This window comes from Mixophyes fleayi, chromosome 4 (assembly GCF_038048845.1).
Source record: "Mixophyes fleayi isolate aMixFle1 chromosome 4, aMixFle1.hap1, whole genome shotgun sequence".
In the NCBI taxonomy this organism is placed as follows: domain Eukaryota; kingdom Metazoa; phylum Chordata; class Amphibia; order Anura; family Limnodynastidae; genus Mixophyes; species Mixophyes fleayi.
In genome coordinates this window covers 28,124,216-28,190,233 of record NC_134405.1, presented here as the reverse complement: position 1 = coordinate 28,190,233, position 66,018 = coordinate 28,124,216, and the positions used below count along the sequence as shown (strand labels likewise).

Genomic DNA, 66,018 nt, shown 5'->3' with positions numbered 1-66,018 from the left:
AACACAAAAGTCAAGGATAGATGTGGCAAAATGCAGTTGCCGATGAAACACCAGCAGGTGGCGCAGTCTTCAAAAGAGTTCTCTTGTATATACACTTTGTTAATAGAGCAAGTTTCCCTGCTCACTAGAGCTCACAATCTAATTTATGGTGCATGGGACACTGGGAATCGAACCAGGGTCTCCAGCAAGCCTCAGTGTCATTGTTATGTAGTCAGCACCCTTTTATTTTTTTATCCACCTCCTGTATAGCTGTATAAGTTCCCGACCTATAAAGCATCAATTATACGTTAATATAAAGCATTACATGGAGAAGAGGAGGATACAACAGGTTGTTCATATATATAATTACAATATTAGAGTTTATAATACATATGTGCTCCTCATTTGTGTTATTACACTCATCGTTGATTAGGGTGAACTATCAGGAATGAATAAAATGCTGGGATTACTGTATTTTGTATGTAGATGATAGATAATAAGTTAATAAATAAAAAAATTATACTTATGGTAAGTACAGTATTCATTATACTTTCAGTCACTGTGCTGTATAACAGTGACACCCTGTGGTCAGTATTGGAATAGCAGTAAGGAGAAACTGCCAGTGGTTACTATATCGTACCTACAAATATTAAAAAACAAACAAAATGGAGACAAAATAAGCCCCTCCCAATGACCCATTGGGAGAAATGCCAATATACAATGGAGGCAGCCATTTTGCCATTTGAATTCAGCCTATTAATTTACTGGGGAATAATGACATTGCCGTGGCACGCTGTGTTGTCATTGCGTCCTAGCCCATTAATAGGCTGTTTTATCATTAAACATTGATCCAATCCACATAATGGCTGCCCCAACTGTGTGTAGGTGTACTGTGAGAGGAAAATAATGTAAGCAATCTTTGATGCCTTACTACATCAGTTACAATATAAGTGAGCAGTATATATTTTCTATCTACAAAGAGCTATAGTAACTATCAGGCCTGGCCTTCCTATATGAAGGTCATCAAGCATACTTCTCAAAAGTACCGATTTACTGACCTCAAAAGGGGCAGGGATAACCCAGAGTGGGCGGAGTTTCACACAAAACTGGGCATTTCTGGATTGGGGGTGGGGCTTATTTTGGCACGATTTCGCAAGTCTAAGGGTTAAATTTATCAAGTTGCAATTTACCGGCGGGTTTGAAAAACTGTAGATGTTGCCTATAGCAACCAATCAGATTCTACTTATCATTCATTTAGTACGTTCTACAAAAGGACATCCTGAATCTGATTGGTTGCTATAGGCAACATCTCCACTTCTCAAACCCGCCGGAAAATCGCAGCTTGATAAATTTTCTCCTAAACGTTTGGAAGTTCGACTAAGACCACATACAGTATAGGAACATCCACAAACAACATTTTAAAATTGCATTACATGGTGCTTACAACCTCAAGTCATAGCTGCCGAAAGTCTCTAATTTCCATCCACAGTCCCAGGTTTTAAGCATTAGTCCCTGGAAATTGTTGACTTTAAAATAAGTACCTATATTTCAGGAATGCCCAAATGCACAATACATTGCTACAAGAAAAATAAAAACACTGGTGAATATATAACAGTCACATGTGCGCTACAGACAGCCCCAATGACTCTGGTGATTTTCGATCAGTATTTTAAGAGAGTAGAGGAACATTTTAAATTAATGAAGAGAGTGGTCCTAAAGTTATAGTAGGAGGACATGGATCTGCGACCCACAAAACGTTGCTCAGAGCATTTCTTCTCAAATAGGTGCATTACCCCAAAATTAAATGGCTCTTAAAACACATCGCAAGGTCTTTTGAGCAGTTGAGACTTTTCAATAAAGATTAATTAAGAAAATGTTCTATTCAATGTTGGTGACAAAAGATTTCAGCTGAAGTTATATGTCAGATCCCCTTTAACACAATAGGGTGGATGTTGGGTATTTAAACAATGACCTTACTATTATTGCAAAGTCTATAAAAAAAATATGGGAGCGCTTTATGTAAAAAAAAAAAAATGAGAAAAGGGATTGAGGCTTCAGATTTAGAACATTCACAAAATTTATCCTTGTTTTCAATTTTTGCTTCCGATCAGTTCCCTGCACTGTTATATAGTTCACTGCTTGTGTAATATATATAGCAATTTCAGTATATACCGTTTTATTTGTGACGTGCCCCAGTTTTAATTTATATCCCCCACTGTGAAAAGGAGTCAGATTGACAGCCATAAATTGCTTCTTTTTAAAAAAAAAAAAGAAATTGGCAGCTGATTTTAAAGATCTTAGGAGTATACAGGTGCTATACAAATAATACATCTAGATTTCAAATAAATACACTTGTGCCTTAAAGGTTGCAACAACCTGATGCTACCACAAGGTGGCGCTGCAATACATCTAAAAGTTAAAATGAACAAGTTGTTTTTCCCCCCCCTCATTAGTCACAAGAGTCTATAATGCGAAAAGCAATACAGACAATGTTAAGTGAAATATAATGTTAAGTCACTCAGAAATTAAATGGAAGGCTTATGAGGCATGTAATGTCTTTCTGTAAATACTCACAGGCAAATTCAACCGGGAAAATGAATTATTGCCATTCACAATCATAAATATGCAACGAGATGTACAAAATGAGCATTTCTGGCATTTTTTATCTTCTAGACCTTATTGCTTGTGAATTGTTTAAGCTTTTTCTTTAAAACCTTCTTTTTTTTCCTAAAAAAAACATTTCTATTTATCGTGAATGATAGACGATAATTCTAATGATTGCCTTGTATGTTTAATGTCAACAGGGGGTTAATTTCCTACTTTTTTTTTCTCTGTGACTGTCCTTGGTTCCATCTCGCCAACCCCTAATTGCCATTTATTCATCAGCTATGCTGCTAATTATAGCCATCAGTTTGTCACAGAGGAGCAAAACAATTAGGACATTTTTGAATTCCCTACTATTTTCAGTTTTCTCACCCCCGGTGAATCATTTTTTTTAAAGGTCACAATAACAATTTCTGGGAGAATCGTCTCTTAATATGCAATTTCCTAGCAACATATTCAATTTAGAAAATGTTAAGAAAAAAAAAAAAACAACACACAATTATTGTGGCACCCAATCAGTGAACAACAGCAACAAATTGACTACGAGCATACTCGGTATACAACATTTTATACCTTTAAAAAAAAAAAAATTTTAAAGGAATGTTCTTGTTGGAAACAGTGATACAAATTTGTGATTTGTTTCTCTGAAAATACGAAGATTGGGCAACAGCCAAGTCCATGGAAAAATCTTTTCTCTGTAATTGTGCTTAGTGGTCAGTTACCTGGACAACCAGATCTGCAGCTTAAAAGACATGTCCACCTTTGTGGATACTTTTATTTTACATTGTTAAACGTAAAAGACCCAAAAAAATCCTACCTATCTATAACAGTTCTTTAGATGCGCTCTCTAGCTGAGTGTATCTAAGATAACTGGCTGCTTTTGGGGGGTTAGGTGTGGTATAGGGAGGAACGGTAGAACACCCCCCATCGGATCAGCGTCACACAATTTTAATTGTACCCTTTTCCAACTACCCAGATATATTAATGCATTTTATAGAATCTCTCGTTATCCAGATAAGGCCATTAAACTGGATATATCCATTAGTACTAAAACATCTGCAAGGGCAGTATAATTAAAATATAGCCGTAAAGTATGCTATGTAAAATCAAATATAAAAGCAATTGTTTATTTAAATAGAAAGTGATGTATCATTTTGGTTACAGTATTTTAATTGCTCTATTCTTTCTGTTTTTTTCTTATGGAGTGCAGTACATTATTTTAGTCTGAAGGTGTCACTGCTGCATTTACTGACTAGCAAGTACATCTCTTCCTACACAGGAGTGGGAACAGTGACACCTGCAGGCTACAACTAACAACACGGTTTACAAACTCACGGATGACCTTTGAATGTTACATCACACAACACTGGTGATAGCCATGTTTTAATTAGTTCAATTAGTTTGATAAGGTATTTTTTTATGCTTTTTTTTTTTTTTCCTTTTTTCCCAGTAAGACTCTGTGTATATAACAGTGGTGTTAAGGCTCAGTATTGAATCCACTGCTGTGTTTGATGTTAAGGAGTTATAACAAGTGACCTATATAATGGGAGATACTGTTGCCACAGCTTTACTATCTGGTATGTGTCCATATTATTGTCCGTGGGAATTGCCCATCTGTTTTCTAGCATACTGTACTATGCACCCTTGGCACAAGTTACATTCACTTCAGCAGGTGGTGAGATTAGTTGGAGAGCTGCATAAAGGTTTTGATGCCCAACTATGGAGATTTTTTGGTTCAACCCCCCCTCTCCTACTCTTCTCTCATCTGATCAGGTCTAGCTTAGTGCTCAGCAAAACATAATTTCTCTGCAATTTTTCTGCACTCAGCAATTTATTTGGCGATATATGTCAGATCTGGGGGGAAGTCCCAGACCCCTTCTTTTTGTTAATCTATCTTGGGTTTTAAATAAATGTTGTTCGCCTATATTGCAATTCATCTGTACCTAAAGGAACACCATGAAAATGATCTTTAGAATCTTAATCATTGTTAATGATTCAAAGTTAAGCACAATACCAACATATTTTGGGGGCTAATGTTGATACTATCCAGTTTATAATGCAAAAATGCAAGGAGTGAACACTTTCTTTACGTTTTACAGGATGTGCATTATGTCGTAAAGTCAGTCCGTACACAAGATATCAGGAACGTATGGTCAGTTTGTAGGTAAAGGGGAAGTACTTAGTGCTTCTTAATAACTGCATACACGAGGGGATAAATATACATTGTATGGTGACTGTACAGACATTGAGGAGAGACGCAGTGTTTGCACATTAAGGGTTCCAGACATTAAGGAGAGCATAGCAAAAAAAAGGAGTAAGTTTGCTCCAGGACAAACCATGTTACAATGCAAGGGGTGCAAATTAGTCTATTATTTTGCACATAAGTTAAATACTGGCTTTTTTTTTCATCTGGAACACAAATACTTGATAGCTTTATTGTTACACTGAAATTTAAAGTTGATCTAGGACATGCCCTACCCCAACTATAAATCTGTCCCTACATTTTAAATTTACCTCCCCCTCTAATGCAACATGGTTTTGCCAAGGTGCAAAGATACTCCTTTTTTTTGTGCTCTACTTTCCTTTATGACTCGGGTCCTAAGTGCACACATGTTTGCGTCAGCGAGAGGCTGCTAGGAAGGATATTGCAAACGAATAATGACAGATTTTATCTTAAGCAGGAAACATAAGATCTGGGAGTGTAAGGTCAATTATTTTGTGCTGTTGACTCTCGTAGTGACTGTTATTTTTCTCTATACCGGGGGATGCTACTGTTTAGGGAACAGGTAAAAGTGCATTCTTAGCGGAATATTAATGGTGGAAGTGAGAAATGATAACAGCTGAGAGAAATAATAACAAGGAGGTAACAGATAAGAAAAACACCACGTTGGGGGACACGTATCATTCTCTGTCTGGGTGTAATCTAGAGACAGGAGATAGATGTCTGATTCTTGCAGTGATCACAATATACTACACATCTGCCCGACTGCAGGTTCAGGACCTTGATCAGAGTGAGCCTGTCATGCAGTGTGATATCTCTTTGTCTGCGGCAACAGCATGCAAATGAGATACACTGGTGGGCTGTCCTGTGGGCTAATCACAGGTCAGATGAGCGGTTGATCAATCGATTAACCAGGGAAAGGTGTTAAAACACAAAAACGAGCCGGAAGATAATCAATGACATTTTCATGTACTGGTGGCTCTTTTATCTAAACATGCCCCTTATTGATCAGATCGACTGGTCAGCCCTAGGGGCCCAAGTGGACAAAAATTGTTATGTACATAGTCCAGACACGACTGCTGATCTCGATCAGTATATGACCTGGAGCTAAGAATGGTTGATTGAGATTAATGGGAAGTGGGAATGATCACTTGAGAGGTTGGTGTCCAACCACACTAATTATACAACATCTGAATGACCAGACAAATCCAATTTGACCATGTCCACTTTGAATAATCCATATTGCTTTAGCGTACAGAAGTCAAGATCATACACATTGAGTTCTGTACATAGCAGTAATGCACATGGATTATTTAACCCACCTCTTCAGACAAGCTTATAATATTCCTCAACCACCCTCTTAACCTCACTACATTACCCTATTACCACCCATTACACAATCTCACACAAGACAACTATCCCCTGACCAACATTGTTGTGTGACGGGATCATTTAGCTTATGAGTCACTTTTACCTTTGCAGTCTGACTGAGTTGAAATGTAAAATGTAGACTTAACCTCATGTATCAAACTCCCATTGTCCCATAGATTGTAAGCTTGCGAGCAGGGCCTTCTCACCTCTTTGTCTGTTTTACCCAGTTTGTTTATTAATTTACTGTGTTTGTCCCCAATTGTAAAGCGCTACGGAATGTTGGCGCTATATAAATAAATGATGATGATGATGATAATGATTTAACGTAAGAGCTAAAAAGACTTTTAGACTGTCTATTATGGCCATTACATGTCAACAACCGACTTAATTAAACCTATTACTATATTAAAATGCACCAGTTGCTAACTCTCAGTTGTGGAAGCCAAAATGTGGGCTTTAGTTTAGCCAATTATTTGTACCTCAGTGATGTTACTGGTTCTTAGCAAACCGATAGGTCGGTATATCATACTTGCCTACTTTTTTGGATCCTAGAGGGAGGGTCCAAAGGACAAGTGCTGGGGATCTTGTGGTGTATTGGTTAAGCCCACAAGGTGGTCGCCTCCAGCGGGCACACGTTGATGTCAGTATGCGTAGTGCAAATTGTTGCATACTTGTACATATTTCTCATACACAGCTAAATATTACACCGAGCTAGCCTCATAAACACTAAAGAATGTATATATAACGTATGTATATATACACAGTGCAATACATTACCCTTACCCTCTTTCTGTAAAAAGTACAATAAACATATAAATATATATTTTATCACACACACTCCCTGCCCGCCCTTATTAATCTTCACACTCCCCTTAGCTCTGGTGTGTGTGTATATATATATATATATATACACAGACACCACAAACACATATAGAAATATATACATATATATATATATATATATATATATATATACCCTCACACACATATACCCTCATACATATAGTGCAATGTTAGCAACAAACATAAAAGGCCCATTATCTGTTATATATACATGTATATATATATATATATATATATATATATATATACCCTCTCACATTTTGCATCATGCAGCAACCTGTATACCAGATTGTGGAACATGATATAGGCCATTAGTTCTGGTGGGACACGGACAGACATATGGTTGTGGTAGTAAGTGTGTATGGATGAGGTGTATGCTTGTTGGGTGGGCCTAGCTATAGGAAGTGGTTAGTAGATGAGGGTGTTTCCCGCCCTCATGCTGCACATGGGGGTATTTGTGGAGCCTCTTGGTACCTTTATATGTCTGCCTCTAGAAGATATTGCTCTGTGTATCCCTTTTCCAGCTGCAAGCCCAACACGGAAGTGCAAAAATCAGCCATAGGCCTCCACATACTGGGGGGCAGGAAGAGCTGACATTTGACATCTCCGGGCAATAAAGGGGCATGAGCAGCCAGGTGGCAGAGTAATTGCTCTTGTGCCCCCCGTAAACCAGAACCAAAGACATCAATGTTGAGGTAGAAGCAGAGAGGCCCAGCTGGGACAGGAAATGGTGGGGTGCAGAGAGAGGCCACCCGTGGCCGGACTCTGTCATCCACCATCCAGCGAATGGACTTGCGGCGGAGCAGGTCATGATTGCCAGGCAGGGCCTGGAATGGTTGCCAGTCCTGGATGAGAGTTTGGTTGGGCAGAAGATCCTTCAGCAGGCCTCCCCGCTCCAGGAACACTCCACGGACATCATCAGGAGACAGGAGGACGGGTGGGGGTGGACGAGATGGCCCAGGGGGCAGTGGGATGGAAGATAAACGAGAGGAAAGGTCAGGTGCATTAAAACGGACAAGCAGTATGCCCTGTGTAAGGAAATTAAAGAAGACAGTGTGAGACAGAGGAGAGATGTTGATATGGACAAAAAAGGCAAAAGAGAAAAGGCAGAGAGAGAGAAAAATACTGTTAAATATTACACTGTTCATTTATATCCCACAGGAATTATAAATATGGCATGTCCTACCCCACCACAGCCACCATCTTCTCCCACCACGCCATACCTGCTTCGCAATGACTCTATATTTGTTCAGCTCCTTTGCCGTCAACTTGTCATCCCTTGTCAACCTCATTACTCCCACACTTGGGTATCGATGTTTCACCAGTTGGCAACAGAACCTTTGCAGTACTCCAGCAACGCCTCGGCCTCTCTCCCAAGGTGCTACACGGAGCCCCTCCAGAAGTGCTGTCTCCCCTCCATCCACCACAAACATAGAGAGTAGGCCAATCTGAGGTTGAAGATAAAACATTAGGAGCTCCACGCTCAGAACCTACCTAGGCTTTCTTCATCCATCCCACTAACACAATCAAGTGCTGTCCTCACCTACCCAGAGTGGAGGTATCAATTCACTAGGAACCCAACACTGATGCACTGTCTCTAATTCCTAGAGAAGCGATAGACTTCCTTCTTCTATCCATGAATTCTCGTACATCCCACAACACAACATGACTTCTTTCGCTTTACAAAGCAGGGGCGCATGCAGGGGGGGATTCTGGTTCTCCAGAAACCCCTCCCCTCCACGAAGAACGGGGGCAAAACAGTGCCTCTACATAGCGGCACTTTACTGTACAAGGCGCTGTCAAAGAAGCGTCCGCGGCGGTGCTGTACAATACAGTGCCGCCGAAATGGAGCTGCTGCGCATGTGCGGCCGCATGCGCAGCAGCTCTCTATATTATTTTTTTTCGCCCCCTTAAAAATCCTGCGTACGCCACTGCAAAGAGTGCACTTTGAGTTAACGGTACGTTGGTTTAAATTCCCATGCCATCTCTTATAGCTTTCCATAAATTGTTCTACTTATCCTTTGGTCAAAAGTTGAATTACAATTATTTTGGAAGGATATATGTTCGTGCACTGGGGACAAATTTAAAATGGCCATCATTTGCCGATGAACAAGGTGGAGGAGTTTTAGGGGTATATTTACTAAACTGCAGGTTTGAAAAAGTGGAGATGTTGCCTATAGCAGCCAATCAGATTCTAGCTGTCATTTTCTAGAATGCACTAAATAAATGAAAGCTAGAATCTGATTGGTTGCTATAGGCAACATCTCCACTTTTACAAACACGCAGTTTAGTAAATCTAGCTCTTAGTCACAATTTGTTTTCTCAGTGATTTACATAGTGAAAGTTTACAACAAATCTGAGTTTTTCTGTAACTCCTTCCGCTCAGGGGGGGAAAAGCATGCAAATGTACAGCAAGCTACATGCAAATACGGGGAATCTGTGAAAGTCAGCCCACAGTCTGCATTATACTTGCTCCCCCCGGATGGTTTTCTTCTGACATCAAAGCTCCCCAGCCTTGCTGGCACTGAGTCCCCTCATTTGCATATAGCACACAATGTTTTATTAGGCACTCATCCAAGTATGGGATAGCTTCTCTTTGCATTGGAATAGACACAATCCCTATTTAACATTAGCCAAGAGCAAATGTCTCTTAAGAAATTCAGATGTTTAGTAAAATATCTAGATTCTAACTGTACTCTATAATATATCAAAATGTATCTCTCTATTGGTAATTTCATTAGGACCATGCTCTTCTGGTCTCTCGAAAAGTTAGTCATCAAGTTCTAAAAATATTTTAGCGATTAGTATAAAAATTAAAGAGGTTATACCAAAAGAAAAAAACAAATACCGGCTTTTATCTACTGTATGCAATATGTTCAATTTCCACATTCAGATGTCACACAAAGTTCTTTGAAGTGAGTCAGAAAGTTAATGATGAGCAGCATACTAAGGATGGATGTTATCTTTTTAAGCTGACCACAAACATTACAATCTGGTCATCCAATCCGATCTTTATTTCTTTATTCAATTATTTTAAAAAATCGACACGTTTGTGGGGACAGTCGTTTCAATACAATCAAAATTAGAAGGACAACTTAATTGATAATTCAATTGATTTTCAATGCTATATTTTTAATAGAAAAGCAATCGGATCAGAGCTGATTGGTGCGTGTGCGATTAGAGTGTAGGTGTGCTCTGTCAGATCAAGCTTGTAATGTGAATTGAAGCAATTGGACTGCTTAAAATGGGCTTGTAACACGTGTGCTGTAAATGGGGTATCACAGCAATGCAATTGTTAATTTATGAACAAAAAAATTAATGTGTGTGGCCAGCTTTAGTGACAGTAATGGGTCTACAGCGACTGATCATATGCAGGAAGTTGGATAAAGCGGAGAAAGATAAAAGAGAGAGCGGAATGGATCAAAGAACACAGATGGGAAAGCAAATGTTTCTGCCAATCATTCATTTTTCTTACAACATCTCCTCCCTTCTTGGCTAGTACAACCATTCTGTCCTTCTCATTGACCCAGCTGTGATATCGACTTGGCAGATAATCCAGTCCTCCGTATATGCCGTGAGATATAGACAAAACTTCCTCAAATTCCTTCTCCGTGGCCAGCACAAATTCCAAATCCCCATCTTGGGGGGCACCAGGTACAGCCTCAAGCTTCATGTGGGGGCTACTGGAGCCGGAAAATCCCTGGGAGGGAGAGAGGGAGCCACGGAAGCAAAGGAGGAGTTCACAGGGAGGATTGAGGCACTGCACCGAAAGGTACCAGAGGATCTGGAGATACTAGGAAAGATGGATCCAAATAGATGTCACACGAGATCTATAGTAGAAAAAAGGAGAACTGATTTTACCCTTCATGGTCTGTCCTTTATATCTTTAATCTTTATACCCCCAACATTGTCTTTTTCTAAAGGTGACCACACAGGTACATTACTGGTAACCATGTTGAAATATTATACAGATATCCTAGGATGCCCAAAACAAGCCATTGCCTCACAAAAAAATGGTGTGGTTAGAAGAGTACCACTAGTGGCCTTTGTGTCTGTAATGTTGTTTTCTGATGGCACTAGCAGGGCCTATTTACACCAGAAGAAACCCTGTAGACCAACCTAGTTGGACAGTTATGTTCTAGCTCGAACATTGAGTGTGGCCAACATTGAGTATGGCCAACATTGAGAGTAGCCATCATTGAGAGTGGCCAACATTGAGAGTGGCCAACATTGAGTGTGGCCAACATTGAGTGTGGCCAATATTACTCTGTCAAGTCCCTTTTGATTAGAGATGAATCATATTGTAGAGAAATTTCACACGGCTCGAGTTTCATGAAGGAATGGATCATTTTGCAGAGGTTCAAAGCTATGTCAGTACGATCTTTGAGTTCCTCTTTCGCTTCTCCATTCCCCACTGTATATGTAAATTTGCATTTCGCAGACTTTATAGTCTATATATAGAGCACAAAATCTTTGATAATTTCTCTCATTTCTACTAAACACAACCCACTACAAAATTAGTCTATACATACATAAGTAATCTATTTGATTTTGATTAATTGTTTTCACTTAGTCATCCTTAGTCATCTACATTACATTTTCTTTATTTCACTACTTATTTATTTGTGTATTTCTTTTTCCGAGTGTGCTACCTAGGTTTTAGAGGTAGGCAGAAGCAATTCAAACTGTTTTCCAGTTCCATCCCTTTCACCTCCTGCTTTGGTTCATACGTTCTTTTATTCTGTTTAATTTAAAGACCAGAATGTACAAGAAAAATGACAGCTGGAATCTGATTGGTCGCTCTGGTCAACACCTCCACTGCACTATTTTCTGTCCTTAGTTGTATATGCATAACCAAGAGTACGACACACAAGTTTCTTGAAGGATCGTACCTCTGTTACAGACCAGAACAATTATGTTGCAAACAACACAAGACCAGTTCACAGGTACAATAGTAAAGTGCATCTCGACGTATAGGCACGATGGAGGCAGCCATGTTGAATATTCATGGAAATATATCTCATCAAGTTACAAGCAACTAATGACAACAAGGAGGCATGATGTCCTTAGTTGACAGGCTATGTTCTCATGAATATTGGTTCAGTACACAAAATGACTTTTCCCACTAGGGGTCAGTTACAAACATTGCATTTATAATAGGAAAAAAATGGATGTGTCTAATGTGGAATGGAATGGTGTAGGTGATGAGCACACTTCACTACATGTTCTCCAAAACCTTCTAGGAAAGTATCTGAAGCTGCAGAAAAAGGGAGAAGTGTAGACGGTGTCTTATCATAACTTTACCGTGGATATCGCAGGGCAACACCGACAAAGCATCTTGCCGGGCAACTGGGATTGGAAAGAAAGCCCATGAGGTGAGTTCCTAGGGATCAATGTAATGTAGCAATAGAGCCCTAATCACTGGTTAATCAAAGGGTAATGAAGGAAAATTATACCCACAAGAGTGTAGTTAGGCATCCCATCATCATCGTCATTTATGATGAAGGTGGATCTCGATGGGTTGTAATTACCCAGTTAAGAGTGTAAAAGAGCCTTTTGGCAAACTGTTGTCTGAGGTGTTGACTAATTGTAGACACTTTCTTCAAACTCAAAAAAAAAAACATAAACCAATGAGAAGACAATAGAATAAAATATACCTTAAAATGAAAAACGAAACTTTTACAGGTACATCAGCCCACTTTCATATCTATAAATGTATAAAGGTTACGCTTTTATGGCTGTCGGAAAACATGGGAAAACACAATGCGTTGTCTGATTGGAATGGGGAGGGACGGAGAAGAGTATGTTTGGGAAGAGGTGAAACAGGTGGGAGAGTTTGTATGTTCTCCCTGTGTCAGCATGGGTTTCCTCCTGGTGCTCCAGTGTCCTCCCACACTACTAAAACATACTAGTAGGTTAATTGGCTGCTATCAAAAATTGACCCTAGTCTCTCTCTCTCTCTGTCTGTGTGTGTGTGTGTGTGTGTGTGTGTGTGTGTGTTAGGGAATTTAGACTGTAAGCTCCAATGGGGCAGGGACTGATGTGAATGAGTTCTCTGTACAACACTGTGGAATCAGTGGCGCTATATAAATAAATGGTAATGATGATGATGAGAGGAGTGCACTTGAGGGTTGGGCAAGTGCAAAGTTTTCATCAAACCAGAGCGACCAATCAGATACTTGGTTATATTGTCTAACTTATACTAGCCAGGTAAAAGCTCAATGCTGATTGGTTGCTGTGATTCAGGGCACTCTTGACACCTAGGTGCAATGTTAAGCTGGGTACACACTACACTGTTTTCGTCCAATAATCGGCTCAAACAGCCGACATACGACCGCTCGTTCAAAAGTCGGGTCAGTGTGTGTAGTGACACGATGAATGAAAGTCTGCCCAAATGGACGATTATCGCCTCATTTGGTTGGTCGTACCGTTTAATATTTTCGTTCCAATCTCGTTTCCGCTGTGTAGTGTGTATAAACTTCCGACCGATCCACAACAGTGAGTACGAAATTACAGTCATTGCTCACAACAACATGGCTGTAAAAAGTCGCTAAATGGACGTCTGCTCTTCCCTTTATCGTTCTAAACAAGGCTAGTGTGTATGCAGTCCATGGACCGAGCGATCGGAACAACGATCGCATGTAAAATCGATCGGCATAGAAAGTTGGTCGAAATTTCTGTAGTGTGTACCCAGCTTTAGTAAGAGAGCTGTACTATGCCTAGATCGATGGATAGACTTTGGGTGTAATATAATGCAATTTAACTCATCCATTCACTGCACTATCCATTTCTGCTTACCCATTGACACCCTTATTCTCACAGACCTAAGTGTGAATTAATCAAAATCTCAGTCGATTATATGTCGTAAACTATTAGGCGTTTATATATGAAAGTTGTGCAGTGTTTATTAAAACACCCTATTCTGTAGAAACTGATTAAGCAACCAAGGAGGCCCTCTCTGCAGGAATGGACCACGTTTCTCCCACCTCTGACCCCTGCCAGCCATTGTTTCTCTGTTTCTCAGTCTGCATGTGTCTTTTATGTACACAACTCTTAGTTGGGGGATGGTATAACAGCCAGCATTAGATCACATTGACAAACAATCTATTCTTCTTAGAGTATAAGTGAATCCTGGTTCAGTTCCCTCCTCACCTGATGGAAAATAAGTTAATCGAAAAAGTGAAATAAATATAACCGATAAAGATTTATAGCAAGAAAAACTAGAAAAAAAAAAAGTGTTTTAAAACATAGCGAGTGGCCCTCTCTGCGGGACACTGATGTATTTTATAAGCATGTCAAGCACTCATTCGAACTGCGTGAATGTAACCTTAATAGACTTTCCATTAATATAATGCCCACACCCCAAATACATTCTGTTCTGAAAAATGTTGCTCTAGTATCAGCATTCTGTTTTCTATAATGTTGCTCTAGAATTCGTATTATTTTTTCTATAATGTTGCTCTAGTATCAGCATTCTGTTTTCTATAATGTTGCTCTAGAATTCGTATTATTTGTTCTATAATGTTGCTCTAGTATCAGCATTCTGTTTTCTATAATGTTGCTCTAGTATTCACATTTTTATTTCTATAATGTTGCTCTAGTATCAGCAGTCTGTTTTCTATGATGTTGCTCTAGTATCAGAAGTCTGTTTTCTATAATGTTGCTCTAGTATCAGCAGTCTGTTTTCTATAATGTTGCTCTAGTATCAGCAGTATGTTTTCTATAATGTTGCTATAATATCAGCATTCTGTTTTCTATAATGTTGCTCTAGTATCAGCAGTCTGTTTTCTATAATGTTGCTCTAGTACCAGCATTCTGTTTTCTATAATGTTGCTCTAGTACCAGTATTCTGTTTTCTATAATGTTGATCTAGTATCAGCATTCTGTTTTCTATAATGTTACTCTAGTATCAGCATTCTGTTTTCTATAATGTTGCTCTAGAATTCGTATTATTTGTTCTATAATGTTGCTCTAGTATCAGCATTCTGTTTTCTATAATGTTGCTCTAGTATTCACATTTTTATTTCTATAATGTTGCTCTAGTATCAGCAGTCTGTTTTCTATGATGTTGCTCTAGTATCAGAAGTCTGTTTTCTATAATGTTGCTCTAGTATCAGCAGTCTGTTTTCTATAATGTTGCTCTAGTATCAGCAGTCTGTTTTCTATAATGTTGCTCTAGTACCAGCATTCTGTTTTCTATAATGTTGCTCTAGTATCAGCAGTCTGTTTTCTATAATGTTGCTCTAGTATCAGCATTCTGTTTTCTATAATGTTGCTCTAGTATCAGCATTCTATTTTCTATAATGTTGCTCTAGTATTCGCATTTTTATTTCTATAATGTTGCTCTAGTATCAGCATTCTGTTTTCTATAATGTTGCTCTAGTATTCGCATTTTTATTTCTATAATGTTGCTCTAGTATCAGCATTCTGTTTTCTATAATGTTGCTCTAGTATCAGCATTCTGTTTTCTATAATGTTGCTCTAGTATCAGCATTCTGTTTTCTATAATGTTGCTCTAGTATCAGCATTCTGTTTTCTATAATGTTGCTCTAGTATCAACATTCTGTTTTCTATAATGTTGCTCTAGTATTCGCATTTTTATTTCTATAATGTTGCTCTAGTATCAGCATTCTGTTTTCTATAATGTTGCTCTAGTATCAGCATTCTGTTTTCTATAATGTTGCTCTAGTATCAGCATTATGTTTTCTATAATGTTGCTCTAGTATCAGCATTCTATTTTCTATAATGTTGCTCTAGTATTCACATTTTTATTTCTATAATGTTGCTCTAGTATCAGCATTCTGTTTTCTATAATGTTGCTCTAGTATCAGCATTCTGTTTTCTATAATGTTGCTCTAGTATCAGCATTCTGTTTTCTATAATGTTGCTCTAGTATCAGCATTCTGTTTTCTATAATGTTGCTCTAGAATTCGTATTGTTTGTTCTATAATGTTGCTCTAGTATCAGCAGTCTGTTTTCTATAATGTTGCTTTAGTATCAGCATTCTGTTTTCTATAATGTTGCTCTAGTATCAGCATTCTGTTTTCTATAATGTTGCTCTAGTATCAGCATTCTGTTTTCTATAATGTTGCTATAATATCAGCATTCTGTTTTCTATAATGTTGCTCTAGTATCAGCATTCTGTTTTCTATAATGTTGCTCTAGTATTCGCATTTTTATTTCTATAATGTTGCTCTTTTATCAGCAGTCTGTTTTCTATAATGTTGCTCTAGTATCAGCATTCTGTTTTCTATAATGTTGCTCTAGTATCAGCATTCTGTTTTCTATAATGTTGCTCTATTATTCGCATTATTATTTCTATAATGTTGCTCTAGTATCAGCATTCTGTTTTCTATAATGTTGCTCTAGTATCAGCATTCTGTTTTCTATAATGTTGCTCTAGTATTCGCATTATTATTTCTATAATGTTGCTCTAGTATCAGTATTCTGTTTTCTATAATGTTGCTCTAGTATCAGCATTCGGTTTTCTATAATGTTGCTCTAGTATCAGCATTCTGTTTTCTATAATGTTGCTCTAGTATCAGCATTCTGTTTTCTATAATGTTGCTCTAGTATCAGCATTCTGTTTCTATAATGTTGCTCTAGAATTCGTATTATTTGTTCTATAATGTTGCTCTAGTATTCGCATTATTATTTCTATAATGTTGCTCTAGTATCAGCATTCTGTTTTCTATAATGTTGCTCTAGAATTCGTATTATTTGTTCTATAATGTTGCTCTAGTATTTGCATTATTATTTCTATAATGTTGCTCTAGTATCAGCATTCTGTTTTCTATAATGTTGCTCTAGTATCAGCATTCTGTTTTCTATAATGTTGCTCTAGTATCAGCATTCTTTTTTCTATAATGTTGCTCTAGTATTAGCATTCTTTTTTCTATAATGTTGCTCTAGTATTCGCATTATTATTTCTATAATGTTGCTCTAGTATCAGCATTCTGTTTTCTATAATGTTGCTCTAGTATCAGCATTCTGTTTTCTATAATGTTGCTCTAGTATCAGCATTCTGTTTTCTATAATGTTGCTCTAGTATCAGCATTCTGTTTTCTATAATGTCGCTCTAGTATTCGCATTTTTATTTCTATAATGTTGCTCTTTTATCAGCATTCTGTTTTCTATAATGTTGCTCTAGTATCAGCATTCTGTTTTCTATAATGTTGCTCTAGTATCAGCATTCTGTTTTCTATAATGTTGCTCTAGTATCAGCATTCTGTTTTCTATAATGTTGCTCTAGTATCAGCATTCTGTTTTCTATAATGTTGCTCTAGTATCAGCATTCTGTTTTCTATAATGTCGCTCTAGTATTCGCATTTTTATTTCTATAATGTTGCTCTTTTATCAGCAGTCTGTTTTCTATAATGTTGCTCTAGTATTCGCATTATTATTTATATAATGTTGCTCTAGTATCAGCATTCTGTTTTCTATAATGTTGCTCTAGTATCAGCATTCTGTTTTCTATAATGTTGCTCTAGTATCAGCATTCTGTTTTCTATAATGTTGCTCTAGTATCAGCATTCTGTTTTCTATAATGTTGCTCTAGTATCAGCATTCTGTTTTCTATAATGTTGCTCTATTATTCGCATTATTATTTCTATAATGTTGCTCTAGTATCAGTATTCTGTTTTCTATAATGTTGCTCTAGTATCAGCATTCTGTTTTCTATAATGTTGCTCTAGTATCAGCATTCTGTTTTCTATAATGTTGCTCTAGAATTCGTATTATTTGTTCTATAATGTTGCTCTAGTATTCGCATTATTATTTCTATAATGTTGCTCTAGTATCAGCATTCTGTTTTCTATAATGTTGCTCTAGAATTCGTATTATTTGTTTTATAATGTTGCTCTAGTATTTGCATTATTATTTCTATAATGTTGCTCTAGTATCAGCATTCTGTTTTCTATAATGTTGCTCTAGAAGTCGTATTATTTGTTCTATAATGTTGCTCTAGTATCAGCAGTCTGTTTTCTATAATGTTGCTCTAGTATCAGCAGTCTGTTTTCTATAATGTTGCTCTAGTATTCACATTTTTATTTCTATAATGTTGCTCTAGTATCAGCATTCTATTTTCTATAATGTTGCTCTAGTATTCGCATTATTATTTCTATAATGTTGCTCTAGTATCAGCATTCTGTTTTCTATAATGTTGCTCTAGTATCAGCATTCTGTTTTCTATAATGTTGCTCTAGTATCAGCATTCTGTTTTCTATAATGTTGCTCTAGTATCAGCATTCTGTTTTCTATAATGTCGCTCTAGTATTCGCATTTTTATTTCTATAATGTTGCTCTTTTATCAGCAGTCTGTTTTCTATAATGTTGCTCTAGTATTCGCATTATTATTTATATAATGTTGCTCTAGTATCAGCATTCTGTTTTCTATAATGTTGCTCTAGTATCAGCATTCTGTTTTCTATAATGTTGCTCTAGTATCAGCATTCTGTTTTCTATAATGTTGCTCTAGTATCAGCATTCTGTTTTCTATAATGTTGCTCTAGTATCAGCATTCTGTTTTCTATAATGTTGCTCTATTATTCGCATTATTATTTCTATAATGTTGCTCTAGTATCAGTATTCTGTTTTCTATAATGTTGCTCTAGTATCAGCATTCTGTTTTCTATAATGTTGCTCTAGTATCAGCATTCTGTTTTCTATAATGTTGCTCTAGAATTCGTATTATTTGTTCTATAATGTTGCTCTAGTATTCGCATTATTATTTCTATAATGTTGCTCTAGTATCAGCATTCTGTTTTCTATAATGTTGCTCTAGAATTCGTATTATTTGTTCTATAATGTTGCTCTAGTATTTGCATTATTATTTCTATAATGTTGCTCTAGTATCAGCATTCTGTTTTCTATAATGTTGCTCTAGAAGTCGTATTATTTGTTCTATAATGTTGCTCTAGTATCAGCAGTCTGTTTTCTATAATGTTGCTCTAGTATCAGCAGTCTGTTTTCTATAATGTTGCTCTAGTATTCGCATTTTTATTTCTATAATGTTGCTCTAGTATCAGCATTCTATTTTCTATAATGTTGCTCTAGTATTCGCATTATTATTTCTATAATGTTGCTCTAGTATCAGCATTCTGTTTTCTATAATGTTGCTCTAGTATCAGCATTCTGTTTTCTATAATGTTGCTCTAGTATCAGCATTCTGTTTTCTATAATGTTGCTCTAGTATCAGCATTCTGTTTTCTATAATGTTGCTCTAGTATTCTCATTATTATTTCTATAATGTTGCTCTAGTATCAGCATTCTATTTTCTATACTGTGGCTCTAGTATCAGTATTCTGTTTTCTATAATGTCGCTCTAGTATCAGCAGTCTGTTTTCTATAATGTTGCTCTAGTATCAGCATTCTATTTTCTATAATGTTGCTCTAGTACCAGCATTCTGTTTTCTATAATGTTGCTCTAGTATTCGCATTGTTTTCTATAATGTTGCTCTAGTATTCGCATTGTTTTCTATAATGTTGCTCTAGTATCAGCATTCTGTTTTCTATAGGGTAGCACGGTGGCTAAGTGGATAGCACTTCTGCCTCACAGCACTGGGGCAATGAGTTAAATTCCCGACCATGGCTTTATCTGTGAGGAGTTTGTATGTTCTCCCCGTGTTTGCGTGGGTTTCCTCCAGGTGCTCTGGTTTCCTCCCACACTCCAAAAACATACTGGTAGGTTAATTGGCTGCTAATAAATTGACCCTAGTCTGTGTGTGTGTGTGTGTGTGTGTGTGTGTGTGTGTGTGTGTGTGTGTGTTAGGGAATTTAGACTGTAAGCTCCAATGGGACAGGGACTGATGTGAGTGAGTTCTCTGTACAGCGCTGCAGAGTTAGTGGCGCTATATAAATAAATGGCAATAAATAATATAATGGTGCTCTAGTATCAGCATTCTGTGATGTAATACCTTGCTCTGGTACTTGCAGTCTATTCTCTGTAATATTGCTCTAGTACACACATTAAGTTCTCCATACTGTTGCTCTATTGCTCTAGAATAAATTGCAGAGAATATATGTGACAGAGAGAATCTGTGATGAAGAATCAATGACAGAGAGATAAATGACAGAATGGAAACTAAGTGAGAATGGCAATTGAGTGTATAATGACTCGGGAAATGAGTGACCGAAGGAATGAGTAATAGAGGGATGAGTGACAGAAGGAATGAGTAATAGAGGGATGAGTGACAGAAGGAATGAGTAATAGAGGGATGAGTGACAGAAGGAATGAGTAATAGAGGGATGAGTGACAGAAGGAATGAGTAATAGAGGGATGAGTGACAGAAGGAATGAGTAATAGAGGGATGAGTGACAGAAGGAATGAGTAATAGAGGGATGAGTGACAGAAGGAATGAGTAATAAAAGGGATGAGTGACAGAAGGAATGAGTAATAGAGGGATGAGTGACAGAAGGAATGAGTAATAAAAGGGATGAGTGACAGAAGGAATGAGTAATAGAGGGATGAGTGACAGAAGGAATGAGTAATAAAAGGGATGAGTGACAGAAGGAATGAGTAATAGAGGGATGAGTGACAGAAGGAATGAGTAATAAAGGGATGAGTGACAGAAGGAATGAGTAATAAAGGGATGAGTGACAGAAGGAATGAGTAATAGAGGGATGAGTGACAGAAGGAATAAGTAATAGAGGGATGTGTGACAGAAGGAATAAGTAATAGAGGGATGAGTGACAGAAGGAATGAGTAATAGAGGGATGTGTGACAGAAGGAATGAGTAATAGAGGGATGTGTGACAGATGTAATGAGTAATAGAGGGATGAGTAACAGAAGGAATGAGTAATAGAGGGATGAGTGACAGAAGGAATGAGTAATAGAGGGATGAGTGACAGAAGGAAAGAGTAATAGAGGGATGAGTGACAGAAGGAATGAGTAATAGAGGGATAAGTGACAGAAGGAATGAGTAATAGAGGGATGAGTGACAGAAGTAATGAGTAATAGAGGGATGTGTGACAGAAGTAATGAGTAATAGAGGGATGAGTGACAGAAGGAATGAGTAATAGAGGGATGAGTGACAGAAGGAATGAGTAATAGAGGGATGAGTGACAGAAGGAATGAGTAATAGAGGGATGTGTGACCGAAGTAATGAGTAATAGAGGGATGTGTGACAGAAGTAATGAGTACTAGAGGGATGAGTGACAGAAGGAATGAGTAATAGAGGGATGAGTGATGAACGAATAAAACATGGGATAAGTAGCTGAGAATAATGTAAGAAGGAATGAGTAAATGAGGGAGATGTGACAGAAGCAGTAAGTAAGAGGAATGAGTGATGTGAAGAATAACATTGGGGATAAGCTGCTGAGATGAATGACAGAAGGAATGAGTAATAGAGGGATGAGTGACAGAAGGAATAAGTAATAGAGGGATGTGTGACAGAAGGAATGAGTAATAGAGGGATGAGTGACAGAAGGAATGAGTAATAGAGGGATGAGTGACAGAAGGAATGAGTAATAGAGGGATGAGTGACAGAAGGAATGAGTAATAGAGGGATGAGTGACAGAAGGAATGAGTAATAGAGGGATGTGTGACAGAAGGAATGAGTAATAGAGGGATGAGTGACAGAAGGAATGAGTAATAGAGGGATGAGTGACAGAAGGAATGAGTAATAAAAGGGATGAGTGACAGAAGGAATGAGTAATAGAGGGATGAGTGACAGAAGGAATGAGTAATAGAGGGATGAGTGACAGAAGGAATGAGTAATAAAAGGGATGAGTGACAGAAGGAATGAGTAATAAAGGGATGAGTGACAGAAGGAATGAGTAATAAAGGGATGAGTGACAGAAGGAATAAGTAATAGAGGGATGTGTGACAGAAGGAATAAGTAATAGAGGGATGAGTGACAGAAGGAATGAGTAATAGAGGGATGTGTGACAGAAGGAATGAGTAATAGAGGGATGTGTGACAGATGTAATGAGTAATAGAGGGATGAGTAACAGAAGGAATGAGTAATAGAGGGATGAGTGACAGAAGGAATGAGTAATAGAGGGATGAGTGACAGAAGGAAAGAGTAATAGAGGGATGAGTGACAGAAGGAATGAGTAATAGAGGGATAAGTGACAGAAGGAATGAGTAATAGAGGGATGAGTGACAGAAGTAATGAGTAATAGAGGGATGTGTGACAGAAGTAATGAGTAATAGAGGGATGAGTGACAGAAGGAATGAGTAATAGAGGGATGAGTGACAGAAGGAATGAGTAATAGAGGGATGAGTGACAGAAGGAATGAGTAATAGAGGGATGTGTGACCGAAGTAATGAGTAATAGAGGGATGTGTGACAGAAGTAATGAGTACTAGAGGGATGAGTGACAGAAGGAATGAGTAATAGAGGGATGAGTGATGAACGAATAAAACATGGGATAAGTAGCTGAGAATAATGTAAGAAGGAATGAGTAAATGAGGGAGATGTGACAGAAGCAGTAAGTAAGAGGAATGAGTGATGTGAAGAATAACATTGGGGATAAGCTGCTGAGATGAATGACAGAAGGAATGAGTAATAGAGGGATGAGTGACAGAAGGAATAAGTAATAGAGGGATGTGTGACAGAAGGAATGAGTAATAGAGGGATGAGTGACAGAAGGAATGAGTAATAGAGGGATGAGTGACAGAAGGAATGAGTAATAGAGGGATGAGTGACAGAAGGAATGAGTAATAGAGGGATTTGTGACAGAAGGAATGAGTAATAGAGGGATGAGTGACAGAAGGAATGAGTAATAGAGGGATGAGTGACAGAAGGAATGAGTAATAAAAGGGATGAGTGACAGAAGGAATGAGTAATAGAGGGATGAGTGACAGAAGGAATGAGTAATAGAGGGATGAGTGACAGAAGGAATGAGTAATAAAAGGGATGAGTGACAGAAGGAATGAGTAATAAAGGGATGGGTGACAGAAGGAATAAGTAATAGAGGGATGAGTGACAGAAGGAATAAGTAATAGAGGGATGTGTGACAGAAGGAATAAGTAATAGAGGGATGAGTGACAGAAGGAATGAGTAATAGAGGGATGTGTGACAGAAGGAATGAGTAATAGAGGGATGTGTGACAGATGTAATGAGTAATAGAGGGATGAGTAACAGAAGGAATGAGTAATAGAGGGATGAGTGACAGAAGGAATGAGTAATAGAGGGATGAGTGACAGAAGGAAAGAGTAATAGAGGGATGAGTGACAGAAGGAATGAGTAATAGAGGGATAAGTGACAGAAGGAATGAGTAATAGAGGGATGAGTGACAGAAGTAATGAGTAATAGAGGGATGTGTGACAGAAGTAATGAGTAATAGAGGGATGAGTGACAGAAGGAATGAGTAATAGAGGGATGAGTGACAGAAGGAATGAGTAATAGAGGGATGAGTGACAGAAGAATTGAGTAATAGAGGGATGTGTGACCGAAGTAATGAGTAATAGAGGGATGTGTGACAGAAGTAATGAGTACTAGAGGGATGAGTGACAGAAGGAATGAGTAATAGAGGGATGAGTGATGAACGAATAAAACATGGGATAAGTAGCTGAGAATAATGTAAGAAGGAATGAGTAAATGAGGGAGATGTGACAGAAGCAGTAAGTAAGAGGAATGAGTGATGTGAAGAATAACATTGGGGATAAGCTGCTGAGATGAATGACAGAAGGAATGAGTAATAGAGGGATGAGTGACAGAAGGAATAAGTAATAGAGGGATGTGTGACAGAAGGAATGAGTAATAGAGGGATGAGTGACAGAAGGAATGAGTAATAGAGGGATGAGTGACAGAAGGAATGAGTAATAGAGGGATGAGTGACAGAAGGAATGAGTAATAGAGGGATGAGTGACAGAAGGAATGAGTAATAGAGGGATGTGTGACAGAAGGAATGAGTAATAGAGGGATGAGTGACAGAAGGAATGAGTAATAGAGGGATGAGTGACAGAAGGAATGAGTAATAAAAGGGATGAGTGACAGAAGGAATGAGTAATAGAGGGATGAGTGACAGAAGGAATGAGTAATAGAGGGATGAGTGACAGAAGGAATGAGTAATAAAAGGGATGAGTGACAGAAGGAATGAGTAATAAAGGGATGAGTGACAGAAGGAATGAGTAATAAAGGGATGAGTGACAGAAGGAATAAGTAATAGAGGGATGTGTGACAGAAGGAATAAGTAATAGAGGGATGAGTGACAGAAGGAATGAGTAATAGAGGGATGTGTGACAGAAGGAATGAGTAATAGAGGGATGTGTGACAGATGTAATGAGTAATAGAGGGATGAGTAACAGAAGGAATGAGTAATAGAGGGATGAGTGACAGAAGGAATGAGTAATAGAGGGATGAGTGACAGAAGGAAAGAGTAATAGAGGGATGAGTGACAGAAGGAATGAGTAATAGAGGGATAAGTGACAGAAGGAATGAGTAATAGAGGGATGAGTGACAGAAGTAATGAGTAATAGAGGGATGTGTGACAGAAGTAATGAGTAATAGAGGGATGAGTGACAGAAGGAATGAGTAATAGAGGGATGAGTGACAGAAGGAATGAGTAATAGAGGGATGAGTGACAGAAGGAATGAGTAATAGAGGGATGTGTGACCGAAGTAATGAGTAATAGAGGGATGTGTGACAGAAGTAATGAGTACTAGAGGGATGAGTGACAGAAGGAATGAGTAATAGAGGGATGAGTGATGAACGAATAAAACATGGGATAAGTAGCTGAGAATAATGTAAGAAGGAATGAGTAAATGAGGGAGATGTGACAGAAGCAGTAAGTAAGAGGAATGAGTGATGTGAAGAATAACATTGGGGATAAGCTGCTGAGATGAATGACAGAAGGAATGAGTAATAGAGGGATGAGTGACAGAAGGAATAAGTAATAGAGGGATGTGTGACAGAAGGAATGAGTAATAGAGGGATGAGTGACAGAAGGAATGAGTAATAGAGGGATGAGTGACAGAAGGAATGAGTAATAGAGGGATGAGTGACAGAAGGAATGAGTAATAGAGGGATGTGTGACAGAAGGAATGAGTAATAGAGGGATGAGTGACAGAAGGAATGAGTAATAGAGGGATGAGTGACAGAAGGAATGAGTAATAAAAGGGATGAGTGACAGAAGGAATGAGTAATAAAGGGATGAGTGACAGAAGGAATGAGTAATAGAGGGATGAGTGACAGAAGGAATAAGTAATAGAGGGATGTGTGACAGAAGGAATAAGTAATAGAGGGATGAGTGACAGAAGGAATGAGTAATAGAGGGATGTGTGACAGAAGGAATGAGTAATAGAGGGATGTGTGACAGATGTAATGAGTAATAGAGGGATGAGTAACAGAAGGAATGAGTAATAGAGGGATGTGTGACAGAAGGAATGAGTAATAGAGGGATGAGTGACAGAAGGAATGAGTAATAGAGGGATGAGTGACAGAAGAATTGAGTAATAGAGGGATGTGTGACCGAAGTAATGAGTAATAGAGGGATGTGTGACAGAAGTAATGAGTACTAGAGGGATGAGTGACAGAAGGAATGAGTAATAGAGGGATGAGTGATGAACGAATAAAACATGGGATAAGTAGCTGAGAATAATGTAAGAAGGAATGAGTAAATGAGGGAGATGTGACAGAAGCAGTAAGTAAGAGGAATGAGTGATGTGAAGAATAACATTGGGGATAAGCTGCTGAGATGAATGACAGAAGGAATGAGTAATAGAGGGATGAGTGACAGAAGGAATAAGTAATAGAGGGATGTGTGACAGAAGGAATGAGTAATAGAGGGATGAGTGACAGAAGGAATGAGTAATAGAGGGATGAGTGACAGAAGGAATGAGTAATAGAGGGATGAGTGACAGAAGGAATGAGTAATAGAGGGATGAGTGACAGAAGGAATGAGTAATAGAGGGATGTGTGACAGAAGGAATGAGTAATAGAGGGATGAGTGACAGAAGGAATGAGTAATAGAGGGATGAGTGACAGAAGGAATGAGTAATAAAAGGGATGAGTGACAGAAGGAATGAGTAATAGAGGGATGAGTGACAGAAGGAATGAGTAATAGAGGGATGAGTGACAGAAGGAATGAGTAATAAAAGGGATGAGTGACAGAAGGAATGAGTAATAAAGGGATGAGTGACAGAAGGAATGAGTAATAAAGGGATGAGTGACAGAAGGAATAAGTAATAGAGGGATGTGTGACAGAAGGAATAAGTAATAGAGGGATGAGTGACAGAAGGAATGAGTAATAGAGGGATGTGTGACAGAAGGAATGAGTAATAGAGGGATGTGTGACAGATGTAATGAGTAATAGAGGGATGAGTAACAGAAGGAATGAGTAATAGAGGGATGAGTGACAGAAGGAATGAGTAATAGAGGGATGAGTGACAGAAGGAAAGAGTAATAGAGGGATGAGTGACAGAAGGAATGAGTAATAGAGGGATAAGTGACAGAAGGAATGAGTAATAGAGGGATGAGTGACAGAAGTAATGAGTAATAGAGGGATGTGTGACAGAAGTAATGAGTAATAGAGGGATGAGTGACAGAAGGAATGAGTAATAGAGGGATGAGTGACAGAAGGAATGAGTAATAGAGGGATGAGTGACAGAAGGAATGAGTAATAGAGGGATGTGTGACCGAAGTAATGAGTAATAGAGGGATGTGTGACAGAAGTAATGAGTACTAGAGGGATGAGTGACAGAAGGAATGAGTAATAGAGGGATGAGTGATGAACGAATAAAACATGGGATAAGTAGCTGAGAATAATGTAAGAAGGAATGAGTAAATGAGGGAGATGTGACAGAAGCAGTAAGTAAGAGGAATGAGTGATGTGAAGAATAACATTGGGGATAAGCTGCTGAGATGAATGACAGAAGGAATGAGTAATAGAGGGATGAGTGACAGAAGGAATAAGTAATAGAGGGATGTGTGACAGAAGGAATGAGTAATAGAGGGATGAGTGACAGAAGGAATGAGTAATAGAGGGATGAGTGACAGAAGGAATGAGTAATAGAGGGATGAGTGACAGAAGGAATGAGTAATAGAGGGATGTGTGACAGAAGGAATGAGTAATAGAGGGATGAGTGACAGAAGGAATGAGTAATAGAGGGATGAGTGACAGAAGGAATGAGTAATAAAAGGGATGAGTGACAGAAGGAATGAGTAATAAAGGGATGAGTGACAGAAGGAATGAGTAATAGAGGGATGAGTGACAGAAGGAATAAGTAATAGAGGGATGTGTGACAGAAGGAATAAGTAATAGAGGGATGAGTGACAGAAGGAATGAGTAATAGAGGGATGTGTGACAGAAGGAATGAGTAATAGAGGGATGTGTGACAGATGTAATGAGTAATAGAGGGATGAGTAACAGAAGGAATGAGTAATAGAGGGATGAGTGACAGAAGGAATGAGTAATAGAGGGATGAGTGACAGAAGGAAAGAGTAATAGAGGGATGAGTGACAGAAGGAATGAGTAATAGAGGGATAAGTGACAGAAGGAATGAGTAATAGAGGGATGAGTGACAGAAGTAATGAGTAATAGAGGGATGTGTGACAGAAGTAATGAGTAATAGAGGGATGAGTGACAGAAGGAATGAGTAATAGAGGGATGAGTGACAGAAGGAATGAGTAATAGAGGGATGAGTGACAGAAGGAATGAGTAATAGAGGGATGTGTGACCGAAGTAATGAGTAATAGAGGGATGTGTGACAGAAGTAATGAGTACTAGAGGGATGAGTGACAGAAGGAATGAGTAATAGAGGGATGAGTGATGAACGAATAAAACATGGGATAAGTAGCTGAGAATAATGTAAGAAGGAATGAGTAAATGAGGGAGATGTGACAGAAGCAGTAAGTAAGAGGAATGAGTGATGTGAAGAATAACATTGGGGATAAGCTGCTGAGATGAATGACAGAAGGAATGAGTAATAGAGGGATGAGTGACAGAAGGAATAAGTAATAGAGGGATGTGTGACAGAAGGAATGAGTAATAGAGGGATGAGTGACAGAAGGAATGAGTAATAGAGGGATGAGTGACAGAAGGAATGAGTAATAGAGGGATGAGTGACAGAAGGAATGAGTAATAGAGGGATGAGTGACAGAAGGAATGAGTAATAGAGAGATGATCATCAGAAGGAATGAGTAATAGAGGGATGAGTGGTGGAAAAAATAACACGGGAAAAGTAGCTTAAATGAATGACAGAAGGAATGAATGACAGATGGAATGAGTAACGGAAGGAGTAGTTTATTGGATAAGTATGTGAGATAAGTAACAGAAGGATTGAGTAACAGAGGGGTGAGTGATGGAAGGAGTGACATGAGTGATGATTGACTGATATGAGTGACACAGGAGATAAGTGGCAGAAGGAATGACACAGGAGATAAGTGACAGAAGGAATGACACAGGAGATAAGTGACAGATGAGTGACTCAGGAGATAAGTGACAGAAGGAATGACACAGGAGATAAGTGACAGAATGACACAGGAGATAAGTGACATAATAAGTGACACAGGAGATAAGTGACAGAATGAGTGACACAGGAAATAAGTGACAGAATGAGTGACACAGGAGATAAGTGACAGAATGAGTGACACAGGAGATAAGTGACAGAAGGAGTGACACAGAAGATAAGTGACAGAATGAGTGACACAGGAGATAAGTGACAGAATGAGTGACACAGGAGATAAGTGACAGAAGAAATGACACAGGAGATAAGTGACAGAATGAGTTACACAGGAGATAAGTGACAGAAGGAATGACACAGGAGATAAGTGACGGAAGGAGTGACACAGAAGATGAGTGACAGAATGAGTGACACAGGAGATAAGTGACAGAATGAGTGACACAAGAGATAAGTGACAGAATGAGTGACACAGGAGATAAGTGACAGAAGGAGTGACACAAGAGATAAGTGACAGAATGAGTGACACAGGAGATAAGTGACAGAAGGAGTGACACAGAAGATAAGTGACAGAATGAGTGACACAGGAGATAAGTGACAGAATGAGTGACTCAAGAGATAAGTGACAGTAGGAATGACACAAGAGATAAGTGACAGAAGGAATGACACAGGAGATAAGTGACAGAATGAGTGACACAGGAGATAAGTGACAGAAGGAGTGACACAGAAGATAAGTGACAGAATGAGTGACACAGGAGATAAGTGACAGAATGAGTGACTCAAGAGATAAGTGACAGTAGGAATGACACAAGAGATAAGTGACAGAAGGAATGACACAGGAGATAAGTGACAGAATGAGTGACACAGGAGATAAGTGACAGAAGGAATGTCCAGGAGATAAGTGACAGAATGAGTGACACAGGAGATAAGTGACAAAAGGAATGACACAGGAGATAAGTGACGGAAGGAGTGACACAGAAGATGAGTGACAGAATGAGTGACACAGGAGATAAGTGACAGAATGAGTGACACAAGAGATAAGTGACAGAAGGCATGACACAAGAGATAAGTGACAGAATGAGTGACACAGGAGATAAGTGACAGAAGGAGTGACACAGGAGATAAGTGACAGAATGAGTGACACAGGAGATAAGTGACAGAAGGAATGTCCAGGAGATAAGTGACAGAATGAGTGACACAGGAGATAAGTGACAAAAGGAATGACACAGGAGATAAGTGACGGAAGGAGTGACACAAGATATAAGTGACAGAAGGAATGACACAAGAGATAAGTGACAGAAGGAATGACACAAGAGATAAGTGACAGAATGAGTGACACAGGAGATAAGTGACAGAATGAGTGACACAGGAGATAAGTGACAGAAGGAGTGACACAGGAGATAAGTGACAGAATGAGTGACACAGGTGATAAGTGACAGAATGAGTGACACAGGAGATAAGTGACAGAAGGAATGTCCAGGAGATAAGTGACAAAATGAGTGACACAGGTGATAAATGACAGAATGAGTGACACAAGATATAAGTGACAGAAGGAATGTCCAGGAGATAAGTGACAGAAGGAATGACACAGGAGATAAGTGACAGAAGGAGTGACACAGGAGATAAGTGACAGAAGGAATGACACCGAAGATAAGTGACAGAATGAGTGACACAGGAGATAAGTGACAGAATGAGTGACACAGGAGATAAGTGACAGAAGGAGTGACACAGGAGATAAGTGACAGAATGACACAGGAGATAAGTGACATAATAAGTGACACAGGAGATAAGTGACAGAAGGAATGACACAGGAAATAAGTGACATAATGAGTGACACAGGAGATAAGTGACAGAATGAGTGACACAGGAGATAGTTGACAGAATGACACAAGAGATAAGTGACAGAAGGAGTGACACAGGAGATAAGTGACAGAATGAGTGACACAGGAAATAAGTGACAGAATGAGTGACACAGGAGATAAGTGACAGAAGAAATGACACAGGAGATAAGTGACAGAAGGAATGACACTGAAGATAAGTGACAGAATGAGTGACACAGGAGATAATTGACAGAAGGAATGACACAGGAGATAAGTGACAGAAGGAATGACACAGGAGATAAGTGACAGAATGACACAGGAGATAAGTGACATAATAAGTGACACAGAAGATAAGTGACAGAAGGAGTGACACAGGAGATAGTTGACAGAATGACACAGGAGATAAGGGACAGAATGAGTGACACAGGAAATAAGTGACAGAATGAGTGACACAGGAGATAAGTGACAGAATGAGTGACACAGGAGATAAGTGACAGAAGAAATGACACAGGAGATAAGTGACAGAATGAGTTACACAGGAGATAAGTGACAGAAGGAATGACACAGGAGATAAGTGACGGAAGGAGTGACACAGAAGATGAGTGACAGAATGAGTGACACAGGAGATAAGTGACAGAATGAATGACACAAGAGATAAGTGACAGAATGAGTGACACAGGAGATAAGTGACAGAAGGAGTGACACAGAAGATAAGTGACAGAATGAGTGACACAGGAGATAAGTGACAGAAGGAAGGACACAAGAGATAAGTGACACAGGAGATAAGTGACAGAAGGAGTGACACAGAAGATAAGTGACAGAAGGAATGACACAAGAGATAAGTGACAGAATGAGTGACACAGGAGATAAGTGACAGAAGGAGTGACACAGAAGATAAGTGACAGAATGAGTGACACAGGAGATAAGTGACAGAATGAGTGACTCAAGAGATAAGTGACAGTAGGAATGACACAAGAGATAAGTGACAGAAGGAATGACACAGGAGATAAGTGACAGAATAAGTGACACAGGAGATAAGTGACAGAAGGAATGTCCAGGAGATAAGTGACAAAATGAATGACACAGGTGATAAGTGACAGAATGAGTGACACAAGATATAAGTGACAGAAGGAATGTCCAGGAGATAAGTGACAGAAGGAATGACACAGGAGATAAGTGACAGAAGGAATGACACCGAAGATAAGTGACAGAATGAGTGACACAGGAGATAAGTGACAGAAGGAATGACACAGGAGATAAGTGACAGAAGGAATGACACAGGAGATAAGTGACAGAATGAGTGACACAGGAGATAAGTGAGAGAAGGAATGACACAGGAGATAAGTGACAGAAGGAATGACACAGGAGATAAGTAACAGAAGGAATGTCCAGGAGATAAGTGACAGAAGGAATGACACAGGAGATAAGTGACAGAATGAGTGACACAGGAGATAAGTGACAGAAGGAATGACACAGGAGATAAGTGACAGAATGAGTGACACAGGAGATAAGTGACAGAAGGAATGACACAGGAGATAAGTGACAGAAGGAATGACACAGGAGATAAGTAACAGAAGGAATGTCCAGGAGATAAGTGACAGAATGAGTGACACAGGAGATAAGTGACAGAAGGAATGACACAGGAGATAAGTGAGAGAATGAGTGACACAGGAGATAGGTGACAGTAGGAGTGACACAGGAGATAAGTGACAGAAGGAGTGACACAGGAGATAAGTGACAGAAGGAGTGACACAGGAGAAAAGTGACAGAAGGAATGACACAGGAGATAAGTGACAGAAGGAATGACACAGAAGATAAGTGACAGAATGAGTGACACAGGAGATAAGTGACAGAAGGAGTGACACAGGAGATAAGTGACAGAAGGAATGACACAGGAGATAAGTGACAGAAGGAATGACACAGGAGATAAGTGAGAGAATGAGTGGAACAGGAGAAAAGTGACAGAAGGAGTGACACAGGAGATAAGTGAGAGAATGAGTGACACAGGAGAAAAGTGACAGAAGGAGTGACACAGGAGATAAGTGATAGAATGAGTGACACAGGAGATAAGTGACAGAAGGAGTGACACAGGAGATAGGTGACAGAAGGAGTGACACAGGAGACAAATGACAGAGGGAATGACACAGGAGATAAGTGACAGAAGGAATGACACAGAAGATAAGTGACAGAAGGAATGACACAGGAGATAAGTGACAGAAGGAATGACACAGAAGATAAGTGACAGAAGGAGTGACATAGGAGATAAGTGACAGAATGAGTGACACAGGAGATAAGTGACAGAAGGAGTGACACAGGAGATAAGTGACAGAATGAGTGACACAGGAGATAAGTGACAGAAGGAGTGACACAGGAGATAAGTGACAGAATGAGTGACACAGGAGATAAGTGACAGAAGGAGTGACACAGGAGATAAGTGACAGAAGGAATGACACAGGAGATAAGTGACAGAAGGAATGACACAGGAGATAAGTGAGAGAATGAGTGGAACAGGAGATAAGTGAAAGAAGGAGTGACACAGGAGATAAGTGAGAGAATGAGTGACACAGGAGAAAAGTGACAGAAGGAGTGACACAGGAGATAAGTGACAGAATGAGTGACACAGGAGATAAGTGACAGAAGGAGTGACACAGGAGATAGGTGACAGAAGGAGTGACACAGAAGATAAGTGACAGAAGGAATGACACAGGAGATAAGTGACAGAAGGAAAGACACAGAAGATAAGTGACAGAAGGAGTAACACAGGAGATAAGTGACAGAAGGAATGACACAGGAGATAAGTGACAGAATGAGTGACACAGGAGATAAGTGACAGAAGGAGTGACACAGGAGATAAGTGACAGAATGAGTGACACAGGAGATAAGTGACAGAAGGAGTGACACAGGAGATAAGTGACAGAAGGAATGACACAAGTGATAAGTGACAGAAGAAATGACACAGAAGATAAGTGACAGAAGGAGTGACACAGGAGATAAGTGACAGAATGAGTGACACAGGAGATAAGTGACAGAAGGAATGACACAGGAGATAAGTGACAGAATGAGTGACACAGGAGATAAGTGACAGAAGGAATGACACAGGAGATAAGTGACAGAATGAATGACACAGGAGATAAGTAACAGAAGGAATGTCCAGGAGATAAGTGACAGAATGGGTGACACAGGAGATAAGTGACAGAAGGAATGACACAGGAGATAAGTGACAGAAGGAATGACACAGGAGATAAGTGAGAGAATGAGTGACACAGGAGATAAGTGACAGAAGGAGTGACACAGGAGATAAGTGACAGAAGGCGTGACACAAGAGATAAGTGACAGAAGGAATGACACAGGAGATAAGTGACAGAAGGAATGACACAGAAGATAAGTGACAGAATGAGTGAGACAGGAGATAAGTGACAGAAGGAGTGACACAGTAGATAAGTGACAGAAGGAATGACACAGGAAATAAGTGACAGAAGGAGTGACACAGGAGATAAGTTACAGAAGGCATGACACAGGAGATAAGTGACAGAAGGAATGACACAGTAGATAAGTGACAGAAGGAGTGACACAGGAGATAAGTGACAGAATGAGTGACACAGGAGATAAGTAACAGAAGGAATGTCCAGGAGATAAGTGACAGAATGAGTGACACAGGAGATAAGTGACAGAAGGAATGACACAGGAGATAAGTGACAGAATGAGTGACACAAGAGATAAGTGACAGAAGGAATGTCCAGGAGATAAGTGACAGAAGGAAGTGACACAGGAGATAAGTGACAGAAGGAATGACACAGGAGATAAGTGACAGAATGAGTGACACAGGAGATAAGTGACAGAAGGAGTGACACAGGAGATAAGTGACAGAATGAGTGACACAGGAGATAAGTGACAGAAGGAGTGACACAGGAGATAAGTGACAGAAGGAGTGACACAGGAGATAAGTGACAGAAGGAATGACACAAGTGATAAGTGACAGAAGAAATGACACAGAAGATAAGTGACAGAAGGAGTGACACAGGAGATAAGTGACAGAAGGAATGACACAGGAGATAAGTGACAGAATGAGTGACACAGGAGATAAGTGACAGAAGGAATGACACAGGAGATAAGTGACAGAATGAGTGACACAGGAGATAAGTGACAGAAGGAATGACACAGGAGATAAGTGACAGAAGGAATGACACAGGAGATAAGTAACAGAAGGAATGTCCAGGAGATAAGTGACAGAATGGGTGACACAGGAGATAAGTGACAGAAGGAATGACACAGGAGATAAGTGAGAGAATGAGTGACACAGGAGATAAGTGACAGAAGGAGTGACACAGGAGATAAGTGACAGAAGGCGTGACACAAGAGATAAGTGACAGAAGGAATGACACAGGAGATAAGTGACAGAAGGAATGACACAGAAGATAAGTGACAGAATGAGTGAGACAGGAGATAAGTGACAGAAATAGTGACACAGTAGATAAGTGACAGAAGGAATGACACAGGAAATAAGTGACAGAAGGAGTGACACAGGAGATAAGTTACAGAAGGCATGACACAGAAGATAAGTGACAGAAGGAATGACACAGTAGATAAGTGACAGAAGGAGTGACACAGTAGATAAGTGACAGAATGAGTGACACAGGAGATAAGTAACAGAAGGAATGTCCAGGAGATAAGTGACAGAATGAGTGACACAGGAGATAAGTGACAGAAGGAATGACACAGGAGATAAGTGACAGAATGAGTGACACAAGAGATAAGTGACAGAAGGAATGTCCAGGAGATAAGTGACAGAAGGAAGTGACACAGGAGATAAGTGACAGAAGGAATGACACAGGAGATAAGTGACAGAATGACACAGGAGATAAGTGACAGAAGGAATGACACAGGAGATAAGTGACAGAATGAGTGACACAGGAGATAAGTGACAGAAGGAGTGACATAGGAGATAAGTGACAGAAGGAATGACACAGGAGATAAGTGACAGAATGACACAGGAGATAAGTGACAGAAGGAATGACACAGGAGATAAGTGACAGAATGAGTGACACAGGAGATAAGTGACAGAAGGAATGACACAGGAGATAAGTGACAGAAGGAATGACACATGAGATAAGTGACAGAATGAAACAGGAGATAAGTGACAGAAGGAATGACACAGGAGATAAGTGACAGAATGAGTGACACAGGAGATAAGTGACAGAAAGAGTGACACAGGAGATAAGTGACAGAATGAGTGACACAGGAGATAAGTAACAGAATGAGTGACACAGGAGATAAGTGACAGAAGGAGTGACACAGGAGATAAGTGACAGAAGGAGTGACACAGGAAATAAGTGACAGAAGGAATGACACAGGAGATAAGTGACAGAATGAGTGACACAGGAGATAAGTGACAGAAGGAATGACACAGGAGATAAGTGACAGAAGGAAAGACACGGGAGATAAGTGACAGAATGAGTGACACAGGAGATAAGTGACAGAAGGAATGACACAGGAGATAAGTGACTGAGATGAATGAATGAAATTAGTTACTGATGAACAATTATTAACAGGGAATATTGAGCAGTAAGACAAATAGCACAGTAATCCTTTGTGCAAATAGCATTACGATAGGAATGTGAAAGAAAATTAATATCAGAATTCACACAGAATCAGATTCCCAATGGGGCAGCTGTTACCCCAGAACAGCTGCACATATCACTATATAAAGTCTATTAATAACCTACTCTAAAGTAATTCATCAATAAGCTTGTAGATAATGCCGTCGCTGCTCACGATCCCAGATATCACGTCTCGCCCCGCGACTGCACCTCCTGTACCAGCAGCTACTGAAAACCAATTAGGGAATCGTGACCCAGACCTACAAAATAATGCAGACATCTCACTGAATAATGCAGTGGAAGGAACACTCAGTGACTGGCATGTATGCCAAGAACCAGGGACACTTGTACACCTTAAAAAAAAACCCTGATTAATAGCACAATTACTGTTTCCTCCTATTACTGTGAACATTGTCCCATATACGACGGGGTTAGTGTGTCCTGATGGAGGTAGTTATGGGAGGGGGGGGGGGGTCAGGGGGCAGATCAGGGCACACATTGCCGACAGTGAGCTAGATGCAACAACGTACCGGATGGTGCGTAAAGCCATTTCTTACATTGTAGAATGAAATCGGCAAATTAATTTTGCAAACCAACATTAAATGGCCGCTTATCACAAGCTGGCCTGAGATTGGTGCTCCCACTTAACCTCACCCACCCCCCCTGCGGAGGTGAGTGAAACCCTGGGAAAAATGGCTGCTATTATATTTAGCGCCCATCATATTTCAAAGCAGTCTACATGTAAATCAGGTAACCACATAATAGTGGATACATATAGAAGTAATGTAGGCAGGATGGATATATGCATTTTGTTTTGGATCGGAGCAGTGTCCACCACAATATTCCTACACTGAATTGACAGGAGCCTCTCAACAATTCTCTCAGAGAGTCCCTGCTCCTTCAAATGTCTAACTCTTTGTCTGTGGCTTCTTAGCTATCTCCATTCCCCTCCTCACATGATGTCACTGCCCCTGTCACATGTAGCCCTGTCCTCACTAACACATCACTCATCTCCTGATATACTCTGTGCTGCTGGATGACCCTGCTCCATTCACTATATAACTCTCAGTCTGTGGCTTCTTAGCTATCTCCATTCCCCTCCTCATCTCATGTCACTGCCCCTGTCACATGCAGTCCTGTCCCTGCTCCATTCACTATATAAATCTCAGTCTGTGAATTTCTGATGCCTACATTCCCCTTCTCACATCATGTCACTGCTCCTGTCACATGCAGCCCTGTTCTCACTAACACATCACTCATCTCCTGATATATTCTGTGCTGCTTCTTCCACCATAAAACACTCAGGGCCTGAGACATTAAGGAGAGCAAAGCATAAAAGAGGAGTAACTTTGCACCAGGGCAAAACCATGTTGCATTGAAGGAGGAGGAGGTAAGTTTAAAATGTGGGGACATATTTATAATTGGGGTAAGGCATGTCCTAGATCAACTTCAATTTCAGTGTAAAAATAAAGTTATCAAGTATTTGTATGCTACATGAAAAACCAGACAGTATTTACCTTATGTGCAGAATAATAAACTAATTTGCACCCCTTGCATTGTAACATAGTTTGTCCCAGAGAACATTTACTCCTTTCTTTGCCTTAGTTTCCTTGATGACTCAGGCCCTCAGTCTGTGGATTTCCGCTGCCTCCATTCCCCCACTCACATCATGTCCCTGCCCCTGTCACATGTAGCCCTGTCCTCACTTATACATCACTCATCTCCTGATATACTCTATGCTGCTGGGGACCCTGCTCCTTCCGCTATATAACTCTCAGTCTGTATCTATCTGCTGCCTCCACTACCCTCCTCACATCATGTCACTGCCCCTGTCACATGCAGCCCTGTCCTCACTAATACATCACTAATCTCCTGATATACTCTGTGCTGCTGGGGACCCTGCTCCTTTCACTATATAACTCTCAGTCTGTATCTATCTGCTGCCTCCACTCCCCTCCTCACATCATGTCACTTCCCCTGTCACATGCAGCCCTGTCCTCAGTAACACATCACTTATCTCCTGATATACTCTGTGCTGCTGATGTCCCTGCTCCATTCACTATATAAAACTCAGTCTGTGGCTTCCTGCTGCCATCGTGCCCCCCCCCCCTTTCTCACATCATGTCATTGCCCCTGTCACATATAGCCCTGTCCTCACTAATACATCACTCATCTCCTGATATACTCTGTGCTGCTGCCCGGGACCCTGCTCCTTCCAATATATAACTATCAGTCTGCATCTATCTGCTGCCTCCACTCCCCTCCTCACATCATGTCACTTCCCCTGTCACATGCAGCCCTGTCCTCAGTAACACATCACTTATCTCCTGATATACTCTGTGCTGCTGATGTCCCTGCTCCATTCACTATATAAAACTCAGTCTGTGGCTTCCTGTTGCCACCGTGCCCCCCCCCCCTTCCTCACATCATGTCATTGCCCCTGTCACATTTAGCCCTGTCCTCACTAATACATCACTCATCTCCTGATATACTCTGTGCTGCTGGGGACCCTGCTCCTTCCAATATATAACTCTCAGTCTGTATCTACCTGCTGCCTCCATTCCCCTCCTCACATCATGTCACTGCTCCTGTCACATGCATCCCTGTTCTCACTATCTCATCACTCATATCCTGATATACTCTGTGCTGCTGGAGGACCCTGCTCCTTCCACTATAAAACTCTCAGTATGTATCTACCTGCTGCATCCATTCCCCTCCTCACATCATGTCACTGCCCCTGTCACATTTAGCCCTGTCCTCACTAATACATCACTCATCTCCTGATATACTCTGTGCTGCTGGAGGACCCTGCTCCTTCCACCATAAAACTCTCAGTCTGCAGCTTTGTGCTGCCCCCTGTCCTCACTAATGTAATCACACAACATGTTAGATCACTGCCTCCCACAGGGTCAATACCCTTGCCTCCTGAAATACTTTGTGCTGCTGATAACATTCTGTAAAATTACCATTTACCGATTTTCTCTGTTTCTGTCCTCATCTATCCATCTGTCCTTAATCATAAGTGTGAGAAGTTAATCATCTCTTCTGTCTTTATTATATATTGTACTTTTTTTTTGCATTTTAAGCATTTTATTTTATTGGTCGAAATTGCCCCACAGAAATGTGCTGTCTGTCGCATTGTAAGTATAAGGTGAACCCCCAAATACCACACCTCTGAGACGTGTGAACAATAATGTCCTTTTGACCTTTGGGTGTTTGCCACCTCATCCAAAATGATCTGGTCGCCATCAGCGTCCAAATGTTTGCCCCCCACAGATGCCACCATCTTGCCCCACAAATATCTGTGCTCTCCCGCAAAAGCTGGTTCATGAAATTTGGCAGGTGACATCATTTTGCACTTTTAAGGTTCAGAAATGTCTCTAAAGGAGCCTCGCACAGCAGTCAGGTGTCACTCGGCGATACTCCACATCACTGCCAAACAGACAGCTATTGTGTGCAGCATAGCGGAAAGCCGCCGAGATAGAGCTGCTGCAGCTCCACCATGTAAAGACTTGTAACCTTTTATCAGCACAAAAGGAGAACGTCGATAGCCTCCTGTGTTTAAACAGACCTGTCATTTATACATTTTGACAGATGTCACTTTAAATTATCATCACCTCATTGCTCTGTAAGTAACAAAAAATGCAATTATCCCGACAGACATATTTAACAGTACACATTTATCTAGTCTCCGAATAGCATATAAAAAAACTCACCTCCTCATTATAAACAGAGATCAGGACACAGACCCCCCCTCCTTATACACAGACATCAGGACACACGTATCCCTAGACCCTGGCATGAGCACACAGATCAGTATAGGTCATATTACCGGTTCAGTGCTGGGTGGCTGTCCCTGGTAGTCTTCCTATGTCTTCCTCTCTCTTGCTCTCGGTGCATCTGTCTGCCTATATCATCCCTCTGTGCCCTCCCCAATCCGAAATCCCTTATTCTGCTCCCCTCCCCCTGTATGGAAGAAAGAACAGCAGCCCCCCCCCTCCCACTTCTCACTCACCCTCCCTCCCTCCATCTCTCTCTCTCCCTTTCCCTCCATCCCTCCCACATCCAGTGATTTTACCAGCTTCCAGAGGGCTGGGCATAAAGATGGGCACATAGAGAGGGAGAGATGCTCGGCTGAGAGATGGGCAGGAAGATAAAGAGGTGCGTTCATTTGGCACTAGTCCCCCTGGGTGATAGCACGTGTCGTTCCCTCACCACCCTGCCAGCGGACAATAAAGGGAATGTCTGTACCAGGCATCCTAGCAGGGGGCAGAGAGACTCTTTATTCTCTGTCCCTAAACAAGGTGCCCACTCAGAGCCATGCTAGTGGGCAGACACAGAGTTAGCTAGGCACAAGGGGCATAAAGAGACAGGTCTATGCAGGGGCTGGCTGAGCTGAGGGGCTTCTGCCCCTCGGGCCGGTCCCATTGCTGGGTCACTGGGCATTTTATTCCCGGACTAAAATTTGCCAGCCCTCCCCTGGGTCTATGTGTTATACAACGTGGCAAACACCCAAACTATTATAACCCCAGGTAGACGAGTCACAGATAATTATTCTATAAGTTTAAGAGATCACTGTAGGGAATGGACTAAATCCTTCTTTTCTTCTAAATGTTGTTCCTCTCTGAGGTGTAATGTATAGATATTTATGTATACCCCAACCCCATATACTCTCAAATGAGTCAATTTGACTACAAATTTTTATTATATATTGACTGTATGTATAATTTTACAGACTGTTTTTACAGGACATACTGTTAAACAGAAGTACTTTCAGATATTGGTCACTTTTCAGAGATTTAAGGTTATGCTCGTATGTGTTAGCGTGGGTTGGCTCTGTACAAAAGGTAAGGTTTTAAAACATGCAATAACATCTGAGTAAAAATGACAACACAAATCCGAGAGTAAATCAGTATCAGCAATCAGGAATTATGCACCTGCTACTGACAAAGTACGATACTGTTTTGACTAAACAGCGACACGGCAAGAAAAGCTCGGAGACAAAACGACAAGCAAAGTTCCACTCACTCAGATTACAGTGGCAGGGAAAATGCCACATAATGGAAAGAGGTCGCCAACAGTGGCGCACGCAGGGGGGGTTTCTGGGTCTCCAGAAACCCCCCCTCCGCTAACTAAGTGCCCACCATAGCGGCACTGTACTATACAGCAGCCGTGGCGCTGTCAAAGAAGCGTCTGCAGCGGTACTTCTTTGACAGCGCCGCGGCTGCTGTATAGTACAGTGCTGCCGAAACGCAGCAGCTCTCTCGCATGTTTTGGGTTTTTTGGGTTTTTTTTGGTCAGGGGGGGAAACCCCCTACCCCCCTGACAATCCTGCATGCGCCCCTGGCCAACCATTCTGTGTAATAGAGCAAAGATGAACGCAAAGGGGTCGATTTATCCAACCTTCTATAAAGGGAACATGGAGGTGTTTTGCCCATAGCAACCAATCAGATTCTAGTTATTATTTATTAAGTGCATTCTAGAACATAAACATACCAAAGAGGGAACAGATGTGTAAATGGGGCACTCCGGATCCAATTCGATAAAACTTATGTCAAATTTTATTGGTAGGCATTAAAATAATATCATATTGTGTTTCTTATAAACAAAGTTAGTGAAATATTAAAACTTGTATATGAGGTGGAAAACCTAGAAAGTAAATTGATAAAACTAGCAGACAGCACCGCTAGAACGTGCCACTCGGCCCTATCACGTATATGCAAATATATATGTTGGTCGGTGTAATAGAAATTCTTATCGCCTAGACATAATGGGCAATAGGGTTTCTCCACTAATATAGAGTTTTATTCCCAAAATTAAGTATGCTCAATGCCATAGCGACATATACGACTATATCCAGTTGGATAAAATGTATGAGATGTTCAGATCAACAGTATCATTCCTCTTATCAAACTTCTCTAGATATATTAATATACAATGGCTCCAATAGATGCGTCCATATCAACATAGTGAGTGCAATCTATTCTAACAGGCACAGTCTGTTAGGAAGGTTCATAATTGAATTAGTTATCTCATCATCATCATCATCATCATCATTTATTTATTTATATAGCGCCAACATATTCCGTAGCGCTTTACAATTGAGGACAAACACAGTAAATTAATAAACAAACTGGGTAAAACAGACAAAGAGGTGAGAAGGCCCTGCTCGCAAGCTTACAATCTATGGGACAATGGGAGTTTGATACATGAGGTTAAGTCTACATTTTGCATTTTGGCCCAGCCAGACTGCAAAGGTAAAAGTGACTCATAAGCTAAATGATCCTGTCACACAACAATGTTGTTCAGGGGGTAGATGTCTTGTGTGAAATTGTGTAACGGATGATAATAGGGTAATGTAGGGAAGTTAAGAGGGTGGTTGAGGAATATTATAAGCTTGTCTGAAGAGGTAGGTTTTCAGAGAACGCTTGAAGGTTTGTAGACCCTGGTTTCTTCCATGGATTAGATTAACTCTCATATGTTAACCTTGTTCCCCTTCATATGAATTTCAGAGACCTTCTGTATATAGAATATTATACACGGAGACCTTTCTGTTAGGCAGGGTTCTCTTAATCCTCCCTAACTACTAGTCTATAATACACCTTAGAATCTTAAATACATGATATTATTGCAAGAGCGTTGTGTGTGTAGCCGACACGCGTTTCGCTAACACTGGCTTAGTCAAGGCAACTAGAACATGACAGCTGGAATCTGATTGGTTGCTATGGGCAACACCTTCACTTTTCAGAAAGCTATGTAGTACCACAGACTTCCACTAGGATGCGACACAGCTACTTGGTAACAGAAACGCAGGATGGCATTGCCAAAACTGTTACCAGTCCAGTGCCAGGCAGACAGGCACAGAATGACAAAAGTCTAGTGACAGCAGAGATGAGCGGAGTTTTCAAAACTTTTTTTCCCCCAATTATTTGCCTCGTTGAATATTTGGCCGCCAATTTTTTGCTGTCCCCAGACCACAGAATGAACTGACCGATCTCAGCTCTATCCATGGACTATAAATTGTGCAAAAGTAAAATGTACAAATAGGGTACAAAGCGGCATGGCAAAGCTGGAACTCAAAGATGGTATCACCAGATCTTCCTCCACAGAATTCGATTCACACAACATTTACTCACCTCTAAGTGACAGGCAAGAGTCATGAGAGACACACACACAGAGAGCACAGGAAGGAGCACACTGACCTAAGACAGACATGGAGACACAAGATACAAAGGGCAGCACAGTGGCTCAGTGGTTAGCACTTCTGCCGTACAGCACTGGGGACAAGAGTTCAATTCCCGACCATGGCCTTATCTGTGTGGAGTTTGTATGTTCACCCCGTGTTTGCGTGGGTTTGCTTCGGTTTCCTCCCACTCTCCAAAAAAAACAGGTAGGTTAATTGGCTGCAATCAAATTGACCTGTGTGTATGTTAGGAAATTTAGTCTGTAAGCTCCAATGGGTAGGGACTGATGTGAGTGAGTTCTCTGTACAGCGCTGCAGAATTAGTGGCGCTATGTAAATGAATGGTGAGGTAAATAAAACCAGGGGTACATTTATCAAAATGCTATATGAAGGAAAAGTGGAGATGTTCCCCATAGCAACCAATCAGATTCTAGTTATCATTTATCTAGAATTTCTAAGATAAATTATATCTGGAATCTGATTGGTTGCTATCATCATCATCATCATTTATTTATATAGCGCCACTAATTACGCAGCGCTGTACAGAGAACTCACTCTCATCAGTCCCTGCCCCATTGGAGCTTACAGTCTAAATTCCCTAATAGAGACACACACTCACACAGACAGACAGAGATGGAGAGACTAGGGTCAATTTAGATAGCAGCCAATTAACCTACCAGTATGTTTTTAGAGTGTGGGAGGAAACCGGAGCACCCGGAGGAAACCCACGCAAACACGGGGAGAACATACAAACTCCACACATATAAGGCCTTGGTCAGGAATCGAACTCATGACCCCAGCGCTGTGAGGCAGAAGTGCTGACCACTAGGCCACTCTGCTGCTATGGGCAACATCTCCAATTTTCCTTATTCAAAGGTTTGATAGCTGTATTTAATACATATCTGCTGCAAAACAAACTATACCTGATTATAAAATCTCCCATTTACTGTAACGATATACAGCAGAACTGGTACTTTGCAATTGTTACAGCATTGAGACACTTTATTAAATAATCCTGCAAATTTCATAAAGTAAATTGTGGATAGATTTAGATACATTTTGTATTTCTGCAGGTCGGGGGGTATTACTAACACCTAGGGAGGATGAGATTTAGAGGGTTAAAGATTCAGCCAGCAAGGTGACCGGTTGAGGAGTCTTTTTCAGCTTTAAAAGCAGATGCTAATGATGCGAACCGAAGGTGACTTGGAGGGGGAGGGAGGGGGGGGATTTGCATGTCAGCAGATGTCCCTGGGAGTCATCCAGGAATTGGGCAGTACATACATAAAGGATGCCAATGCAAGTGCTGAGGTTTTGGTCAAACTGGCAGAACTGAGAGGATGGTTTTCACGGTGCAATCTTTATTTCCACAGAAGCTTGTGGCACACAGGGCCACTCACCGGCTCAGGGCTGTGCTGATTTGGCCAATCTGTCAACATTACAGGTTGTTGCTAATCGAGACTTTGTGGGGGGGAAAATGGCGTGGGCGTGGTCAAGTCAAGTCAGGGCGTGTCTTTCTCAGATTGGGGGTGTATCTAGCAGTTCTGAACCACTAGGCCCCCAACCCCTTTCCAGATGGGGCCAAACCTAAAAAATCAGGACTGTCCACTAAAACTAGGATAATTTGGATGTATGGATTTGGTGTCGCACGAAGCGGACAGATCACTTCTAGCATGTTTGGGCCCTGTTGAAGTGGTCAGCACATGACCACACACACACAGACAGATATGGTCATCGCTCATTATGGTCCTTTTTTTTGGTCCACATGTTCTAGGACAGTGAAGGCCCTAGAGCCTTGGAAAGGGCTGCAGAGTGGAAGGAGGTAGAGCACGGTGCACTCCCTCCTCCTCCTCCGACGGCTAGGCTGTGTGACCTCCCTGCGCTGTGCAGAAAGACCGTCACATCCCGTGGAAGTCGACTACCCCCGTTCTGATAAGATCAGGAGCAGACAGGTGGGGGGCCGCTGATAAGCGATCGGTGGGCCCTTGTGGCCCATTGCTGCACAAGGATGCCGGGCCGATCCATAGTATCAGACTGCAGTATTGCAGCGTGTGTGGTCAGTATGATAGAGAGCTATAAGGGACAATTCTAAAAACCAGTGCACAGGTAACTGTACGAAAAAATATTCTGTAAATCGTAACAACCAATCATACATTTATTCTACTAGATAAATGACTGTTAGGATCTAAATGGTTGCTATGGGTTACAGTACCTTAAGTGTGCACCAGTTTTCATAAACATCCCACAATGTATACAACGCTGGTTCCCTCAGGGGTCTGCAGAATTTCCAAGATGACATTTTTACACGTGTATTTATTGCATATTATGAACAACTTGCATTTTAGGGTTAGTGGCTCTTGAAGGCTGGTGGAGGCAGACACATCTCTGCTTTCGTTAGCTGTCACGCTCATCCAACTTCTACATACAAATGAAAGTGGATCTACACGGGGTGGAGCCAGCCATTTTGCTCACTGAACTAATAGGCAGCCTAAAAAGAATTCTAAGGGCGGAAATCTACTAGCGGTCGATTTTACTAACTTTTTTCTACTTCTACTTTCTATTTTCCTACTTTTCTGGCTAATTCTATGAAAATAATGTATAAAAAAATATATATGTAATAAAGAAATAAAATGTTCTTTTATATTTATATAAATGGCACATGTATAAACATTGCAAATGAACAATATAAAAATGTTCAATAAAGAAAAAAAATTAATCTTTAACAATAAAAAATAAATATTAAACAGAAAGACCCTGGTCAGTGCATCGATTTGACAAATACTTTAAAGTTCTGTAGGTGTTGACTACAGCAACCAATCAGTTTCTAGCTGTCGTTTATAAAGTACATCCTAAAAATATGACAGCTAGAATGTGATTGGTTGCTATGGGCAACAGCTCCACTTTTCCCTATTAGAAGGTTCGAAAATTCTATTACTGTGTGTGAGAGCAGTGAAAATGTGATGATTTTCCACAGCGATTTAGTAAGTCAATTGTTTATACAGAAGAAAAGTGTCACTGTGTGTTTCCCCTATACATATAGATTAATGTTTTAAACCCAGGTCTCACCAAAAGCTATTGAAAAGGTAAAAAAAAAAGCCATCACAAGATGAGCCAATCAAAGCTCCTCTTGTGATGTTACCATGGAGAACCGTACATATCGTGTTCAGTGTGAACACCGTCTACACGGGAATTTGCCGGGGTGTCCTGCACTGTCACCCGGCAATATCCCGGGTTCCTGAACCCGGGATATTGTCAGGGCAGCAGTGTGAAATTGATGAGTCTGTCTGAACAAGAAACAATGCATTTGAACAATCTTATATACCTTCACTGTTGCTGGCCAGAGTTTTAGGAACCAAGGGTCTTTAGAGGGCCCCACTACCCACACATCTAGATCTAGTTCATACTTACCGTATATACTCGTGTATAAGCCGAGTTTTTCAGCATACTTTTGTATGCTGAAAAAGGGCACTCGGCTTATACACGGGTGAACTTACCTGGTGTCCGGTCCCTGGCTGTCAACTTCTGCATATGCGTTCCAACAACAGGAAGTTCGGCATTTGGAACGCAAACTTGCGTTCCAAATGCCGAACTTCCTGTTGTTGGAACGCATATGCGTTCCACTGCCGGGTAGGTAACAAAAAATCTCACCCTACGTCCGCTTCCACCTGTAGTCAGGAATAACGGCATAGCGGCATCTTTTGGACACTGCCTTCTCCATTCATCTGTCTTGATCTCAGCAGCGGCAGCTCACTATACTGATGTTCCCTCCCGGCGGCTGACAGGTAAGCAGACATAGGTTTGGAGACACTAGATATTGCTATCATAGAACAACTGTATGCTGCTAAGATATTCTATAAAAACGCATCATATGCACAGTATGCATTGAAAGTCTCTCTCTCTCTCTCTCTCTCTCTCTCTCTCTCTCTCTCTCTCTCTCTCTCTCTCTCTCTCCCTACCCCTTTATTTAAGTTAGTTTGTACCCAATGATTTCATAATCATTTATGAATGTTCCTTGTCATCTAGCTAGAAATGATTTCATAGATTGAACCTATCATTTTCATTTAGGTTTTTAATTTAGCGCTCTTTTCCACCCTAGGCTTATACTCGAGTCAATAAGTTTTCCCAGTTTTATGTAGTAAAATTAGGTGCCTCGGCTTATATTCGGGTCGACTTATACTCGAGTATATACGGTACCTACTTTCTCTTTGCTTTGTCCGGGAGACGGGAGGGCGAGAGGGGCACATCACATTGTTTTGGCCCCGCCCCATGACGGAAATGCTGTTTTGTCTGAGGGCGTGGCCAAAATGACGCAATTCGCTGCATATCGCGTCATTTTGGAATGCCAGGTGCGGGATGCGGGAGATTTGCCAGCTCTCCCAGGAGTTTGGGAGACTGACCCGAATTTCGGGAGTCTCCCGAACAATCTAGGGAGAGTTGGCAAGTATGATCTAGTTTAATCTAAGTCTTCTGGTACCTTGGTATATAGACAAACACGAAGAATGTGTCTCTTTGTAAGGCCTCAATCGAACAGACTATTCTTCCCTGCAGAATATTAACTTGTATTAACTATTTAAAGTATAAGCAGATATATGTTGATTACTTGAATTCATCCAAGTTCCATGACATTTATAACACAGTGTATAAGTAGTAAACAGGATGTTGATCAGTAATATTAACCAGGAGCATTGCTAGAAATCATTAGAAAACGTTGTCAGGACCTGCGGTGAGGGTTGGAGAGGGAGGACATAAGGTTGGTGCAACTTAAGGAGGGTCAGAGGGCAGGAAGGGGACTAATAATACTATTGGTTTATTTCGAATGAGTGGAGAAAAGACCGAGGAAGATAGACAGAAAGGAACATGGCCGGGGTGTGATGAATGTGGAGGGGGTGAGAGGGGGAACGAGAGAGGAACAAGTGGAGATGACGAAGAGGGACCAGAGAATGTTGCTGTTCCTCTGCCCAGTCTGGTGCTGCTGGATAACATCAGATATATATAAACATGAATATACAGAGAGGGAGAGCGGAGAGAGATAAGGAGAGAGGGAGGGCGGGCTGCAGGGGGTGAGTGAGTCACACAAAACAGGTTGGAGAAACACATGCGGGGGTGAAATCAGAGGAATGTGACAAGAGGATTGAAAGAGAAATAAATAGCATCACATAGAGAAAGAGAGAGAGAAAGGACCGGAGGGGGGGTCAGAATAAAGTGAACATACATCACCTCTGCAATAAAAGATATTACTCTGCATTTCCTTGCAGGCGAAAGCATTTTTCTCTGACACTGCTGAGGATGCCCTTGAATGTCACCATCTGGTGTGTACTTAAAGGAGAACTCCAACCCACCTATACATTGCAGTGTAAAGTTAGAAAGATGGTGTCCAGGATGCCCCTTGTTCATCGGATAACAACCCCTCCCATTACCCTGCCAGGGACGATACTGAATGTCAGTGCTCTGATACTGCTGGTGAATAAAGCAATTTCTTCCATTTTTGTATTTCATACAGATGATATATGGGGGAGGTTGAGTGGTTGGAGCTCTGCGGAGATGGGGAGGAGGAGGAAGGGCAGAGACGTCAGGTTCTAAAAAGTAAAACTGGGTCTATGTTATCCTAGTAGAACACATTACAACCAGCCAGGTTTAGGACCCTGCAACCCAGAAAATACTTTAACGCTTCTTTAGATTAATGAAATGTGTACAAGTGAATGAAATCTTTTGAAAAGTGCCCCCAGAACAATTAATAAAACTGCGTATGTCACTGCCACCAAAACCATTATCCACGCACTCATCATTTCCCGTTTTGACTACTGTAACCTTCTCCTCACCAGTCTCCGCCGCTCCCACCTCAACCCCCTTCGCTCTTTACTCAACGCGGCTGCCAGACTTATCTTCCATTCACGCCGCTCCTCCTCTGCTTCTCCTTTCTGCCCTGCCATACACTGGCTCCCCTTCCTCTACAGAGTCCTTTTCAAACTCCTTACCCTCACCTACAAGGCCCTCTCCCACTCAACTGCCCCATACATCTCCAACCTCCTCTCCATTCATTCCACCTCTCCTCCACTCTCATCACCTCATCACACTCCAGAATCCACGATGTTCTCCCGGGCTGAAAATATAGTCCGGCGCTCTACAATGTACAAATCACTATGTGTCATATAGCTTTATTGGGATAAGCTCACCTGCTGTAAAACAAATGGATTATTCAGGGTGTCTCATTTAAAACCTTCCCTGAGCCTCCATTTTCCAAGCTTGCAGCACCTGACTCCCAAAAAACAATCTAGAAATTAGTGAAAACAAGGTGGGCTTCTTTAAATGAAATGCGTACAAGTGAATCAAATTAATTGTCCCAGCTGCACTTTTGAATGATTTTTTTCATTAATTAACTAATATACCCTTTGGTGACGGACAGCCAATGGGAGTGAGGTTGTAGGTGTGGATAAGTGTTCTGTTCCTGGGACGGCTGAAAGTTTCTATGTGGTAGTGTCACATAGAAACTGTCCTATGTAAAGAGGATATATAAATCAACTCATCCTTGCTGTACATGTCTGCAAAGCTGTCAGTCACTCTGTGCCTGCTCAGTAAGTGAAACACCTCCCTCCTAACATGGCAACCTGCTGCATAGTAGTGATAGTGAACAAGGTGGACATGTTTAGCTATATTTAAGCATATATATTTAAACATAAAAAACACTCTAGTTATTTCAAGATTATTATTCAGCACAATAATACACAACCTTTCACATATATATTATTGTCTGATAGTAGCTTCTCGTGCTCTTTAAAAGGTAAATTGGATTCAAGAACCTGTCCGATACCAAGTGGAAGTAAAGACAGCAGTAGAAGGGCTGGCAGCAATTTATTAACGATTCTGCACTGAACATTTGTGTCACACAGGGTAACCAGATATTCCAATTCTGAGAAGGTTTGTGTCACCCAGTTCTTCACTCATTCCCCGAGGTGCCAGCTGAATTACCAGTGAGCTGGGCATGTGCGATCCACGGGCACTACCCGCAAACGCCGTGATCACTAAGCCTATGACGCAAGTTGCATGATGTAGCAGGGGTACCTCTTAACGCTCAGAAATACAAGTAAAAGTTGTGCTACTTTCATAGAACCAGGCATCTCACATTGCGTTTGCATTGCAAGCGATTGTTCTCTGTTCTCAGCATTATATTGTTACATTCTGCCAAATGACAGCCAGGTAAGTCACACCTTGTGCAATAAGATATACTACACCTGTAGTGAAAGTAATACCCATAGGAAAGCAAGACTGTTGGTTTTATTCCATATTTGCACGAGTGTGCTGTTACTAGATATGCTCACTGACCCCCCCGTGAAGTGGTTTTGGTTTTGGATCTGTATTTTTTTAGAAAAATTGCTAAAATCACATAATTTTGCTCTTTTTTTGATCCTACATTATTACTAACCTCACTAACACTAATTTCAAGTAATTTGCAGTCAATGTTGACCACCTCACAGGTCACAATATTATTTTCATACACTTTCAAACAAAGATTGCAGCAGTTCTTGCCAGTGATAAGAAGAAGGCCATTGTCATGCTTGGGCATAAGACCAAAAGATCCACCTCTTATGTGTGGAATTATTTTTACACAAATCCTGACAACAGTTGTCTAGACATTTGTAGCATTTGTAAAGCCACAGTCAGACGAGGTAGGGACCTTAACCATCTGGGATCCTCATCCATGTTACAGCATTTGAAGCGAGTTCATGGAAAGCTCTTGGGAAAATCAGAAACTTATGTTAAAAAAATAACAAGAAGCAGCCCAGCATCAGTTACCTCCCTTCTCTCATCTAGATCCCAGCACCTGCAATCTACACCTCCAACACCTTCATCATCAATATCCCCAGAAGTGATGGGAGTTAGTCCTGCATCCAAGTTGCTAAGGCGAGATGACTCCTCCACTAACCATGATTCCTCTGAAGAATTATTGAGCGTTAGTCCCGCTGCTGCTGGGGATGGATCTTCAACCCAGAAGAAGATTACTAGTAGTTTACAACAATTGACTGTTAAACAATCCTTTGCAAGAGGAAGAAAGTAAGAAAGCTGTCACCCAGTCGCAAAGCGATTTGGTGGCAGCTAGTATTAGATCTGCGTACAATATCCATTATTAATGCAGCTGGTGTTAGACAATTACTTGAGGTCTTGTGTCCCCGTTACCAAATTCCATCATGACACCATTTTACTAAAAAAGCTATTACTCACCTCTACCAGAAGGTTCGTAAAAATTTAATTATTGGGCTACAAAATGCCATTCTACCCACTGTACCCACAGATAACCACAGATACAAGCGGAACTGGGCAAACTAAAGATTATATGACTGTGACAGACCACTGCAGGAACAGCAGCAGCATGTACCCAAGTACGTCACATTATTCTGAGGCAGGCTGCTCTGTGTATTATCTGCTTCACTAAGAGGCATATTATTGTTATTATATATATATATTATTAGTGTCAATAGTGTAATGGAGGATCAGGTCACCTCTAAAAAAGAGATGGGTTTTCAAAGAGCATCTAAAGATTTGAAGGCTGTGGGAAAGTCTGATTGAGCGTGGTAGGGAATTCCATAAGTGGGGAGCAGCATGGGAGAAGTCTTGAAGGAGGGAGTGAGAGGTGGTTATCTGACAGGAGACAAGGCGCAGGTCAGAGGTAATACCGCTGACAACCTGTTTTAAAAACGAAGGGATGTCATTGCAACATGGCTTATCCTGCTTGGACTCTCCTGAGGATATGTGATTTCTGATAACGCCACCATTATTGTTAGATCATTACAGCGGGGGGGAATTCTATTACATTTCCTGTTTTGCTCACACAATCAACTTGGTGGTACAGAACTTTTTTAAAAATGACAATGACATGTAGGAGATGCTACCTGTGTCCCAAAATATTTGGAGTCATTTTCGGGATTGTGCAACAGTATGTAGGAGAATGCAGCAGCTGCAAGAAGACTAGAATTTGAGGGGAATGTACTTTAGTCCAGAGAAGTAGTCACCTGTGAAGAGAGTGCAGACACGGTTAGCTTGAGTCAAGTGATTGCCTTAATTATACTTTTTGAGAAGCAGCTAGAGAAATTGAAGGAGGGAATTAAACTAAACAAATTCGCTAACTATATTGTATTTGTAGATTAAGTACTTAATTCGCTTAGTCGGTATCAAAGAGCTATCAACATCTTACAATGACGTCTCCTCCTTCAGTTTCTCTGGAAACTGCTTCTAGGAAAAAATGAAGCTTTCCCAAGACACCCAGTGGTGATGCAGATGAGTCAGCACAACATTTAGACATTTGCTCTGCTCTAAAAGATTTGCCCAAAAATCATGACAGCTCTGCCATAAAATGAACTACAAATTCTATGAGGAAAGCCATTATCGGTAATAATATCAAAGTACACAGACTTTTGTGATGGTGGATTCCAGCAGGGATGAATTAGTATTGTTTGAGAAAGATGTACACAATGATGAGGGTGAATATGATAACAGTGCAGGTTGCAGGTGCTGAAATCTAGCTAAGAGAAGGGAGCTACCTGATGCTGGTATGCTTGATAATATTTTGGGTAGAATGGCATTTAGGCAATTTTATGTTTTTCTACAGTAAACGTTCACCTTTTTTAGAGAGGTTTTTTTTTCTTTAAAAGGGTACAAGCTTTTTATTTACATCTTTGCTTCCCTGACTTAAAACCACTATGCACTTGAATATAGGTTTTAGCATATGAGGTAGAGTGACTAGTATCATCATGATTGAGACTGGAGAGTGACAACAACAATGTCACCCCTCCTGTTTCTGTATGAGCTATGGCACAGTACAATGTCACTGGATACTTTTAAGAACACTGACAGCCCTATTATTACAATTTCTGTTTCAGCACTGAACTCTGCCACCTCTCCTGTTTCTGAGTGAGCTATGGTACAGTAAAATGTAACTGCAGATTTAGACCAAGCCAGCCAGCCCTATAATTTCTACTTCAGCACTGACTCTTAGCAATGGATCACTCATCTTTGTCTGTTACCTATATAACACAGTAGAATTTGCCTGCAAATTCAGAAGACAAGCCTGCTAGCCCTCCTATTTGTATTTCAGCAATGACAATTAGCAATGGAGCAATGGAGCTCTTGTCTTTGGGTGTATATAACACCATACACTTTTTGGTGCAAATTCAGAAGAAAAGTCTGCAAGGACTAGTATTTGTATTTCAGCAATGACAATTAGCAATGCAGCTCTCCTTTTTGTGGTTTACCTATATAACATAGTAGAATTTGACTGCAGAATTACATCAATCCTGTAAATACTATTATTTGTATTTTTCTGCAATGAGATTTAACACTGGAGCTATGGAGATCTCCTGAATGTCGCTGATTACTTTTTTTTAACACTGATCCCACCCTCCTCTTTCAATTCTCTAACTTTGCCTGCCCAAATGCTCTACACTCTATGCTACCCCTTCTGTGTCCCTCTCTCAAATGGGGCTAGATCTCCGTGGAGGGCGGTATTTATAGATTCCAAAACTTGCGAAATCTGAGATCCGACAACGATACAATGACGTTTTGCCTCGTTTTCCGAAAAAGTACAGAGCCGACTCAGCTCGGTACTCGGATCCCCTAAGTTCGGGTGTGTTCGGTTTCTGAGGAACCGAGCCTGAGCATCTCTAGCTATTACCAATAGCAACTAATCAGCCAGTCAAGGGATAGAACTTCTAACGTCTCCCTCGGGGCATGCATAGACATTTAAATTCCTGATCATTTGCGGTGGGTTTAGTGATTAGTAAAGCTGCTGTGAAATTTAGTGCAAATCGAGTGTGATGGTGGAACAGCCCATTTTACAAAGGTAAGACGTTCTGGCTGTACAGAATTTGAGTTCCGCTTCCAGTTGCCCCCCCCCCGACACATGGCGTTCCACTCTGCATTTGTTAGTCCTGCGTTTTGCTGAATTTAAAGACCGTAAGTAGTGCTGGGCAGTGGACAGTGTCAAATCATTGTGCTCTGTGGTGTGGGGGAGAAATGTCTCAGTCTGAGAGAAAATGTACATGTACGCTTTTGCTCTTATGAGTCGGATGTAAATGACCCCCAAAAAAATCTCCGCCGGTGGCGCATTGTGGCATCTGCATACCACCTTTCACAAAATTCTTTCCTAATGGTATTATTTATTAACGTTTATTTAAATAGCGCCACCATGTTTTGCAGCGCTGTACAGAGAATATTATTCATTCACATCAATCACTGTCCCATTGGAGAATAAAGTCTAAATTCCTTACCACATAAATACACTAGTGCCCATTTTAATCAGCAACCAATTAACCAACCAGTGGTAAATTTACTAAACTGCAGTTTTGAAAAAGTGGAGATGTTGCCTATAGCAACCAATCAGATTCTAGTTATCATTTATTTAGTACATTCTACAAAATGACAGCTAGAATCTGATTGGTTGCTATAGGCAGCATCTCCAATTCTTGAACCCTGCAGTTTGGCAAATATACCCCCCAGAATGTTTTGGGGAACCCTTCCCAAACATGTTATGAACATTCAAAATCCACACAAATAATATTCTGGCCGGAATCGAACTCATGACCCTAACGTCGTGCGCCAGGAATGCTGACAACTGTGCCAATTCCTCCCTGGCCTCGTTCCTAAATCTGAAACTTTTAGGGATCATTTCCTCCTGATGCTATTCAGAAATGATATTATCGTGCAACTTTAATTCTGCAGGCGTCTTTTATATTTCCGCTGATCCCTTAACAATTCTTCACCCGTATCACTTCCAGCAGCTGCATTGGCTCCTGCATCAGATACTTTGCATTTGTTCTTGAATGAACGGCAGTGGTCTCACACGTGCCTCTGCCATACTGTTCATGGACTAAAATAGCTCTGTGTAAGTGGCTCACAATGATATGGGTAACAGCTAGTGTATACGGACAAATAGCTTTTATATGAAGATGTTTATTACTATTAATTCTGGTTTTGTTTGATAGTCTGGAGGTGTAAATGTATCTAATAAACATTAAATATAAATGATACTGAATTTAAATATATTTTTTATGGGACAATACAGGTTGAGTAATTATTGTTTTATTCTTATGTTTTATGTATTTATTATTGATTTCTATAAGTAGATTTATGTGCCTGTTTTTTAAATTCCTCTGGTCTATAAACTTTCAAGCGTTCTCTGAAAACCCTCCTCTTCAGACAAGCTTATAATATTCCTCAACCACCCTCTTAACCTCACTAGATTACCCTATTAACATCATTTAGCTTACGAATCACTTTTACCTTTGCAGTTTGGCTGGACCGAAATGCGAAATGTAGACTTGTATAAAACTCCCATTGTCCCATATATGTTGTAAGTTTACGAGCAGGGACTTCTCACCTCTTTGTCTGTTTTACCCAGTTTGTTTCTTACTGTATTTGTCCCCAATTGTAAAGCGCTACGGAATATGTTGGCGCTATATAAATAAATGATGATGATGATGATGATAAAAAACATTCCAGCACTTGATGCTTGCAGCTGCTTCTGATTACCTAATTAATGAGTCACTATTTAAATGGTTCCTACAGAGTAGTCTATTTGATGTGCTGCGTCTACATTACCCTTTTGGATACGCTATTCCTCTGATAAAATTACCGAAGGATAAAGAAACGCGTCAGTGCTCAGTTGCGCGTTTCTCTACTTAGGTGCATTCAGGGACATTCATCTTTTCTGTTGAGGGATTGTGACTTGACTTTTGAGCTCTTATTTTAAGTAATATTATAGCTGCTGTGGATTTCAACGCCAGTTACGTGTCTCAAGAGTGCTGATTCACTATCTTTTTCCCTACAACATCCGCTGATCTACATGAGTCACCACCTTGTTGGAATTAACATTAGTTGGAGGTTCTGCAAGGAGACCGTTACGTTGCACAAGGACTGCAGCTTGGGATGTCAGGTGTGGTGAGTTGTCGGTGAGTTGCACAGATCTATACTTTGCGTGAGCATTGGATTCGGGGGAGTAAGAAAGGATCCTCCTCTGACGGGTCACTCTAAAGATCACTGTGACTGGATCACTATTAAATAACTTTTGGTAAAAATGTATTTAAAGCAAATAGCGCAGGGCACTTATTTATGTATTTGCATTTGCACTTATTTTTTAATATTGTGTATATTGTGAGATAGAAAATCATTATTTCTGAGACCAGGGGAAGAAAGTTGTCTCTTATCTAACCTTGCTATAAGAAATGCCTATTTCTGATATATATAGAGGATACAATGAGCCTGTGTTTACCAAGCCTTTGGTGTATTATGATTTGGGGAAGTGGCTTGTTCTGGGTCCTTTTGTTGTTCTGTAGAAATGTGTATTCGGCGACTGTCTGAAGTATTAATGCCAGTCAGACCTTTTGACTTGCTAGTGAGTCTCCTGTCTCTGAAATAAGATCCAGGAAATCACAGCAAGGTTTTTAAGAATTTCATAGCTAAGTATAAATATTAGTGACTTTGCAATGTATGTAAATCAATAATTTTGGTAAACAGGGTTACATCCTGGTTCTAAAAATAGCCTATGTCAGAACTGTATAAAAGATGAGCTGTGTGAGCATGCAATGTATCATTCTTCTGACTTCATCTGACCTGATCACCCTGGTACCTTCAACTAGGGTGAGAGAAAATAAACATCTTGCTTCAAGACCTGCTTGAAAACATCTTCAATATCGCTGAATTCCTGTGATCTACAGATTAGACCCTAAAATCGAATCTGTTCTCCGGCTGTCTCTGCGGTTTGGACCCAAGTATTTCCAGTACCACCGCTCTGCCTGTTACCCATGCAGCCCTGGTTAGTGTGATAGGCCAGGGGGGGATCCATTCACAGCAACCCGGATCCATAGTAAGAGGTCCGGAATTACCAGCCCAGGTACACCAGCAACGAGATACGCTAACAGCGTCTGTGACCCAGAAGAAACCCGGTACTGGATGCCGGTATGTAGTCCAGTGGTGGCAGCATTATAAGCCCATCCTACTGCGGCAAGAGGGCGCATTTGGGATAACGAAAGGGAACGGTGGCAAAGTAAGCCCAGTCGGTTCCTAGCAGACAGGGTGGCATAGGCGGTCCATCCTGTCAAAATCACTTTGAGCTATTGACGTCGACTACGCTATGCAGTTGGCTTGTCATTGACATTTGTCTATTAAGTGGTTTCTCCACATTTCCAGTGGCGACTCTTGGTTTCATCAACTTCTAACGTGCTAGGATAAATGCCTATTGCTTAGTCACAGCACCCTATGTCAATCTTTGTCAAGTCTATTGTATACCTTGAGAGCTCCTGTGGTATATAAGATAAATGTATTAGTATGATACTAGCACAAATATATGTGTGAAAGGCAGTGAAGTTTGTTTGATCGCACATGTGAGTGTAACAACCTGCAGGGTTGTAGACATGATAGTTAGCTTGCCAACTTTCATTTATCCAGAGTATTTCGTAGAGATATAGCACACAACTTAAATAAGTCGGCGTTTCAGGTCAAGAAGTACCATTATAGGATATTAAATGCAAAGAGTTCATCAGGATTTAAATAGCTTTACCCAACATTGATGTAAGCTAAGTTGTTGTAGCATAGGCAAACCGAGGGGGGATTTCCTAGTGCCTGGAAACCCCCCTCCAAGTCTGGGGCACTGTATAATTGAGGTGGTTGGACCCTGCCCCTGTTCACACGGCTCGAAACGGGAGAGCTGCACCTGACAGTAGTTCACGCAGCATTGCCCATGTATATTATGGGGATATGAAGAGTTTTAGAGCAGCCAAGCACTGTCTAATATTATACCCACACCCCCATGCATGCTGGTCACGCCCACTGGCGGCATGGTGTAGAGTATTTAAAGGTAGGAATATGATTTCAAAATGACAGGTAAGGAAAACCTACAGAACCACAGGACCCGATAGTAACGTAATTGCAAAGGACATCAGTGGCTGTGATATTCCACACAAACAATTCTCCAGATGTACCATGAGATCTGTTTCTTTTTTAGGTGGATAAAGAAGATAAAAAAATTAGTACACGAGGAGAGCCTCCTATCTAAGGGACTTTGGTTTGCACCTCTAGTTTTAACAGTTTTAATTTCAATGCAAACATCATTTGGTTTGAGAGAGTATAGAATTCTATAAGGATTCTCCAGTTTCTATCTAGGAGAACTTACTATTTAAATTGAAAAGTAATTTTCAGCCACTTGGAAATATTTCCCAGCATTGATCTGCGTCTCTTTTCCACTCTCATCACATCCTCCCATTCTCGGTTACAGGACTTTTTTCGGGCTGCACCCACTTTGTGGAATTCTCTCCCTCGCACAGTAAAACTTTCCTCTAGTCTTCAAACCTTCAAGCGTTCTCTGAAAACCCACCTCTTCAGGCAAGCTTATAATATTCCTCTACCACCCTCTTAATATCCCTAGATTACCCTATTACCACCCTCTACACAGCTAACACAAGACAACAACCCTCTGACCAACATTGCTGTGTGACTGATCATACAGCCCACTAAGTACTTTTCATCTTTGTACTCTAGCTGGACCAATATGCAATATGTAGAACGTTCCCTCGTGTATCAAACTCCCATTGTCCCATAGATTGTAAGCTTGTGAGCAGGGCCTTCCTACCTCTCTGTCTGTCTGTATTGCCCTGTATTGTTTTATTATTGTTTATTCCCAATTGTAAAGTGCTTCGGAATTTGCTGGCGCTATATAAATAAATGATGATACTAAGGTAGTCAAATAAACTTTATCACAAGGTTGGTCACCCAATTTTTGATTTGACATTTCACAATAACTAAGGTCCTGGAATATTTGGGGAAAGATAACCCTATTTTTCTGAAACCTGCTGACAAAGCACATGCATTTGTTTCTATGGACTATTCTTTTTGTAGGAAGTGTATTCTGAATATACTACAGGTCCCCACTTGAATATTCTAAGTTGGATTCTGACCTGACTACTGAATTTCAGAAACTTGGAACTAATATAATACAATTAGGATTAGATATTGGGTGGATCCCTAATGAGGAAGCTTAGTTGTTAATTTGCTCTATGAATTGTAAGCTTGCAAACAAAACCCTATGGTGTTTTTTCTTAATGCCCAGTGTTGTCTTTAAGACCACTAAGATTAATCTTGGTCCCTGGTGCGCCGCTCCTTGGGTCCCCTCATGCGAGCCTAGGCAAAAGCCAATGCCTGCGCTCTTTCTTGTTTTATTACTGTGTTTGTTGGCAATTGTATGGATATTGCTGGCGTTATATAAATAAATACTAATAATAATAGAGTTAATATTAATACCTATTTGTACTGCAAACATTGCACATGGCTGCCCTTAATACTTAGTTACCACTCTTAAATATTTATGATTTTTACCTCCAGGTGCCCGGCACCTCCATGGGTACTCTATCTGCCCCACTAACATCAGTTGAATACTGATAAACTCTCCATAAGTTTTTTTGATGTTCTGGTGACTAAAATCAATGGATGAGCGTTAATGTTACCATATAACGGAAGCAGACTGACCCTAATACTTTATCATGGTTAGATGGTTTCCATCCCAAGCAGTTACTGGGAAGGCTAATTATTGGGGCCAACAAGCAGAAATTCTTTTCCAGAGAATTTTAGAAAGTCGGAATTAAAAAAAATGTATTTGAGATAGCATGACTAGATAGCATCCTAAATCATATGTGGATATGTATGAAGTATCGCGTTCCTTGTGTGTTGTATTATACTAGCATTCACAGATACCTACAATTCATCATCATCATCATTTATTTATATAGCGCCAGCAAATTCCGTAGCGCTTTAAAATTGGGAACAAACATTAATAAGACAACACTTGGTAATACATACAGACAGAGAGGTAAGAGAACCCTGCTCGCAAGCTTACAATCTATAGGACAATGGGAGTTTGAAACACAAGGGCATGTGCTACATCATATTGCACAATGGACCAGCTAGAACGCAAAGGTAAAAGTATTGAGTGGGCTGTGTGTGTTGCAATGGTGGTCAGAGGGTTGTTGTCTTGTGTTAGCTGTGTAGAGGATGGTAATAGGGTAATATTGCACAATGAACCAGCTGGAACGCAAAGGTAAAAGTATTGAGTGGGCTGTGTGTGTTGCAATGTTGGTCAGAGGGATGTTGTCTTGTGTTAGCTGTGTAGAGGATGGTAATAGGGTAACCTAGGGAATTAAGATGGTGGTTGAGGAATATCATAAGCTTGTCTGAAGAGGTGGGTTAATGAACGCTTGAAGGTTTGAAGACTAGAGGAAAGTCTTACTGTGCGGGGGAGGGAATTCCACAAAGTGGGTGCAGCCCGAAAAAAGTCCTGTAACCGAGAATGGGAGGATGGGAGGATGTGATGAGAGTGGAAGAGAGACATAGATCTTGTGCAGAATGGAGGTGTCGAGTTGGGAGATATTTTGAGACAAGTGAAGAAATGTATGTCAGTGCAATTTTGTTGATGGCCTTATATGTTAGTAGAAGAATTTTATATTGGATTCGTTGAAATACAGCTAGCCAATGTAGAGACTGACAGAGTGACTCAGCAGAGGAAGAACGGTATGCAAGGAAAATCAATCTAGCCGCTGCATGCATAATAGATTGTAGGGGTTCAAGTCTGACTTTGGGATGACCAGTAAAGAGGGAATTGCAATAGTCTGTTATTCTGGCTGACCCATCCCTGTCTTCTGATTTCATGGAAAACCTCCATTTCTCTGTAGCTAAGGGAGCATGTTATCTCATATTTTTTTTTTCTGCTCTAAAATGTGAAATTCCGGCGAACTTTAGAATTTTATAACCGACTCGTCGATATTGTTTGAAAATCGAAACATGGACGGTTCTATTTCCGAGAATTTCAGGTCACTGGCTCACTGTGACATCATTGATGCTGCCATCGCTTTTTGCAATCCACATTTGTATACTTGAAAATACACTTACACTTTAAAATACAGGCCCTGTGTCCCATGATGCAATATACAGCTGTCACGTGAGGCTAAACACCCTTACGTATGGAGATCACCTTATATAAGCAATGTAGGTGTTACTTTTACTTACTCACAGAAATATCTGCCACACAGATGATCTGGAAAGTGTCACACTGCTCACAGGTTCTCTCTCCCTGTCACATCATATCTGCCTGCACACTGTGTATTACCATCACAGAAAAGGAATGTACAAAGCTGCACCTTTAAAACAGCAGCTATCCAAGCAAGCAGACTTTGGAAGAAGAAAGAAGACATCTTTTGTGAGTATTTGGGGTGTTTTTATTTTTAATAAATATATGTGGTTTTAATGAGGGTGGTTAGTGTATTTATTGTGGGTTTTTTATTTTTAATAAATATGTGTGGTGTTTACTAGGGTGCTGTTTTTTATTTAACATTTTTTTTTTTGGAACTACAGGTCCCAGCAAGCCAGGGATGTCAGGGCATGTTGGCACTTGTGGTTCTCCAGGTGCCAACATGCCCTGGCTGCTGTGGGTATGCTGGTGCTTGTAGTTATACAAGCAGCAGCATGGCCACACTGTTTTTGGCAACCTGGCTGGCTGGGACTTGTAGTTCCACAAAACAAAATGGCGTCCATTTATTTTTTTCATTCTTTTTCGCCGTATTACCTTACTACCCACAGCCCAGGGGTAGTAGGAAGAGCCCTATGCACAGCAGCTCTGTTTCGGCAGCGCTGTCCTATACAGCAGCCGCGGTGCTGACAAAGAAGCGTCCACAGCGGTGCTGTATAGGACAGTGCCGATATGGTGGGCACTGAGTTAGCGCAAGGGGGGGGGTTCTGGAGACTCAGAAACCCCCCCTGCGTGCGCCACTGATACCTGGGTTGTCCCATTAAGATCTTTATCTATCTCTCCCTTCTGACTGTGCACTTTAACTGTCTCAGTAACATTCCCCCCTCTCTTTCATTGTATTGTCTACAATTATCTAACGTACGTTTAGTGACACTCTAAGGGCTGATAAAGCCACTGCTGGTTCACCAAAGGCTTACCACCACCAGCGATAATTGTGCTTTTGCAGGCGATGACTTTACCCTTCCATGTAACTATAAGTATTGTACTGCTCCTTTTACTGCCATATTCTTCTCTTATCGCCAATATCTGATGACAATATCAGAAGAAAATTATTTTACAAATGTTTTATTATATGAATAATGCATTTTTTTTTTACTTTCTAAGCTTTTTGAAAATGTTTTAATGTTTTTTTTAAAAAAAAAATAGTTTCTTATCTATTTTAAAACATTTTTTTTTAAGAACAAATCTAGGCTTTCAGTTCCACCGCACATGAGCAAGTGAACAAGTAAAATGTAGCGTGATCCTCATTGGTCTTCTTGAGTATTGAGAAGGGGTGGAAGGAATCTCGCTTCCCTAAGTGATTATGTCCTGATAGACACAAGTAGCTGAACAGTTCTCATTGTAGGTTTGTATTTGTAGCTCAGAAAGTAATTTTTTTCCTCTGGGTGCTACAGGAGGTAGGTAAATAAAATAAAATTGTAGCCAATCAGATCATCAGAATGTTCAAGCAGCAGAGAGTATATCAAGAGATGAGTGTGTGGCTTGTAAGAGGCAGTGACCTGTCCACTTATGTTATTGTGCTAGTGAGGACAAGGCTGCATGTGACAGGGGCAGTGATATGATGGGAGGAGGGGAATGGAGGCAGCAGGAAGCCACAGACTGAGAGTTATATAGTGAATGGAGCAGGGTCCCCAGCAGCACAGAGTATAATAGGAAATGACTGATGTGTTAGTGAGGGCAGGGCTGCATGTGACAGGGGCAGTGACATGATGTGAGGAGGGGAATGGAGGCAGCAGAAAGTGACAGACTGAGAGTTATATAGTGAAAGGAGCAGGGTCCCCCAACAGCACAGAGTATATCAGGAGATGAGTGATGTGTTATTGAGGACAGAGCTACATGTGACATGGGCAGTGACATGATGTGAGGAGGAGAATGGAGGCAGCAGAAAGTGACAGACTGAGAGTTATATAGTGAAAGGAGCAGGGTCCCCCAGCACACTGTATTAATACCCAGTGATGTAACCTAAAGAGTGTTCTCCTTAATCTGAGTTGGGCCTGTTACCCTATTATGTGTTATTAGGAATAGACGGAGACTGTGACCACTTGATTGAAATAGAGAACTGATTCTTACAAATACATAAAACTGTCAACGACCTTCCCTCTTGCTGATGTCTTCATTGCCTGCTCTCATGGCTGTGCCCAATGCCATACGGTGCCCTTGATACCTGTGGCTGGAACCAGATGGTGTAATCTGTAGCTCTGTAGGTACCAGGGTTAATTTTATATAATAACTTCTAAACATTAAAACACAGTTTGGTTTAAAATAAATGCAATAAAAACAAGTGCTACTCATTTTCTCAATGTATTCTTGATAAAATCATATGATAAATGGCAATGAAATCATTTGTCATCTTCTGCATTTTTAACAAACTTTGCTATCAACTCTCCCCTCTTTTGCCTCCACTTATATGCACATTTCATCAAAGTTTTGCTTAAAAAAACGTGTATATATGTTAGATAAACTGATTTGCTTTAATGTTTGGAGGAACTGAGGAGCTCTGTTTCTATATATGTGTGTATATGTGTGAATGCCTGGCATTGTGTGTGTGTGTGTGTGTGTGTGTGTACCTTGAGCTGCGGGCACAAGGTGTGGAAGATCCTGGCACCATGCCCCGTCCTATCTTGTTGTAAGAAAATGACACTTGTTTCATCTGAGTCATTTTCCGCTTCTCAATAATGAATTTGGAAACTCAATCTTGCCTGTTCTTTTCACCCGTGTGCCTGTACACCTCTGGATATACGGAGTATATGTTCTATGCATTGATGAACTGGAAGAACAATTTGTCTGGCTTCCATTATAACTCCATAATGAAGTCTCAAGTACTGCAGACAGACCTCCCCCTATTTTAATTTATGTTTCATGGATATATCTTTATTTGGAGTGAATGGACATTTCTCATATCAGGGAGATCATATGAACAGCATAGAAAAGGAGTAGAAGGTAAAATGACACCAGCAGATCTATACATTCTGAATAAGGCATGAAGTACACTTTCCATTTCTTATGTTGCTCTCACTTTGTTTTTGTTTAGCATTACGGTTAGTAGCAATGCTAATTCATATTCATATACTGTATGTAACATTGCATATATATTCCTATACTGTAGCACTGCCTTATTAGCCTGTATATATCTTACAGTGTACTACAATGGTGGCAGCCGTTTTGTGCGCTGAACCAATGGTCACGAAAATGCAGCCTATCTTTTCACTAGGAACCAATGACACCACTGAGAATGCAGCCAATCTATTCACTAGGAGAAAGTGACATCACAGACAGTGCAGCCTATCAGTTCACTAAGAACCAGTGACATCACTGAGAATGCAGCCTATTGATTTACTAGAAACCAGTGACATCACTGAGAATGCAGCCTATCCATTCACTAGGAGCCAGTAAAATTACTGACAGTGCAACATATTATGTCATTAGGAACCAGTGATGTCACTGAGAGTTCAGCAAATCCATTCACTAGGAACTAGTGACATCACTGAGAATGCAGCCTATCCAGTAACTAGGAATCAGTGACATCACTGAGAATGCAGCCTATCCAGTAACTAGGAATCAGTGACATCACTGAAAATGCCGCCTTTCTATTCACTAGGAGAAAGTGACATCACTGACAGCGCAGCCTATCAGTTCACTAAGAACCAGTGACACCACTGAGAATGCAGCCTATTGATTTACTAGAAACCAGTGGCATCACTGAGAATGCAGCCTATCCATTCACTAGGAGCCAGTAAAATTACTGACAGTGCAACCTATTATGTCACTAGGAACCAGTGACGTCACTGAGAGTTCAGCCAATCCATTCACTAGGAACTAGTGACAACACTGAGAATGCAGCCTATCAATTTACTAGAAACCAGTGACAAACTGAGAATGCAGCCTATCCAGTAACTAGGAATCAGTGACATCACTGAGAATGCAGCCTATCCATTCAATAAGAACCAGTGACATCACTGAGAGTGCAGCCTATTCTGTCACTAGGAACCAGTGACATCACTGAGAATGCAGCCTATCCATTTACTAGAAACCAGTGACATCACTGAGAATGCAGCCTATCCATTCACTAGGAGTCAGTGACATCACTGAGATTGTAGCCTATCCAGTCCATAGGAACCAGTGATATCACTGAGAATGCAGCCTATCCATTCCCTAGGAACCAGTGACATCACTGAGAGTGCAGCCTCTCCGTTCACTAGGAGCCTGTGACATCACTGAGAATGCAGCCTATCAATTCACTAGGAACCAATGACATCACTGTGGCAAGAGGCACTTTTAATTTATTGGATTGTGTATGACCCTTGAAACTTTTACTAAATATGTAATCTTTAGCCATAGAAAAGCTTTACATCGGATCCCAGATAAAGGTAACAAATTACCGAGCCTGGGGATATAACGGCATGGCTAAAACTCACAGAAGGAAGGCTGAACAGTATTCCCCATTCACTTTAATGCTACGCTGACTAACCTCACTGTAGATTACTGTGGTTTCCTGTTCAGGAAAACTCCCATCTAACAATGCTCTAAAGAGGAGCCGAGGTGATATGACTGTATATTCCAATATATATATCAAGAATATATCAAAACCCCATCAAGGGATTTAATAGAGTACATGAAAGTACACTAGTGTATTTAATGTGATGCACAGAACATAATGATATTATCTGAAATTGGAGATAGAAAGATAACACCAGGCAGCCCTTCTGTACAGAAAGAGTGATAGATTTACAGAACAGTCTTCCAGTTGATGTGGGAATAAGTTATACCGTTAACAGATTGAGCCACATTCTCATCACCATTTATTTATATGGCACCACTGTGACAGGATGGATTCCCTATGCCACCCTGCCCGTGCTGCTGGGGACCCGCTGGGCTTGCCTTGCCACCATCCCCTTTCTTTATCCCAAATTGTGCCCCTCTAAATGCAGTAGTAGGGGCTTGCCACTGGCACAACTAGGTTCCTTTGCCGGCACTTAGAACCGCTTCCTTCTGGGTACCTC

At 40.6% G+C, this 66,018-nt stretch overlaps 1 protein-coding gene across 1 annotated transcript; it reads right to left on the bottom strand.

The window, feature by feature from the left end:
* Nucleotides 1-7,123: 7,123 nt before the first annotated feature.
* LOC142151154 (histidine N-acetyltransferase) lies at nt 7,124-39,727 on the bottom strand. Its single transcript, XM_075206513.1, has 4 exons — nt 39,613-39,727; nt 10,494-10,848; nt 8,242-8,466; nt 7,124-8,046 (listed from the first exon to the last, which is right to left on the bottom strand). The coding sequence occupies exons 2-4, from the start codon at nt 10,689-10,691 to the stop codon at nt 7,495-7,497; spliced, it is 975 nt and encodes a 324-aa protein (XP_075062614.1). The 5' UTR covers nt 10,692-10,848; nt 39,613-39,727; the 3' UTR covers nt 7,124-7,494.
* Between the last annotated feature and the right edge of the window lie 26,291 nt (nt 39,728-66,018).

What these genes read in the sequence shown, in the direction of transcription:
- LOC142151154 (XM_075206513.1), bottom strand. Translation starts at nt 10,691, where the DNA reads ATGAAGCTTGAGGCTGTACCTGGTGCCCCCCAAGATGGGGATTTGGAA. An exon ending in CCAAGAAGGGAGGAGATGTT is followed by an intron (nt 8,467 to 10,493) that starts GTAAGAAAAATG and finishes CTTCAACCTCAG; the next exon opens with ATTGGCCTACTCTCTATGTT. An exon ending in ATAGAGTCATTGCGAAGCAG is followed by an intron (nt 8,047 to 8,241) that starts GTATGGCGTGGT and finishes TTCCTTACACAG; the next exon opens with GGCATACTGCTTGTCCGTTT.